Here is a 72089-nt window from a genome sequence, read left to right on the forward strand (position 1 = left end):
GGATGAACAAAAGGATTCTCCCTGAAAAATTGTTGAAACAACGGTATTCTGGTCCCAGAAAAGAATTCTTGAAGCAATTATCCCTCGAGGTAAAGAAGCTCTCCTATCCCCAGTGAAGAAGCTCTTCTATCCCCAGTGAAGAAGCTCTCCTATCCTCAGTAACGAAGATTTTCCATCTCCACTGAAGAAGTTCTTTCATCTCAATAAGAAAAGATGCTTATCTTCCCCAGAGAGGTTTAAAGCACGCAGCATCATTCATCACCCGTGTTATCTACACCGTGTTGAAGAACATTTGCCGAGTATCTGGTTGTATTGCGGCGTTGGTCCATCTCCAGTATATACTTCTTTGTCTGTCAGTATCGTCAGCATGCATGCTACATTCATGCCATTCATCATTCATACATATTTGCATCATTTATGCATTCTTGCATTTTTCAATAATCTCTTGTTCAGGATATATCTATCCCAAATAAAAAAAAAAAGAGAGAAAAAGCGAAAAAAGAAAAAAAAGAAACAGGTATGGGCGTGTCATCTATCCAAGTAGGTTGTTACCCATAAGCAGAAAGAACATCTTCTTTCTCCAGTTCCCCACTGAGATCATTCCTCGTGGAAGAAGGTTGCTTTAGTTTTCTCCTCTCAAAACAAAGGAGAAAATCCCCAGTCGAGTTCATTCCTCATTGGGTACAAAGTCTTGTTTAACTGTTTCTTTCCAATTCATTCTTGGATAGAACCCTGTCTTTACCAAAGATTCAAATTCCGATTCCTCAAATAGAGTCGTGAAAAAAGACAATAAGCAATAGTCTCATCATCCGAGCAGCTTGTGTCTCTTTCAAAAGCTTTTTCCTCTCAAGGAAATCAATCATGAAGACCATTTGACAGTCAGGGCCTTATTACTGTTCACAAGGCTGAATAACCAGTAATTTCCCTAGCAAAGTCTCCAGGATCATTTTGTCACTTGGCTGATAATTGATCATGTCTTCAAAACCGCTATCACAAGGCTGGTAGTCGGTACCCTTTTGTTTTGGTTATATTATTAAACATGTCTATCACCAGGCTGATAGTCGGTAATATTAACCGAACCTTTGAAACTCTTTTACCTTGTCAAGTCTATCACCATGCTGATAGTCGGTAATACAGTTTCATACCTTTCACCTTCGCATTATTAAACAAGTCTATCCCCGTGTTGATAGTCGATAATGTCGATAGGTAAGCTTTTCTTACAAAGCTATCATTCCCCGGTGAAGCATACACTTGCTTTCCTGAAAAGAAAAAAACGGATTCTCTTCCTAAAACGGATTGAGACATCCTTCCCAACCTCTTTTCCCCAGCGGAGTCAGTTCTTGATATCCCCTCGGTAAAGATATCCTTGCATCATTCGCAATTTTGGTATCTTAGGTCCAAAATTCGCGTCTTCTGATATTTAAGTCTCTTCCACCCTATCAAAACGAAGATTTTTCAATCTTCATGTCTCAGGTCGAAGAAACTTAAATAGGGGCATCTTTCATACCCCAATTTTTGACCTAAGATACCACCTCATATCATTAGCATATGCATCATTTGCATCTCTAACAAATTGCATAGCTTGTGTTTGTTACTTGTGACTCAGCAGGATTTAATCAGGAAATCACCCATCAGTACAAGTAACAATCAATTAGGGTTTTGTTCTCCCTTCATCTCAAAAGAACTATCTTCATCAACAATCAACATTTGGTCCTCAGAGATTCATTTCAACAAGCTCAAAGGCTCTGAACCAACCAGATTAGGGTTTTGACTGAAGACAGCATACTCTTGACTTTTGCTCAGGATTTGACCTAATGACTTGGGACATGACCTCAAGACCCCAAGTGCATCATTTTGTCCTAATCCATTGGCTCAAGACATCTCCTACACAAGGATTGATCAACAGTGAAATCTCAGATCATCAGATTAGGATTTTTGAACTATCAAGGACTGAAATCAGGGATCATATTTGGGAAACCCTAAAAATCCCCAGGAAGTCAATCAAAGGTTTCAATCATCCTCAAATAATCCCTATGACAAAATCCAATGGAAATTACATTTCAATTCAAGATCCACAGTCATCAATTTCATCAGGTCGACAATTAGGGTTTTGACCTAATTCACTGAACAACTGACTTTTTAATCAGGACATGGTGCCACAACTCAAACCATGGCTCAATATCCTCTAATGCTTCAATGTGATCCATTATACCATTCATTTGATGAGGATAGCCTGTTTCATTGAAAACTCCAGAAACGCGATTCGTCTGAAAAAGTCAACTGTACAAGATCACCATTGACTTTTGGGGAAATTGGGTCAACCATGACTTTTGAAGTTTTAAATCATCAATATATGATATATGAAGTCATTTGATCAAGAGAAATCAAGAAAATCAATCAAGAATCAAAAAGTCAAAGTTTGACTTTCCATACTTAGAAAAATTTCTAAGTGTTTTTCATGGTTTTTTTCCAAACTTTGAAAGGGAATTTCTCAAAATTTCACCTACAAACTGAAAAAAACTTTCAACATGAAAGTTGTAGATTTTGATCCAATAAACAACTTTGACACATATAATTTTTTTCCATAAGATCAACCATTTAAGAGATATGGAGCTTCAAAGTTGGCATCTTATGAAAATTTCACTTAAAACTTCATTTTCTTCAAAGTTCATGGATCTTTTTCACCCATTTCCTTAAAGGTCTTGAAGAAACTTTCAACTAGGCTTTTGAAGTGTGTAACATGAGCTTTCCAAAATGTCCAAGAGCATGAAAAAATATGGAGTGTAGCTATGGTTTTGAATTTTGACATTAGTGAACTTTTCACTTGAAATTTCAAGCCATTTTCACTAAGTTATGAACCATTTTGCCAAATGATCCAAGTAATGATGCATAGATGCAATAATTGGTAGATATTTTCTGATTTGAGATCAGAATGGAAGAGGATAAGAAGCTTGAGAAATAACCATGGTTAAGTCACTTTTAACCATTTGCATTTAATGTGAAAGATTCCATTTTATCTCTTAAGCCAAATCATCATTCTTGATCAACTTGCAAGAGCTTTGTATTCAGAAACTTTGGCCTATAAATAGAGGTTCAAATCACTCTTCAATACACACCAAAATCTCACAATTATAGGTTTTCTCTCTTCTTTCTTGAATGGCAAGTTTCTTAAGTTTCAAAGAGGTAAAATGCTCAACCTCTAAACCTTTGAAGTTCTGAGCAAAATGATGCTTCCCACAACTCATAAACATCATTTGAAACTTGTTTGAACCACTCATACACCCCAAAAACACCTCAAGCTCAAAATCACTACCTCACTTCTCAAATATGCATAACCATGGCCTTATCATGCCAAAATCCATTCAAGATCATTTCTGTCCAAATTAACACTTCCAACACCTCATATATATCACATATGAACTATCCAAACACTCACATATGATCTGAAACATCTCCATCTTCAAATTCGATTCATACTTGAAGCAACTGCAGATCGGGTGCCATGGCCATGCTCAGATGAATTCAACTTGTTCCAGACATCCAGACACCTTCCATAATCATCATAGAAGCTATTCAGATTGATACAAAGCATCTGTAACACCTCCAGATCAAAATCCAATTCTCAGTTTGGCCGTTTTTGAGGTAAGTGCACTTGAACTTCAAACTCTACTCTCCACGCATCATAAATGAAATATGAACATACCATCTCATTTCTGCACACATGAGGATCATTAACCCTCAATCAATTGCATCATAACTTGCACATACACGATTTCAGATTGAATCATAGAATTAGGGTTCTTCGTGTTCATCAGAAAATTGATAGCCTTAGAGTGAAAATAAATGCAATTAAAGACCACCATCATGATCCTTATGAAAAAACGAGTGAGTTAGACCCTTCACTTGATCAATTTGGTTCAGTTTTCAGAAAATTCAAATTCAAATTGGGATTGTGTTCTTGGCGCGTTTTTTGGTTCATAAGTTTTGAAATTCAGTTGAGTAATATATTCTACCAAGCGCATACTACTAACAAGCCACAAGCGTGGCTCAGCTGGTTATTGTTTTGGTTGGTGACCTTAGGGTCACGAGTTCAAGTCCTCTAGGGACCAAACCATTTTTTTAACATTTGTTTTTCTTCATTTTTTCTTTACAACTTTAACCAATTAATTAACACATCAAATTAATTCATTTTTCATTCATTTTTTGTACACTCTTTATTTAACATATATATTTCATGAATATCAAAAAAAATCACAAAAAAAGATTTATTTAATATGTTTTTAATTAGGTTTAAAATGATACATTTTTAAGTGTTTTTAAATACTTTAAATTTTGTTTTTCATTTAAATTTTTAACCTAATCACTTGTAAATATTTTTGTGATCAAACCCTAAATCATTTAGGTCTTAATTAAGCATTAAAACTTGTTTTAACTTAATTAAGTTGACTTTTGTCAAATTCAAATCATTTTAAGACGAGCGATCGCGATTCTTTTTCAAAACGATAAGCCACTTCTTTTTGATTAAATCTTTTTAATTGATCAATTGATTTTCAAAACGAAGTGGGGCCTCTCGAATATTAGAGAGTGTAAGTCCCATTTCTTTTCTTTTTGTACAGTTTTTTTCAACAATAAAACTTTCTCTTCAAAATAAAAATTTCTTAACAAAATCTTTTCAAAACAGTAATCAATTCATTTTCAAAAAAACATTCAAATCATTTTCAAAACCATCCACCCTGTTTTATGAAAATAAAACAGGGGCCTCTCGGATATTAGAGAGTATAAGACCCACTCCTTTTTTCTTTTTTACACAGTCTTTTATTCAAAATAAATAAACTTTCTTTCAAAACAAACTTTCAAACCATTTTTCAAACGACGCGTCTGCTTTTCAAATATACCATGGGCCTCCATGTAGGTATAAGTCCCAAGCCCTTTTGTACATACCCACTCAAGTACATGAAATTAGGTATTTCATTGTACGCCTTTTGTACATATCTCGATCAGTTTGATTTTTTAACTTTGAATAACAAACCAAAATGAAGGTTTTCTTTAAATCTTCCCAAAAATATACCATGGGCCTCCATGTAGGTATAAGTCCCAAGCCCTTTGTAAATACCTGTTTACATAGCTTTGAATAAACTCAAGTGGACCTCTCCCCGAGTATGAGTCCCGAGCCCTGTGTATACAAATGGATCATGCTTACAGGTATATTTCCTTCATAAACTCCATTATAGACACACACTTTGTCATATATACAATTGTTCATACCTGTTCATGTTTGTTCATACTTGTTCATGTTTGTTCATATGTGTGATATGTGTGCTTGTTCAACTTAGTACAACACTAGGTTCCCCATAGCCTCCTATTGGGCTTCGTGCAAAGAATCTCCACTAGTTTAGGTTAGGACATAGAGTATGGTTTCCCGGTGAAATCGCTCTAAGAGCTCAAACCAACTATACCACGCCTCCCCTTGGGCTTTGTACAAATGAGTGACCCTCCCATAGCCTCCTCTTGGGCTTACAATTCAAGGACCCTGGATTGTCCCTCCCATAGCCTCCTCTTGGGCTTACAATGCAAGGACCCTCGGATAGCCTCCTCTTGGGCTTCGTACAAGGACCCACGGGCTTCTTATAAGCATCCCCAATATCCAAATCAAATACCCTAGGAGATTAGACATTTTTCATCTCTATGCTAGGAGTATCTCTTCTATATCATCACAAACAATCAATCAATCAATCAAACAATCAATCAAAATCAAACTCTTTTTTGCCACAAGGCTGGCTAATCAATCAAACCGTTTTGCCACCATACTGGCTGATTAATCAAAGTTTTTGTCACAAGGCTGACTTCATTGAAACTTTTGCCACGAGGCTGGCTGATTAATCAAAACTTTTTGTCACAAGGCTGACTTCATTGAAAGTTTTTGCCACAAGGCTGGTTAAACAAACAAAAATCAAACAGATGTATGTGATGATATAGATTAGATACATCTAGCATTTAGACGACATTTGTCTATTTTCCTTTGCTTCCACTAGCATAAGTGGGAACTACGATTGCTCTGACTTTCTCAACATCCCTTTGAGAATACGTAGGCACAAGGTCGATCCTTGGCGAGCAAAACAAAACAAAAAAAAACCATTCAAACCTTAGCACCCGTAGACCCCGAGCTACAGATGCTCTGATTCCCTCTAAGGGATATGTATGCAGAGGATCGCGATGATCTTTGCGAGCATAATCAAACAAACACCTTAGGTCCCACCTCTTTTCTCACAACAGAACCTCTCAACAATATGGAATGAAAAACAAAGCAAAGAAACCTATAGAGTACTATAGATACGTTGGGTGCTAATACCTTCCCTTCGTATAACCAACCCTCTTACCCAAGATCTCTCCCCACTTTTAAGGTTATTGCAGCTTTTTTCCTTTTCCTCTTTTGGAAACAATAAAAAGTTTGGTCCGTACAAAAGAAAAATCATTTTTTGAGCACTCGAGCCCAAAGAAGGCATCAGGTGTCTCATCCCGAAAAAGGACAACGATTTTTCCCCGCGACAGAAAAATGGCGACTTCACTGGGGAACATCTTTTTATTGTTTCCAAAGGAAGGGTTATTTCTATTTTCTTTATTTTTTCCCCGCGACAATGCGCACGCTACGCGTGGCTCGCTTCTGAACCTGCACAAGATCTTGTTATCGAGTATGTCAGGAAAAGGGTTCATGTAGCCGGACCCCCGCCTTTCTTATAGCTCGCGTCGCTCGACGTTGATGCTCGGTGTACGCACGCACCGTTTTCCTTTACGATCCGTGACGGCTTGGTTGCTGAGAGGGGTCCGCCCTCTTGTCTATGGCCCGATCATTTTCGCGAGGTCTAATGCTTGGTTGACTTGGGTTGAGCTGCTCCCCTTGGCTATGGCGGGACCGCTTTTCTACCATTCGGTCAGTACCGTTGGTTTTGTTTGCTTTACGAGCGGATGCTCGTTTGTGTGATATTATTGTATGCTTCCCCTTTCCCTCGTAGGTTGCTAGTTTAGTTTAGACTTGTACCCTTTGTATGATAACATTAGGTAGCAAGCTTTCCCCCTTTAGCTTAGGTTTTCCTCATGCATTCTTTAAAACACAAACCACACTCTTTCATTTTCTTTTCTTAAGAACTTGTTATTTCCGCTCCATTCCCAAGCATAAGTCTCCAAAGGTCGAGCAGTGGAGTCTGAATGTAACTCGTTCACCTAAAAAACACAAAACAAACAGAAACTAGTTAGCCGAGCTACGGTAGCTCTGATTCTGCAAAACAGATACGTAGGCAGCGGGGTAGGGCCCGTGCGAGCACAATCCTTTCTTTTCCCTACATTCTGCATTCATTTTAGTCCAGATTAGCGTAAACTTGTTACACACCCATAGATTTAGACACTAGCGTGGATACCATCGAGTACGATGGGCGCGAGGGGTGCTAACACCTTCCCCTCGCGTAACCGACTCCCTTACCCTTTTTCTCTGGTCGTGAGACCGTTGTTTTGTTTTGTGGTTTGCTGGCATTCCCTTCCTTTTCAGGATAAATATGTTAGTGGCGACTCTGTTAATTTTCGCGGTAGCGACAATTAGATTTGGAAAAAAAAATTGTTATGCTCATTTTCCACATTACTGTTCAATTTTATGGTTTATAATTTTTTTTTTCATTTTTACTAACTTTATGGTTTACAATTTTAATTTTGAAGTTCAATTTTAATTTTGAAATTAGAGTTGATAAATCATTTGTTTTTTTTTATATTCTTGTTATATTTTTTTGTATGTTTTAGTTGTTTTTGTAGGTGTGGTGCAAGTTAATATAAGAAGGGCTTAAGTTGATTCAATTTGCCAAGGCCCATTACCAATTTCATTTTGAGTCCAAATTATCTCTTTACAATTTTTGTCAGCAAGAAGGACCAAATTCCATCCATTTTTCATTCATCACCAAAAACCAATTTCATTACATCTGCCGTAACTCTGCCCAATTTTTGTTTCAAGTGAAGGATTAAAAAACACTTAGAAAGGGGGGTTTGAATAAGTGTGACTTTAAAAACTCTTAAGACAAAAATAATGAATAAGATATTTTTATCCTGGTTCGTTGTTAACGAAACTACTCCAGTCCACTCCCTTAGAGTGATTTACCTCAACTGAGGATTTAATCCACTAATCAATCTTGATTACAATGGTTTTCCACTTAGATACCCTCTAAGTCTTCTAGAGTATTCTGATCACACCTTGATCACTCTAGGAAATACACCACTTAGAAACTTCTAAGTCTTCTAGAGTCTACTGATCACAACTTGATCACTCTAGGAACCTTTTACAAATCAATGTAAAATAAATGTTTACAAGAGTATTCAATTGCTTCTTAAAAATCTATAATCACAACTGTGATATTTCTCTTAAGTTCTAAGCTTAAATCTCACTAAGATATTACAAATGTAGTGAGGTTGAAGATGAAGTTTGAGAGCTTTTGAATTTGACAGTGTTTCTGTATTTTGCGCAAGAGTTGTCTGTTCAGCTTCTCATCAAAACTTCTATTTATAGGCGTTATGAGAAGATGACCGTTGGAAGCATTTAATGCATTGCGTGATCCGTACAGCTTTGCATTTAATGTTTCACTCTTTTGTCAACTACCTCGAGCCTTGATTTTCCTGCTTTAACTGACTTTGCCTTTAATAGCTTCTAACGTTTCTTTTGTCAGTCAGCGTAGCCTATCATCTTGTACTTGCTTCTGATATGATGTTTGTAGATACAACGTTTGAATATCAGAGTCATTCAGCTTGGTGCAGAGCATCTTCTTGTCTTCTGACTTTGAAGTGCTTCTTAGCGTGATACCAAAAGAACTTCAGTGCTTCTGCTTCTGAACTCAAGTTCTTCTGGTGCTTCATAGACCATGTTCTGATTATGCTTGACCATCTTTTGATGTCTTGCGAGAGCATGTTCTGATGTTGCATACTTGAACCTTCTGAGTCAGTGCTTCTTGCGCTGAATTGTGCATACTCTTTATATATTTCCTGAAATGGAAAATGCATAGAATTAGAGTACCACATTGTCTTGTACAAAATTCATATATAATGTTATCATCAAAACTAAGAATATTGATCAGAATAATTCTTGTTCTAACATCAAGTTCTTATGGTGCATTCTTAAAGCTATGTGCAAGTTATAAATATGGAGATGTTATGTTCATCTGAAGCTTATTTCATCTGGTACTTGGTATTGAGCTTGCTTGGTTGGTAAATCCAAAGGATGAGAAATCTACATTGACTTCTTAATGTTAATTGTTGGCTTCTTGTTGGTTAGACTGTTCTTTTACCTTAGCTTTTACTTTATGCTTTAGGATAGTTTCTTCATCTCCTCCCATCTTCTTAAATTTCAAAATCTTCTCCCTTTTTCAAAACCTTCTTATGTTTTCAAACTATCTTAAACTCTTTTGATAAAACTTTCGTTAAAATCTTTTGATCTTCGTGGCTTTATCTTAAACATCTTACTCTAAATATTAGGCACGAGTAATCTTCATAGTCTAGATGTAATATCCTATCCCCTTGATATTGATTGATATAGTTGATTCTTCTCCACTTGAAAGAGTTAGTGGCATACTCGTTGATCTCTATCGAGTTGGAGCCCTTCTTTCACTTGTGACGCAAAGAATCCACTTGTTCTCATGTTCAAGTATGGTTAGCTGAGTTTTCTCCTCCGAGGCGACAAAATGTATATCCGATCTTAAACAAAACTCTTACTTTCCTTTTAAGCGGAACTACATTTGCTCTGACTTCTCCATTGCACTGATGAAGTATGTAGGCACAAGATGTAATGTCTTGCCGATCATAATTTTAAAATCAAGCTCTTTCTTTTGCATATAATCCTCTTTTTACACAAATTTTCAAAAAGGTTTCTGTGGAGTACCCCAAATATGAGGGGTGCTAACACATTCCCCTTGTATAACCAACCCCCGTACCTAAGATCTATGTTTTTTGTCGTTTTTTATTTAAAAAATTCATTTGGGTTTATTTCTCTCTTTTCCCATTTCCTTTGGAAACAATAAAGCGCGGTGGCGACTTTCACTAAAATAATGAGTCAATTCAACCAATGGCTTTGATCTCAATTTTCCCCGCTACACATGGTTGAAACGCCCAAAAGAGTCGATGGAATATTCTATTTCCACTAACACAAGTTTTGTTCGGCGTAAGTCTCTATAATTGCAACAGTTCCTGGAGCATATATCTTAAATGCCACCAAATATTTTGAAAGTTCTTTGTATGAATCCTCTCCATTTCCATATACTCGTTCGACAACCTTTGTTCTTGAAATCAATGCTTTCTCGTATGAGGGAGTATAATTGTAACGTGTAACGATATGAGAGATTATTATACTTACCTTCACTGATGGGTCCTTACTAACAAGAGGCAAAATGTTTTGACATATTATTTCTGAGCTTAGTTTACGATGATCTTGTGCAAGATTAGTGGTGATGCAAATGTGAGATGGATTCAGAGAACTTATCTCCCATGAATCACTTATCTTCCTGTAATACGCTTCCAACTGAAGCATGCAAAGCTCGTTAAAACAAAGAATGACATTAATCTGATCAAGTTTTCCAAAAATTTTATTTTATCTAAACAAACCTAAAAATCATTTTACTTTCAATAGCATGCAAATAGCTTTGTTAAGATAAAACAATACTTGTGGATATGAACATAGATTTTTATTATTTTGATATGTTTAGTACACTTGCTAGTTTTTCATTAGTTGGAAAGTCAACGTAATTTATTTTGTATTCATATTGTAGTATATTATCCATTATATGTATATATTTTATCGGGTTAATTGTGATAGTATAGATACATTTGATAAAATATGCTAATATTGTCATACTGTTATGTTAAAAATGTCAAAACTTAGTTCAAAAAGCAAAAACATAGAGAGATTAATCAAGAGATTTTCGTTGGAGATTTCTTGAATAGTCTCATATTCGGGCCATCAATGAGTCCTTAGTCCAGGAGTCAACAACCTCGACGGAAGAGATCGTGGCAAGAGTGTAATATTATATCGAAGGAGAAAAAATAATGTTGAAAAAAGAACATGAGATGCAAGAGAGCGAGGTGGTGGAAAATCTGAAGTATTCGACCAACGAAGGAGTCATAATGCAATACCAGTTCGAGAAAAAGGTTGAGCTCAAGCCAACCAGAAGACCATTAGAAAACTTCACCCCACTGAACGCAAAGATAAAGATCCTCCAAGACGTCTACCACACCAAGTTAATTCACGAACCCCTTTCCCCCAAGGGAGATGTGATGGAGAATGAACTAGAGAGGTGGTGTAAGTATCACATGATATGTGATCACCACATAAATGATTGTCACCGCCTGAAGCGAGAAAATGAAAAGTTAATTCAAGAGAGTCGCCTACAAAGATACGTACGGGGTAGCTCCTAGATTCCTAGCGAAATAACACCTTAGAGATGTTTCTATTCATAAATCTGGTGTGAAATGAAATGAGGAGAAACCTTCTTAATATAGAAAAAATTGACTGAAAAAGTGAAGTGATCCATGGGCCAAATTAATTGATTTAATCCATTAACACATATTTTAATCGACTAAAAGGATTTCTAAAATGAAAAACTTAATCTAGAAAAGGGGTTTAAAAACGCTAAAACAACTATATGATTTAATCGAATGATAGCTTTTCTAACTGATTAAAGGTCTTTCATCTTGATTTAATCGATCAGATCAAGTCCTTATTCGATTAGGAAGTAAATTAACTTTCCTAATTGATTAAAAACAATTCTTAATTAATTTCATACATGCCTTGATTGGTTTAAGAAGTTTTAATAAAAACAAAGAAGGTTCGAAAAGATTTTATGTATGTGTGTGATTGTCTTAGTGCTTTAATACTTACTCTTGACCATTTCAATTTAAACTGATCACTTTAAGACTCTAAGTGCAGGATCATGTGTGCTTTTACACTTTCTCTTTTTTAGGCTTCAAGATTCTCTACTTGATTCAACAATTGATTATCACTTCAACTAGATCTTTAAATCTTTAAATCTTGATTAGATATCTTCATCAGTAGCTTACTAAATAGTTCATATAAACTTCCCATTTTGACTATTTTCTGAAAGAAATATTAACATCAAAAAGTCATTTGACTTATGGAGTTGTCATCTTTAAGAAGCTACTTGACAGTTTTTCATTAGTTATCATAAACAAAACCAATTGACGGTTATACTGCAAGCACATAGATCCATATTCTCTCCTTTTTTTATGATGACAACTCATCTCTTAAGGGGTGGAGAACAAATAAAAAGATAGATAAAAATTTGTAGTGGTTAAACTTCCCCCCATCAAAAAAAATAATATACTCTACTCCCTCTGAGAGTATATTTCTCCCTTTTTATCATTATCAAAAGACACAAAAATAAATAGCACAAGCACGTAGATCACATAATTTTGAAGCAACCAACTTGCAATTAATTTGTAGTAAATAAGAAAAGATTAATCCAAAAGATAATTATACATAAATTGAATAGTTACAAAAGGGGAGACTTATAAGCAAGCAAGCAAAGGGAAAAACAAGCAAAAACTAATGAGTGTCATCATAATCATCGAAAAAGCTCAAGAAGCAAAGGCATTTAGGAGTCAGCAAACTTGCGATATAGGTAATCAACTTTGACATCTATCTAGTTTAAGGTTCTGGCGTGAGTTTCCTGGTTTATGATGATTGTGTTGAGCAGAGCTTCAGTAGGTGGTTGTTATACCCCAAAATTTGCCCACATATTTTTCAAGAAAACTCCAATCTGAAAATTAAGGGTCTCATATAATCATGGATTTTTATTTCAACAAATATCCTGACATATGAAATACTTAGTTTTTAGAATTTTTCTTATACAGTAATTTGGCTTGCAGTTGAATTTATTCTTACGCAAACGCCAAATACTGTTTATTACTTCACACATGCTATTTATTTACAGATAAATAGTACTGACACAATTGGTACAGAGTTAAATCTTTTTGCAGGCACAGAATCAGGAAACTCAGACTGTACTGGTAACAAGTAGATTATTATTATCTTTTGTTTCCCACTAATTTTTGTACTATATTCCATTATTTGCAAAAATCTTTTCAAATCTCTTTTTCAAAAATCAAATCTCTTTTTTCCAACACTATCATACACTTTCTTTCAAATCTTACTTCCACTCAAATTTTCCTTTTGTACGGAATCACATCATTCCCCAACGTCTCTTTCCTTCTTTCCATTCTATAAATACCTCTCATTTTCTTCCATAAAACCTCACATCAAATTCCAACTTATCTTTCAAATTCCTATCTCATATCTATTTTCTCTTCTTCCCTGACAAGAATGGCAAAGTGGATAGAGACACTGTTTCTTACAGTCATCACCATTGCTACGGTGATCATGACTTTCTTCTGCCTGCATAGTCCTGAAGAGTGTGGACCTGCAATGGTTGCACTCCCAATCATCTACATGTTATTGTTCATAGCATGGGTCATTAATCATCATTCTTAAAATTTGCCGTATTTCTTATTTCTTAAATGTACCGTTTATTCGTCGTACTGTTCAATATAGTATGTGATATTTGTACTGTCAGTATTAAATGTTGTACTATTTGTCATAATATTGCTTAATTACTAAGATAATATTTTGTGTGTTTTCTGCCAGTCAAATATTCCTATTTCTGTGCATTAAATGATTTTCAGGGTTATTATCGGTAATTTTGCCCGCATGCCGTAAATATTAGTTATTTATTATGTCTGTGTTTTTCTAACAAGTCATGTAAATAAACTTTCATTTTTTACATAAAACAAAAACAAAAAAAACAACAAAAAAGAAAATTAACTTTTGACTGTTGATTTTTCACTCTAACTGCTACATCAATACCTGAACAGTCAGTTGACATCCAAACTGCTGGCAGTACAATTCTCAGTGTTTTGTACCATCAATCAAATCAATCTTTCACAATTCAAAATTCCAAGATTTTTGTTCTAGAAGTCTTCTGAATATCACGCGATTAGCAGAGACTCAACACTGCGCAAAAATCAGGTACGCTTAACTGTCTCCTACACAAACAGTCCCTAATCAGGGTTTTTCTTGTTTTTACAGGAGCAACAAGTTTTTGAGAGCTCAAATGGATTTCATACACATCCATATATCTCAAAGTACCATCATACAAATTTTCAAACTTCAATTCACTCAGACGCACCGTCAGCAGCTCAAACAGTCAACAGACGACCCGTTTGACCAAAAAAGTCAACAGACAGTCAAAAATGAAATTTTTTGTCAAAGTCCATATTTTGTCAAAGGATTCATCATTTGATCATTGGATGATCATAATTCATCAGGGAAAGATCAAAAATCAACAAAACCCTAAGATTCAAAATTAGGGTTTTTGCCTGAAAAGTCAACTCAACTTTGACTGATCATAACTCTCTCATCCTTCATCCAAAAAATTCAAACCAAAGCTTGTTTTGAAGGAAATTCAATTATCTTTCAAATGCCATTGATCCCATGGTCATTGGATTCACCATTTGAAAAATATGATCAAAGACATTACAGGTCATTTTCAAAGTCAACAAAAAGACACTTTTTTCAAAGGGACACACAAGGAGCTTCAAAAATCATTTTGACATGAGACCAAAGGCATTGGTTAGAGGACTCTTTGAGGTTTCCAAAAAGTGCAAGATCTCCTTCATATGACAAAAATTGAAGGATTTACACCTTGTTGAAGTTGGCTAAATTTTGGGAAAATACATGAAATCAACATTGTTCAAAATGGCATTTTTTCCAAATGGGGCCAAGTTTTCAGCATTCAAACATCATTTCCATGATATTATGGGCCTCTCACGACCAAGACAAAGACCACATCATTTTTCTCCATTTTTTTGATTTAATTTTATCATTTAAGATTAAATTAAAAAGGAAAAAAGGAAGGATAAATCATAGCTTATTTTCTAAGCTAAAAGCTCACACATGTGGCTTAATTATGCAGCAAGAAAGCTGCAAGGAAAGGCTAAGGAAAGAGCAAGCCAAGGTTGCTTGAGTTCCAAGCTTGAAAGTCAAAATTCAACAAAAGCAATCATTGCTTTTAGCTTCAAATTTAAGCACTCCAAGGCCTATAAATGAAGCTGCATATTTCATAAGCAAAGGGGGCCAAGAGACACACAAAAAGATAGCAAGAGCATAGCCATCAACTTCACAAAATTCTCAAAAATCTCATAACTTTTGTAATTTTCAAATTTCATATTCCAATCAATATCAATACAAAACAATCATTCCAATCATCTTCTAAGAACATATAAAGTAAGAATAAACTCTTTGTGTGGTCCCATGAGAGTCGTAACACATGCATAGTGTTCTTCATGTTCATACTTAAATAATTTTCGTTTTCCTATATTTAATCAACCTCCATGTGATCTAATCATTCCAATGAGTTCATGTGGTCCTATAAGCTAGATCTGGGCCTTAACATGTGAGCTCCCACGTGAGAATCGTTCCATGCCATTAACGAGTGTTCATGCGTACCAAAGCTTTAACCTCTTCGAATCCATAGTTACAGCGACCAAATGGCAAAACTAACATCACCATCGTGTTCAGGAGGTGATTTTAAGTAGATCTGGGTCACTTGTTTTTATCTCTAACGTTTATTTTTGCAGGTGTGAGAAGCTACCAAAAGTGACGTTTTACTGTACAAATAGGGGAGGTTAAAAACCCCCGCTATTTGTTTAATAAACAAGGCAGACGGAGGTTGAAGACGACCACGCGTCCAAGTGTGGTTCGTCCGTCAAAAGTTGACCTTTCTATCTGCACGCGTGGCAGATTTCTTTCTCCTCATTCGCTGGTCAGCCAGCGTGGGTCCCAGTGTGGACTTTGAATATCTGACTAATCATGTGCACTGATTCCCACATGGCTACCATGCTCCCTCATGATCTGAACCCTTAGATCAATCTCCAAGCCAATCCAACGCGTCAGACAAGCAGCCCTATGCTATGGACTTCATTGATTTTCACACAGGATCAGTATCCTTTTTACATTTCTATTTTATTTTAATTTCTTTGTTAAATTAATTAAAAATAGTTTTAAAAATCCAAAAAATACACAAAAAATATTTTTAGACTTCTAAAATAATATATTATTTTCTGAAATAAAAATATTTTATTTTTTCAAAATTTCAATATTTTGCATAATTAATTAGTATATATTTATATATTGGCTTTTAATTATTCTAACCAATCAAAAAATCATAAAAAAAATTGTTCTTTATATAAAATATTGTTTATATATTATAAGCTAATTTTGTACATATTTTGAATAATTTTCTTCTTAAGTTTTAATTATTTGTATAATTATTTGCATAATTATGTTTTAATTAACTTAAATCAATTTCAAATCAATTTCAAAAATTCAAAAAAAATTAGTTTTGTTTTAAAATTAATTGACAAATATTTTGTACATATTTTAAACTTAATTTCTAGGTTTAAATCTATTTTCATCTTTTTTCTTCATTTTAATTTAATTAATCATGCATTAATTATAATTAAAATCAATCATAAAAAATCCAAAAGCATGCCTTTTATTTTTCTTGCAATTTAAATTCCTAGATAAATGTATAGGATGTCAAATTCATGTAAATAGGCTAGTTTACATTTCCTGCACAATCGATGTAATAGCGTAGATTTACTTTCCGCACTTTACATTTCCGCATTTTAATTTCCAGCAAATATAAACTGCGTGTATGTCAAAGATAAAATTGAACCGTTAGATCACTAACTTCAAAGATAAAATATCTGAATCCAATCACAATCACACTTGCACCTCTTAAGGTAATCCCTTCTTATTCTTTTCAAAATCAAAGTCAAAATTCTACTTTTTTGAGTACAAAATCGAACCTTGCGTTTATATCCGGTGAAAGGATAGATTTTTAAAGAAAATAGGATAAAGACCTTACAACTCAAGGTAGACCTCCTAGTTTGCTTGCTCAAATCAAAACAAACAAAATTCTCATACATTGTTGATTTTTCAAAACTTTCAAAAAAGACAATACATTGTATACATCCAAACACGGGTTATTACAAAGTTAACGTTCTTTTCAAAACATCTTTCGAAAGATAAACAAGCATTTTGTATACATCCACACACGGATCATTACAAAATTCAATTTACAAAGGTATTTGAAACCACATATGAGCAATTTCAGAGCAATTGAAAAGTCATCGAAAAACAAGTGAGCTAAGCAAACTTAAGAGCCCATGGATAACCATGGATACAAAGGGTGCTAACACCTTCCCTTTGTATAACCTACCCCCTTACCCAGAATTTCTTAAAGGTCTTTTTTCTGTTTCTTTTATAAACCTTTCCTTAATTGGATAAAATAAAAGGTCGGTGGCGACTCTGTGAATTTTCAAAAAAATGCGAAAGCATTAAGCGACAAAAAAGAGTCAGTTCACGTATCTCTACAGATCAGAGGTATGGCCCGGTATTAAAAAAAAAATCGGAGGTCCACAGTGGTGTTTGAGGAATCTCATAGTTAAAATTCTCTAGATAAAAAACTCGCAGATAAACAAAAATAGGCTTAACACACTTAAAACTGGATCCCCAGTGAAGTCGTCCACCTCTAGTCACAAGTTGAGTCTTATTCCTCTCTCTAGATTTATTGTGCTTTGGTTGTTTTTGCCATAATTTGCAAAATGGGAAGATTGTTAGATCCATGGTTTTAGAATTGGCAACATTTTTGTTAAAACATGGTTCACAACAATATGTTGGGAGAGATGTTCTAACATGTTGGTTAGATTCAATGAAGATAGATGTTCTGACAGATGTTGTAACATGTTGTACTAGAACATCAGTACAAGCTGTTTTAATTCTTAACAAATTTGATTTTGTGATATTCCTTTTGGATATAAATCTCACTTATTTTGGCAGTTCAAGAAGATTTAATCTGGAACAAGTGATTTGATCTTCAACTCTACATAAGTTTCTAAAATAGGATATTGAGACAATTTAGGAAACGTAATGTTCTGTTCCAAAATTTAAGGAGAATTTTCTACATAATTGGTGCATCTCTCATCTTGTGGATCAAGGAATATTTAGGTGAAGATTTTGAACCCATGGACTGCTGAGTAGTATTTAAAGGGATACCTAAACCTAATGTAATTAAGTCTTTCACCATTGTAAAATTCGGAGAAGCTTAGAGTCTTAGGTTTTGAGAGTCTCTTGTGTTTTTGTAAGTTTCCCATGTATATTTTGATATAGTGAGGTAGATTGATTGTTACTTGATAGTTTATCAAGTTATTGTTCTCATTCTTGAAGCTTTTAAGCATAGAGTTGGGTATTATTCTCGATAAATGCTTTTAAGCAAATCTGAGTTGTTATGTATTAAAAGTGTAATCTTTTGTGTTGGGATATAGTCACTGGGACTGTAATTGGCTTTTGTCATTCGGATTATCACTGGTTTTTGTCATTGGGATTGTGACTGTTTTATAACTGAGGTGATTGGTTGTAGAAAGTGATAGGGGGTCTCATATCTAGAGGGTTCTAGGTAGAAGTTGCACAAGGTATGTGTCATACCCTAAAATTTACCCTCATATATTTGCAAACGTCATTTTATTTTGAATAAGTGACGTAGCACAGTTGGTAAAGATTTAAGGTTAAAAGATACATGAGCGAGAGGTCCCGAGCTCGAATCTCACTTCTAACATTTCTCCTTTTATATTTGTTTTCTAATTTTAATTCTAACTTTATTTCCATTATTCAAAAATCATAAAAATTGCATTTTTTTTATTATTTTAATTTAATTTTCGCACTAATTAAATAGGCATTTTTAAAATGGTCAATTTTCACTTTTATGCATTTTTTAGTTAAAAAATCACCAAAAATCATAAAATATTCAAAAAATCCAAAAAAGGAAGTTTTTAATTTTATTTGTTCTATTTTTAACATTTTTCACAACTTGGGTAACAAGTAAAGATCTTTTTAAGAAAATATTAGTTAATCATTTAAAAGATCACAATCAAATTATGTTAGTTAATGAATAGATAAAAAATACACAGATAAACAAAAATAGGCTTAACACACTTAAAACTGGATTCCTAGTGAAGTCGCCATTTTTCTGTAGCGGGGAAAATCTGAGATCGAAGCCATTAATTGACTCGACTCAATATTTCAGTGAAAGATGCCACCGCGCTTTATTATTTCCAAAGGAAAAGGGAAAAGAATGAAGAAAACCCAAAGTTTGTTTTTTAAAACAAAAAGAAAGAGATCTTAGGTACGGGTGTTGATTATACAAGGGGAAGGTTTTAAGCATCCCTCATATCTGTGGTATTCCACAGGAACCTTTTTGAAAATCTGTGTCGTGTGTGCTAAAAAAATGGTTTGTTTTATTTTTAAAATAAGCTCGTCAAAGCGTTAAGCTTTGTGCCTACATACCTCCTCGGTACAATGGAGAAGTTAGAGCTAATGTAGTTCCGCTAAAAAGGGAAAACGGTTTTTAAAAGGAATAAACACTTTATCATCGTCGGAGAGAATACTCAGCCATTGATCTTGATCATGAGAACAAATGAGTTTTTTGCGTTGCAAGTGAAAGAAGGGCTCCAACTCGGATAAAATCAACAAGTATGCCACTAGCTCTCTCACGTGGAAAAGATCTTATTATATCAATCAATTTCAAAATCGTGGGGTATCGCAACTCACTACAACAATTAATCGTGTCTAAACTTTTGAAGAAAAGCCACTAAGGGCAAAAGATATTTTTAAAAGAAATATTTTAAAAGATATTACAAACATAAGAAGATTTTAGAAAAAGGGAGAAGATTTTGAAAATCTAAGAAGGGGAGGAGATGAAGAGGCTATCCTAATGCGTAAAATAAAAGCTAATGAAAGAAACGGTCTAACCGAAAAGAAGCCAACACTTGACATTATGAGTTAAGGTAGATTTCCCATCCTTTGGAATATCAATACTAAACCAACACATTATCACTTGGGGATTCAGATGAACTTATTATTTTAGCACCACTTTGCATTAAGCACATTAAAATTCAGACGAAAAATCGGGTAGAGTAACGACTGTTTTCGGGTAAAATCCTTATCTCAATGCCTTGGAATTAATCATCAAGGACTTTCAAGGAAATACCTGCACACATAAACAGACAACAATCCAATGCCAGACAGATAGAATAACGACAGAGTAACAACAAAATCATAGGGTCCAGAGGTACTAAGTCCATAAGTCCAAGTCTCCAAAATGCTCGGGATAGTAACCAATAGTCCAAAACAGCCTTAGGTGTTTTTTAGATTTTTAGTTGATTATTAGTGTTTTAGCACAAAAATAAAGTATGGTCCAAGTGGACAAAAAGAAAATAGCGGAAACATAAACAATACGTCCAAATGGACAAAGAGAAAATAACGGAATATAAACGTCCAAATGGACAAAGAGAAAATGGCGGAAAAATAAACATGATGAAATCATAAAATAAAACGATAAAGCGAGAAATATAAAGAGCAATATAATAAAATGCGGAAATTAAAGTCAATTGTTAGATGTTAAAGATAACCATCTTGAAACTTGTCAAGTATGTTATCAAAGTTAGTAATAAAGATCGATGGTGAGTGAAGGATGTTCTCGGATTTAAATTCAATGGAACTTTATTAGAAGCTTGATAAGATCATAGCGACTACACGATAAACTTCCATAAGTCATAAATCAACCGCATGCAATTCTCTTCCATGTTTGATCTTTTTTTATTCGGGACACGAAATATTGCGCTATGTTAAGCAGATCGCCAAGTGATTTATGTAGAAATCACCCTACAACGAGGCCGGTCAAAAATTTTATATGCTAATGCATGCGAGAGAAGCGATATGTAGATCACTCTCTGAAAGCAATACCGCACGAAAAGAAAATAGGTAACGATCTAGTCTTTACCAAGAATCCATAGAATTCTCAAGGTGTTAAGACTTTCATCGATCAAAAGAAACAAAATATGGAACCACGTTCAAAGGCTCCTTTCATCCATAATTTCAATCACTTAATATTGCGGATTCGGATTTTCATCCTATCGACGCCCTAAGTCCATTGATATTAGAGAGAAATTAGGCCTCTAATTTCTGATTCAAAGAAAATATCAAAAGAATGGAGTAGAAGAAGAGTTAGAACCAAAAACAAGTCAAAAATTGCAAAAACAAGCATTCTGCCTCACTGGAAATCGATTTCCCTCTGTAGGAAATCGATTTCCTGCCTGCAGAATTCAAATCTTGCACAAAAAACAGAGTGGAAATCGATTTCCCTCTGTAGGAAATCGATTTCCTGCGCACAGTTTTCAAAAAACAGCATTATGAAGCATAAAACTTGATTTAGACAAACATAGAAACACCTTATGATCACATATCAATTGGAGCACGAATTTTCCTTCAATTCACCATCAAATAGGACCTATATAGCATCAAAGATGCATTGAACACAAGCAACAAAGATCTACATCTTAGAGTTTAGAATTTTACCACTTCTTGAACCAAATGTTGGAGTAGCTTCAAGAACAAGCACAAAATGAGTAGATCTTTCAAAATTGGAGATGAACAATCAAAGAAAAGAGTGAAATGTAGGAGGTTTAGTTCAAAATTAGCAAGATTCAAGGTGAATCCTACTAATTCTATGAAAATGAACTTTGGGTGAGGGTTTTGGAAAGGGTGAGAAATGAATTTGCAAGAACTTTTTTGGTTCTCCAAGCTTATGAAATGAGGGAGGCAAGGCCTCTATTTATAGAATTGGAGCAAGAGTAGTGGTAATTTGGTCATTTTGCATTTGGTAATTAATTTGTGCTTAATTGAGGTTAAAATGGGATTAATGAAGGGAATTATTTTTGATGAGGTGGAAAATTGGTAAAATGACAAAAATGATCAAAGAAAATAGGTGCCAAAATGATGTCATGCTTCCCTCCCTATTTTTTTTGAATTTTCGCCCCAGGAAATCGATTTCCCATATGGGTAAATCGATTTCCACCTTCAAATTTTCAAAAATTTTCTTCTTGCACTGTTTTGATTTTTGCCTGATCTTTTACCTGTAAAATATAAACAAAAGAGACAAAATACATATTTTTGGATTTTGGTTAGTAATAAACAAATTAAAAACTAGAGGTGCTTGATGATTCCCCTCAGAGATAATCACAGTATCAAGAATAGAACTTCACAATAGTGCTCTTGATTGATGATTAAAATGCAATTAATGTATGATCTTAGGGTCAAAAATTGGGGTATGACACACTGCTCCAAACATTGTCCCAAGGAAGGTATCCATCGACAGTCAGGATCCCCTGAAAAGGAAGACACTAGAGATAGATCAAGTCTCAAGATTCTGGATAGAAAAAGCACTAGACTCACAGCAACACGTGAAAGATCAAGAGAGCAAGGAGAGAAGGATTCTTGTAATCACAACTGAAGATGCTAAGCTGATGACAGGTATGAGTCCCACAAATCTGTTGAGCTGGTTTAAATCAAGTTGGACACACCTTAGTGTACCTCACCAGAATATAGAGTGGAATGTCATAACTATGCCTTACTACATCAAAAACAAGGTGGAGGACAAATGGAACCTCATGCAAAGGTCAACTAATGATCCAGATATTGCCAACAAGCTAAATATCCAGGAGGACCTTCAGCTGACATCCCACCACAATAGCTCTAGTGTAATCACAAAGTGCAATTTTCTCTCAGAAACAGGTGTAAAGCTAACTCACATTGTTGAAATGCCTCAAAAATCTCGGCTCATTTCACTTAAAACATTACCATGTCCACACATACATACAGAAGTGACTAACCCTGTCAGAACCCTGGTTGATGCAAGTATGCGAATGGTGCATATGATGCATATCAAAGATGATCCTAACAAGAGTGACGAGAATGCTTCTAACAAAATCAATGACATCTTCAAAAAAGCTCTTGATGCTACACAGTTTGAGAACTTGCGAAGCAAGTCGGGACTCTGCATCCTTGAAGAACCATAGTGACAAAAAAAGGTGGAAAAGACATTGTTGGTGGCCTTGGCAACATTTGTGGCCAAACAGGGGGAGAAGTAATACATGTCACCCCAGAACAACAAGAATGGTGGTTGTGTGTGATCAACAATTCTAAATTGTTTATTTGTGTGTTGATCTGTTTATGCTTGTGCTACTCTTGTGGCTGTTTGTCTGGTTTGTCTAAGCACTGTGTGCATACTGATGATGTATGTTGTCTGTTTTGTATTAGCTTGTTTTATTGTGTTTTGGTTATCTTTTGTCCGCTGCAAGTATTTCTCTGGTATGGTGTGACAGGTTGTTTTAGCCAAAAATTTGCCAAAGGGGGAGATTGAAGGTGTTTTCATGTTGGCTGCATTAATGGTAAAACATACCTGGTTGATATTGTAGTATGCAGGTTGCATATGTGTGAAGCTAATACATGTTTTATAGTGAATGTCATGATCAATGTCATGACATCTGTGTGTGACAGCAGGAGTTGTTATTGTTTATTAAATATGTTTCCTGATTTATCCCTTTTATCAGTTTAGGAAACTTTTTATTGAGTGCTGAATATTTCGTCCAGAAGATCCTGCTGACAGCACATTGTGTAACAGACAGATGGCGTGTGAATTAGGTTAACTTGGTTAAACCTAATTTGTTTCTTAAAAAGCCAAAGGCCCAAGACTACATATAAAAGGACTGCAATCCTATTTTGGAACGCAGTCAGAAGATTTTATTTGTGAAGAACTATTGTTCTGTAACTGTCTCGTGTGATCCAAGCAATTGTCCTTGATGATTGCGTTGGAATAGTTTCTGGTTGTGTAATGTCACTCTAAGCTTTTAAGCACGGGTGTGTGTCTCTTGATTGAAGCTTTTAAGCAGATCAAGGTGTGTTCTTGAAGAGTGTCTTCTATCTGTAATTGTTATTTGTTTATGTGTAATCACTGCTGTGATTGAGGGGAAGTGGAATGGAGATATTCCATATCTAGGGAGAACCTAGGTAGAAGGGTCATTGGGTAGTGATTAAGTGATAAGTTATAAACGGGGGAGTTTAACTTTGAATTGATACTACTGATAGTGGACTTCATCCCTGGCTTGGTAGCCCCCAGAGTAGGTTGTTTGAACCGAACTGGGTAAACAATTATGTGTGTTCTTTATAGTTTTTATGATGTTCTGTTATTATTGTCTGTGTTGCTTAATTGTGGATGTCATAACACCCAGTCTGACATCGAGCGTGTGTTACTAGAATTTTCAGGAAGAGAATACAGGTTGTAGCATAGTGGATGGGACGAATGTCTGGATTCACATATTCCACTGTGAGGGGAAATCTGTGACCCGCAATTGGATAAACCAGAAGAGATTTAGATGCACACACATAACTAAATTCATCAATAGGTTCAAGATACTCAACAAATTAAAGGGAGCCAGAGCATGAAAGATCATAGACAATAACAAATTCTTCCAATGAGATAGAAATTTCATGGTTACATACCTCTGACAATCACCTCATTTTCATATATGAGATTTAAGTAAAACATCCTCATCACCTTCAGGAACATCTCATGATTTATTGCATGTGAGATTCTTCTAATGAACTTGGAAGAAGACATAGAAAAGTTCAAAATTTCCATAAACACTCTCATCCACATAGTGTATATGGATGGGATGTTTTCCAAAAAAGTTTTCATGGAACCTTTCTTCTTGCTCTTGGGACAAGATTTCATCAGGTATATAGGCTAGAGCATATGAACTTGCATATGTTTAGACTCTTTTTGGTGCCATTGATGATGGTAATGATAACACAAAAGTAGCACAAGAACACAATAATACAAGAGCACAAGATTACAAAATAAAGAGAAGATTATGATAGGGATGAGAATATAGGATTCCTGATTACCTATTTACAGTATGGATATAATTGATTAATTGATGCTTTAAACAATAACTGCAATTATGCTCATAGATTCTAAATTTATAGATGAAGAAAATGTGTTACTTTTCAAGATTTAATTGATTAAAATCCTAAATTTAATTGATTAAAAAGCACAAAATTTGAATTTCTAGGGATATAATCGACTAACCATTTAGGTTAAATAGATTAAATGGTAGTTTTTAAGCTTCTTTGGTGTGCTTGGGACTTCAGTGACTTTGGACTCAAATTTGATTTTGGCACCTCCTCTTTTTAGGTTTCATACCTTTTTTTACTAAAAACTTCATTTTTCAATCAAATGATTAGTAAAAAATAACTTAATGCACTATGCAGCTAATTTAGCACTTGTTAGAAGAATAACAAAAAAATTTCAAGTTTATCTCTACCAAGTAATTTATCTTAATCCACAAGGAACATTGAGAAGATATTTGTATCATATTATAGCGAGGCATAAGTTTGATTTTTTATGCTAATAACTTATTAGTAATTGATCAATATTGGGAAGAAGACTATGAGATATTATGCCTTCACGAAGACTCTCAAAATAATTTCGAAGGACCACCAAAAATTGAACGAGATGCTGCTTTTATCTTTAGTTACATTGTATACTTTGACGATTTATAATTCGATGATTTGATAAGAGCCAATTAATCTATTAACAATATATAAAAGTTAAAGTATCTGGAAATTCCACGTCTACCCTAATTGACTTTAACTTAAACTAATCTAATTATTAAGGGCAATTTAGTCTATTCGTTAAATACTGCAATATGGTTGATTGTAATCTTAATTTTGCTGACATGGAAATCCCTCATTATTTTCTTACTGATTTTTTTTATTTATTTTAATATACAAGAAACTGGAAAGACATAATATTGGATTTCAAATTTCAAATTTCACCTTGAAAAATGAAAAGCCACGCTCCCAAGTCATAAACTTTTTCACGCCACTCTCCCAAGTCATAAACGCTTCCTCTTCACAACTTCACTTCCCTATGTCTGCTATTAATCCTCCCTTCAACCCTTCCCCTTATCACCCCTTCACCTTCTGAATCCCACCCTTATCTAAGAATTTGAAACCCTCATTTTTCGGTTACCCACAATTTTATTGTTACCCACTATGAAATCCTTTTATGTCAATATTTTTGCAGCAATATCAATTCTGTTTTGTTAACATGTCTTTCTTTTCTTTGTAGATTCAACATATCACTGCATATATGGACTCATCCATCATTGGAGCACGCTTTTGCATTGTTTTGACGGTATGAAGTTTAAAATCTATGAATTTGAAACCCTAATTTCGGTATTACCCACTATGAAATCCTTTTATGTCAAACGTTTTTGCAGCAATATCAATACTGTTTTCTTACTATCTCTTCGTTTTCTTTGTAGATTCAACATATTAGTTCATGGGTGGCCCTATTGTAGATCTGCATTCTGCTGGATCTGTTTTTAGTTTTTTAAGGATGAAGATATGTTTTTAGTTTTTTAAGGATGAATCCATAAAGTTTCAATTTTCAGTTTATTATTTTTTTGCGAGAATACTTGTGAACTCATTATTATAAAATTTTTGTAGTGAATTTGAGGGAAACAATTGTTTGAAAGCAAATTTTTGTAGTGAATTTGAGGGAAACAATCCGCCGTGTAAGGACAATTATCTGCTAAACTCTCTTTCAATTTCACTTTCCCTAATTTTTCTTTTCACTGTGAAGTTCATCTTTCCCCGCATATTCATTTTCTTCTTCCCTAATTTCACTTTCAATCAAATGTATTTCTGTTTTCTGTTAACATATGCTCTAATGTTTTTGATATTGGAATTTTAGGGTTCTAAGAGAGGGAATTTCGGATCTGGAATCATTTACTCTAATCTTCTACATACTAGATCTGGAATCATTATGAACCCATTCTGATTTTGTTCAATTTTTGTTTTATTGATGGTCATGTATTCGATTTGATTTGCTCTCTACAGTTTACAGCAGAAAAGACAGTATTTCAAGACACTACATCACATCCTTTCGTAGATGCATAACGGGGGAGTTGTTCGTTCTTTGGCAGGAAATTGTCGGTTTTATAAAATATGCAAATCCAGAGCTTTGAGCGCTGCAGGATACAATCAAATCCAGTTTTGAAACATCTGTGGTTCCTACATTTGAGTTCTCCTGCAAAACCATGTTTGAGTTTCTGAAGAAAACTACTGATATTGGCCATGAGAAAATCTTACAAGCGCTATAAGAAAAGGTAAGAAAATATTAAACCTTTTTATCGTAAAGAAGCAAATTAAAGCAAATTGTTTAGTGATTTCTATAAATATTTTATACATTGTTCAACTTTTAACTTTGTTTTTGTTTTTAGATGTCCATAAGGTGAATTCTTGCTAATCAATACTCCTTAGACAAGGCAAATTTTATTGATCATAATATTTTATGGAATCAAATATCAAATGTATTTGATTTTGATTTTAATAGTTATTTACTCTTTTGACTTATGTAGGTATTGTGCAATATTCAAATGTTTGCCAAAGCTATGACCTCTCTGTTTGCTGCATATTATGAAGACTTCTACATATTCACTCTGCGGATTTTTATCATGTAGAAACAACTAAGCTAGAATATCAATAAGTTAGAGAATAACGGTTACTTTAGGGTGAATTTATTTTCTGTTTTGGATCTCACTAAATTAGAATCACTATATAATTGTATGTTAGATACAAATTCACATAACCAATACTTTTCATTTTTTTTGAAAGTGTTTATGTACGATTTGATTTTGAAAGTGTTTATTTTCTGTTTTGGATCTCACTAAATTAGAATCACTATATAATTGTATGTTAGATACAAATTCACATAGCCAGATTCACATAACAATATATAAAAGTTAAAGTACCTGGAATTTTCAAGTATACCCTAACTGAGTTTAACTGACTTTATAAAATTTTATTATTAAATTGGAAACCATTTTATGACTATACAATAAATTAAAATTCCCACGTTATACTTTTTCTATGCATAAATCAATCACTTTATGATATTTGTACATATCCCTTATTACTACAATAAATATTTTATTCATTTATTGAGGAAATTTAAATTTTTCCATATAACCACTTATTTGAACCATAACTATTGTGATGCTAATGTAATGTTTATTAGACAAGAATTTCATTATCACCGTACATTTGCATCGTTGGAAAAATTCAATTTAATAGTTTATATATATATATATATATATATATATATATATATATATATATATGCAAAATTATTTTTATACACAATATAAGTTAATACAAAAATAATTTAATGTGAAAAGATAACATTTCAGTATCATCACACATCTTTTGAATTATTATCTTTTAACTCCTAATTACTATTGAGTTTAATGATAGTACGGTCAGTGTAAAGAAGTATTACACAGACATCCAATCAGATTATTTTAAAGTGCCAAATCATTTCAGTATTTTAAAATTTAAAGGCTGACTTGGTAAGATACATGGTTGTCATTGGTTGACAGTGTAAAAATAATTTAACTGTCAGTGCACATCCCCTTTTCTCATTACTATTTAACAAAAGAAAATCAATATTTAATTTAAAATATATTTTTTCCTAAATAAATCGTTATGATTTGAAACAATAAAAAATAGAAATTCCTATAGCTATTAATGCTATCTTTGTCACTTTTCAATTTAAAATTAATTTTTCGTTGTTTAAAGCAATTTAATTTAAAAGATCATATGGGAAGACAAAAAGACTTAAAACTAAGACAGGGGATCCAATTTTTATTTCTATTCATAAATTAAAATTCTCACGTTATACTTTTTCTATGCATAAATCAGTCACTTTATGATATTTGTACATATCCCTTATTACTACAATAAATATTTTATTCATTTATTGAGGAAATTTAAATTTTTCCATATAACCAATTTTTTGTACATCTCTACTAAAAATAGTTTAAAATTTCATAATTTTAAATATAAATTTTTACTTCTATTTTTTAAATACGTATAAAAATATTAAAAATTAATATATAAGTTATAATATTACAAACTCTATTTTAAATTACGTATAAAAATATGAAAAATATGTATTTTAAAATAGTAGAAATGTATAACATTAAAACTTTATTAATGTTATCAATATTATAGCATTTTTAAAAAATAATAAATATAAATTATCATATTTATGAATAATTCACTTAATTTTAAATGCGAATTCAAATAATTAATAATATAATAATGGTCAAATTATCATTTAATAAATGCAAATTTTCAATGTAGTTTTTTAAGTTTCAATTTCAATTTTTAATAGTTTAGATCTTAAATGCAATTAAATTATAACAACTATAATAAAGGTTAAAATATCATTTAATATTGTAATTACAATTTATTACTTATTTATTTTAATGTGATATGTTTATAACAGATATTGGTACTTAGGTTTTTAATACTACAAATTAGCTTTGTTTATTCATTTATACAAAATTAAAATTAGAGATTCTTTTTTCGAAATAATTTTTTTTTAATGTTTTAGATTTTTATGAGAAAATTAATAAGAATATGAAACACGTTTAAATTAAAAACATTACCATCTATTTTAAAAAGTTTGGCCTCAATTAATGAACCAATTTATAAATTATAGTTGGTGCCCACATTCAAATATTAAATTATAAAATTTAACATTTTTCAATCTTCTAAGTTATAAAAATACTAAAACAAAATATAAATTTTAAACTAAATTTTTTATAATATAGAAGTTAAAAAATTATTTTATCATAAATTAAAAGTAAGTGTTACTTTATTTTTTAATGTATATTGTTAATCTAATTTTTTTAAAACAACATTCTTTTTAAATACGGGAAAAGATGTATCTTGGATATAAACATTTTTATAAACGAAAAAGATCTATTTTTGATGCAAATATTTTTATAAAGGGAAAAAATTATTGTTGATACAAATATTTTTAAATTAATGATTAGGTTACAAATATTTTCAAATAAGTTACAAATATTTTATAAATTTGAATAAGTTACAAATATTTTATATTTTATAAACGGAGAAAAGTTTACTGTTAACTTATTTTATAAACGGAAATAAATTATAAATATTTTATAAAAGGGAAAATAATATTGTTGATACACTTATATTAATAAAGGGAAATAAGTTACAAATATTTTAATAAATTAAAAAAAATATTGTTGATACAATTATATTTATAAGCTGAAATAAGTTTTAAGTATTTTTATAACCGGGAAAAAAAAGCTATTGTTGATACAATTGATTTTATAAAAGGGAATAAATTACAAATATTTTTATAAACGGAAAAAAGTAAAAGTCTAATGTTGATACAGTTGATTTTATAAACCGGAATAAATTAGAAATATTTGTATAAACGGGAATACTCAATTATTGATATAATTGATTTAATAAACGGGAATAAGTTACATATATATATTTATAAACGAAAATAAGTCTATTGTTGATACAAATATTTTTATAAACGGAAATAAGCTACAAATATTTTTATAAACAAAAATAGTCTATTGTTGATACAATATTATAATTCAGTTGTACAACTATGTTATAATATTTAGTTTCAAATATGCATATGAACTGTTATAGTTTATTTTCAATATTGATTAATTTTCTAATTATGATTCATTGCTTCATTATTTACTATTTTTATCACTGCAATAAGTGAAGAATTGTTGTATTTCTCTCTTCCAAAACTTAGAAAATCTAAAACGTTAAATAATCATAATTGCGATTTTTTAATTATTACGATTTTTGTAATTTCGTCATAAATTGCTAATTATTTTCAAAATATAGTATTATGCACTAAATTAGAGTCATCATTGCAATGTATGCATGCCTTTCATATAATAAATATTAAGCACGAAATCATTTTTTATTTTGTAATTAATGTATTGCAATGAATGTATTTCAGTATTCCAACGATGACTATCCATATTCAAAATTCACATCTATAATCATTACCTTTATTGTCAATACCATTTAACCTAATCATCTTTATAAATAAATAAAAACGAAATTATTTATTTTAATTTTTTAATACATGTATTCCATTACACTCCATATTCAAATTCCACAAACATATACAATACATGGTGACTCAGTTACTTTTAAAAACATTAATAGGAATATCATATTTATAATTAATTTTTTATATAAAATATAAACATTAATTCAATAAATAATAAACATTTTTTTAATTATTTAAGGAGTATTAAACATATAATAAATTATAATTAAGAAAATATTATATTTTAAATGATAATTGAGTTATATTTGTGAACACAAATAATAAAATAATTCAATGTAAATGCAATAAATGATTATAATATTAATTAATGTATAATTATAAAGATGCAAATATTTAGGGTGATAGTGATAAAAATAATGGATATAAATTAAGAAATAAAATATTAGTATTAAATAAATATTCTATACAATAGAAACAGAAATGTAATATAATCGTGAAATTATTGTATATTATTATAGAAGAATTATAAATGTCGACATTGATCCAAATATTTTTATAAAGATAAGAGGAAGATGTTAAAATTATATATATCTGGTAGATGTTAATTATGCATGATTATATATTTGGAATTATAAATATGCACGATAATAAATATGCAGAAAATAAATGATGATGTGACTCAATTAGATTCAAGAGTATTAAATAATAATTAATTAAATAATAAATTTATTCTTAATTATCTAAAGAGTATTAAGTATGGCTAATTTATAGTTAAAGATATATTATATTTTTAACAATAATTGAGTTATATTTGTGAATTTAAATAAAAAATAAATCAATCTAAATGCATATTTATGTTCAACCATATTATAGCTAAGTTATTTAATAATTATTTTTTTATTTATTTTTAAAATAATTAAATATGTAATAATTTTAAAAGGGAAATAAGTTACATATATTTTAATAAATTAGAAAAAAAATATTGTTGATACAATTATATTTATAAGCTGAAATAAGTTTTAAGTATTTTTATAACAGGGAAAAAAGCATTGTTAATACAATTGATTTTATAAAAGGGAATAAATTACAAATACTTTTATTAAACGGAAAAAAGTAAAAGTCTAATGTCGAAACAGATGATTTTATAAACCGGAATAAATTACAAATATTTGTATAAACGGGAATAATCAACTATTGATACAATTAATTTAATAAACGGGAATAAGTTACATATATTTTTATAAACGAAAATAAGTCTATTGTTGATACAAATATTTTTATAAACGGGAATAAGCTACAAATATTTTTATAAACAAAAATAGCCTATTGTTGATACAATTTTTTTTATAAACGAAAAAAGACTATTGTTGATACAATTATTTTTAGGGTTAATACCATTTTACCCCCTGTCATATAGGTCATTTCTGGTTTACCCCCTGTAAAATTTTTTTTTTGAAAAACAACCTTGTCATTTCAAAATACTAACTTTTTAGCCCCTAAAGTCAAAATACGCAGGAAAATCCGAAAGAAAATCCGCAGGAAACCTGCAGATTTTCCTGTGGATTTTGACTTTAGGGGCTAAAAAGTTAGTATTTTGAAATGGCAAGGTTGTTTTTCAAAAAAAAAAATTTACAGGGGGTAAACCAGAAATGACCTATATGGCAGGGGGTAAAATAGTAATAACCCTTATTTTTATAAACGAAAATAAATTGCAAATAACTTTATAAACAGGAAAAGTCTACTATTAATACAATTATATTTATAAACATGAGTAAGTTAAAAATATTTTTATTTTTTTTTGGAAGAATTAGAATTTGTATTATATCCAAAAAAAGACACTGAAGTACACGGCGATCGCTCGGATCCAGCCATCAAAGAAACCAAAAGAAACAAAGAGCCTAATTTAACATTAATCTAACAATATGAGGCTTAAGGAAGTAAACCATCCTCTAAACACTATCTTGGTGATGATGTCATTAACAACACTATCTCTATCAATCGGCTTCCCAAAACACACACTATTGCGATACATCCAAGCTCCGTAAACAGTTTCCGCAACTGCTAGCTTAAACAAGCTTGCTTTCCATCCCTTCCCCTTACTCAGCTTGATAATCCAGGTAAGCTCATCATCCCAATTCTTTGGAGCATGTTGAACTTGAATCCAATGAAGCACATTAGCCCATATCAATTTGATGTCTTCACACTCAAAAAACAAATGTTGTATCGTCTCATCTTTCTTGCAAAACACACACTCACTGTTATGTAGGAGACCCAATCTAACCAACCGACTTTTGTGGCCAAACGTTTGTGGCAAGCAATCCACAGCAAGAAGCGCGCTCTAGGCCTAGCATGGTTATTTTGCAAAACTTTAAAACAGTCCCAAGTCACACCAGATTTCAGGATGTTGTAAGCAGCTTTCATTTCAAACTTGCCCTTCTCTAACATGGTATTCCAAACAGCCTCATTTTGTAGCACGAACTCCCGCTGTTCAAGAACCCTCCTCATGATCCAAGTGCCATTACTCTTAATCGTAACATGCATAATATCAGAGCGTTTTATATAATATGCGTGGATCCAACGTACCCACAGCGTGTCACTTTTGTTGCAGAGATTCCAGAGGAGTTTAAGCATGGCACATTGGTTCCAACTGTCCAAGTCAATGACTCCAAGACCACCCTGCTTAGCAAGTTAAAAATATTTTTATAAATGCGAAAAAGTATATTGGTGATACCATTATTTTTATAAATGGAAACAAGTTACAAATATTTTAATAAACAAGAAAAATCTACTAATTATTTTTATAAAATTATTTTACCCACCGTTTGATCAAATAAGTGTTTTTATAAACGGGTTCTAAGTATTTTTATAAATATAAAAAATAAGTATAAGTATAATGTTGTTATATTACTTTAATCAATGCATAAAGGTTGTTACATATTTTTTTTTGTTTATATTTGTGATTATGTCAATGTTTATGATCCATAAAACAAATTTAAAAACTGACAAATGACATATTGCGACGTGTAATTATTGTTTTAGTTAAAGAGCTAAAATTTGGATGTATTATTAGCTCTTACATCGTTAACTATTATTTAACATACTACATAAATATATACGGAATAACTTTATAAGATAGATCTTATCCACGTAATATTAAATTCAAACGGCCCCGTGCGATAGCACGGGTATCCCGCTAGTATCATAAATTAGTCATGAACGAATAAAATTCTTGAATGGCCATACATTGTTTTGCATAATGTCACCCTCCAACTAATATCATTTTACAAAATTAAACTGATTATACAAACATTTTAAATAATCTTAAACCTCCTTAATAATATCATATTTTGCTAATTCCACAATTATTTGATTGAGAAATAAAATTATTTATCCACTTCAGGATCTTGAAATTATTACATCTCATTTTTCCAACTTTTTTGAATATCTCATTTCATCTTTATTATATGTGGGCTGAATAGAAGTTCTATCAACATAACTTCACATCATCTTTCCTTTCATCTTTCCTTTCGAATTTTATTGAAAATTTCTTTATCAACCCCCATGTCTTCTTGGTCACCTCTGGTGAAAAACCCAAACTACCCCTAACTTCGGAAATGCATTTCCGAAATGCAAGAAAAAGGTGTTTTCGGAGATGCATCTCCGAAAGCGCCTTTTTTTAGAAAAAATTGTCTTATTTCGGAAGTTCATTTCCGAAAACAGCATTTCGGAAATGAACTTCCGAAATAATGCGCGTTTTGCAGATTAAGCAAAACAGCCCCCCTCCCCTAATCATTTACCCTAATCATCATCAAACACTTCCAAACTCAAACTCTCTGCAAAAAATCTGCAAAAGCAAGTGTGAAGTAGCCAAACTCTTCTTCCAAACTCAACCAAACTCATCATCAAACACTAATTGGTAAGTTTATCATTGTTTTTTCAAGTTTTAGATCTATTTGAATAAACTCTAATACGGTGTTTAGAAACTGAAAAAATCACATTAAGATAGGTTAGTACTGATATTAGGATGTTTAGTAGGCATAAAAGTAGTTTTGGTTTAGGTTTTTTGGGTCTGCCATTGGAGGCTATATTGAAGGTCTGCGCAGGAGTGTTTCAGAAGTTCATTTCCGAAAACATCTCCATCCCAGTTTTCGGAAATGAACTTCCGAACTGTACCAGAAGTTCATTTTTTTTGTTTTTTCATTTGCCTCGCATATTAATCGATTTCGATTGTTTACAGGAACATGTCAGGCAACCAACCAGCACGCATCAGACAGGGGAGAGAGTCCCAGACTGCGTCGGCTAGACGCGAGCGGGCGGCGGCGCAGCTGGCGTCGACCCAGGGACGGGGGCAGGGCCGGGGACGCCGTGTGCGAGTTTCCGTGGACGTGGGAGAGGGTACATCTGGTTCAGGATCTAGGAGTTGGCTGGCTCAGGCATCTTCTTCCCGCCAGCGAGAGGAGGAGGAGGAGGAGGTGGCGGCAGTGACTTACCACGAGCCGGAGGGGGTACCGGATGTTGACCCTCCAGCCGGGGAGGAGGATGAGCAGGAGGACAGCTATCCGGGAGGGCCCTTTGACACCTCTGTGCTAATTCACTACCACGATCACGTCGCTCGGCGGATCTGGGAGGGAGAGGTATTTTTTTTAATTTAACCGTTTAATTGTCACCATTTTTTATAGTTTAACCGTTTATTTGTCGCTTATTTAATATATGTCGTTTATTTGTTTTTTTTTCAACAGGAGCGAGAGCCGTTGAAAATGGTGAACCACGCTCGGAAGATATTTAGTCTGCTTAAACCAACAGCTGAGTGGTTTAACGATCATGTGCGAGGTTCAGGGCTTTGCGGGCTCTGCATGATGGGTTACACCACCATCAGCACCGGCATGCAGGGGGCATTTGTGGAGTGCTGGCACAAGGAGACGTCCTCTTTCCACCTGCCGGTTGGGGAGATGACGATCACCTTGCACGACGTGCAGTGTCTTCTCCACCTGCCTATTAGGGGGCCACTGTTGCACCACTCCCGGATCCAGAGGGTCGAGGCCATTGAGTGGATGACGCTCTATTTGGGCATGGAGCACGAGGTTGCTCACTTTGAGTGCGTCACGACATCTGGGCCTCATGTCCGGTTCACCACACTGAGCACTTATTTTGAGCACCACATGGACGCGGCTGCCGAGGCTGAGGGTGAGGGTGACGAGCTATTCACAGAGTATCACTGCGGCTGCGCTCTCCGGTGCTAGTACATGCATGTGGTAGGCGCTGCATGCTTTGTGGATAAGAGTGCCAGGTACGTCGACGTGACCTACCTCCGCTACTTCATGGACCTGGATACCGTTCACCAGTGGAACTGGGGGGCAGCTACTCTGGCATATCTCTACCAGAAGCTGAATGAGGCCTCCAACTGGAGAACGAGGCAGTTGGTCGGATCCTGCACACTGCTTACGGTACGTTTTATTTTAATACATTATCGTATTTATTTATTTATTTATTTATGTTTCGTATTTATTTTTAATACATTATCGTGTTTCTGTTTTAGAGCTGGATCATCTCCTACTTCTCCCGCATCCACGGCTTTCACATCGATCCTGCGTACGTGGACGCCTTGCCCAGGGCCGCTAAATACGCTCTCCAGAGGGGGAACGATGCGGTGGGACCATACCGTCTGTACTTGGACCGCACGATGCACAACGACGTCACCTGGAGGCCGTTCGTCGACTACGCTCAGATTGTCCCCTTTGACGGCATTGCTCTATATTCAGGCTGGTTGGCATGCGGGACCGGCATCATGGTCCGGTATCTCCCTGAGCGGTTGTTGAATAAGTATTGTGGTACTTTTCGTTTATCGTTTCCACAGGGATTATTGCGATATCACTGCCGTTCTATAGTTTACTTTGTCGTGAGTTAAAGTTATCATGGGGTTTGGTTTTGATTTTGGTAACATAATTTGTTTAATCTCAAGCAAGAAATGCTAAACTTGGTATGTGGTTTTAAAAAATGGTAAAAGAATGTCAAGATTAGATTTGTTTTTGATGATTTGCTTCTATCATATTTTCTTGATCAAATACGTGAACTCATGAATGATACATATAATCACAATCCTCTCAATATGTTTCATGTCTAAACCATATTGTGAAATTTGCCATTTTGATCCTTAAATGATCTCTCAACCTAACTATCAAAATGACAACACTCAAAGCTTAATATAGGTAAATATCAACTCACAAAGCTATTTCTAAACTTTACTTGTTGATAGATAAAAAACCTAGGTCAAGACTTGAAAACATTTTCTCAAATAGAATACAAATCTCATAACTAAATAAACACAAGGTTTTTCACCATATATATATCATCACTTGTTCACATACAAAAGATCAAAAGAAATACAAACTAAAAGCAAATCATCTACCTCTAATCTTGACACCAAGAAGGTTTAGCCACCCATTTCCATGGTGACTTGAGTAACAAGCAAACTATCAAGCTTTATGAACATCAAGATGGAAGTCTCCAAGATTGATGGGTAAAAACTTGAATTCTACTAACAATGGAAGTTTTAGGGTTTTCTCACTCCAAATGGTATATTTTGGTTCAAGAGAGAGAAATTAAAGATGGAATGGTTCTCAAAATATCTAACAAGCACTATATAGCATGGCACATCAGCCCAGATTCGCCCGGCGGAAGAACAGCTTCGCCGGGCGAAACCCACTAAACAGGCCACGTGACCTCAAAAGTATACAAAAGAACCCCAAAATAAATATCTTCTTCCGCCCGGCGAGACAGATGCTCCGCCGGGCGCTCCAGAGCAGAAAGATGGCCAAAAATTGAGCTGCTTCGCCCCTGGCTCGCCTACCCCTCGCCGGGCGGAGCTTCGCTTCCAAGCTATTCGCCGGGCGAAAACAAGAGGAATACTGACACCTTCAGAGTTGCCAAAATCCTCGATTCTTCGACTTTTTTCCCGATTTTTCTGAACATTTGCTATCACCAATAACTGAAACACTAGAAAATAGATCAAAATACCAAATATTTACATATGACAAAAATCACTTATTTACATAAGCTATTCTTCTAAAAACATAGAAAAAGGGGGTAAAAAGTGCCTTAAAAACATACGAATAAAAACAACAAAAGACACTCAACAAAATCTCCCCAACTTGCATCTTTGAATGTCCTCAATCAAAGGAAAATTTTTAAAATTAAACCAAAACGATTCAAAGCACAATATCAACCGAACAAAACTTGAATGGTTCAAACTCGACAAGTGCACGCCCAAGGCAACTTCATAACTTAGATAGATAGATAGCACTATAACGAATTAAACCCTAAACACAAACTTCAAAATGCAAATCTTTGCCATAACATACTCATGTATGAATCACCTAAGTTTCTCACAAAACAGGGGTTATACACAATATAAACAATGGACAAAACACTCTCGCTAATAACTATATTAACATCCAGAACAATTCATACGTTCATCTCGACATTTCGCAAAAAAAAACATGGAACAAAGATCACAAAGGACTTTTCTCGGTTGTAGCTTGGCTTAGGATAAAAAGGAAAGGATAATATATAAGGCCATTGAAACGAAAATTGGTAAGAAACAAGGAAAACAATTCTCAATCTGATAAATTCATTCTTGCTCAATTCACAACTTCTCACAATTCACTTCCTTTTCTTACAATGCATCTTCTCTTTATTATTTATATTTTTTTTTTTTTCATTTTCATTCATTTTTTTTTTTTTCAATATATATATCCATATATTCTTATAATCATGTATATAAAAGATGCATTGCCCACCACACTTTCTTTCCCATGGCAACTTCACAAATAGGAACCACTCTCCCCAACTTCACACTTTTCTATCTCAAGAGACGAGAATTGCTTTTCAAAGTAAGATAAAGGTTCAAGGGAAAGTGTTTACACAAGAAAAATATGAGAATGAATCATCATTGACTAAATTTACTTGATCAACAACACAACTACTAAGTGGTAATCTTAATAATTTGTTGGCATGCAATGGATTCATTCACACAAACTTTCGGCTCAAAAAGGGTTACAAATGCGCACACACTAATTCGGTTAAATGAAGCCTTTTTGGAATGGTGGTTTTCCTCAATAATACAAACAATGCCTTGATCCCTTCAAAGTTCCATAATTTCAATTGAACACAAGATTTGGCATGAATCGAACGAGTTGAACAATATTACTAGACATCACAATATTTTGGTGAACAATGGAAGCTACTCACATTTATGGTTAAGTCCTAATGATTCACACTTGAACATATATTTACTAGATGATGCATATCACTAATTTGCATAAAGCGTTAATTTAATTATCGTGCTATCATTCTACAAAGCGATTAAAGTAATACCTTCTACGCACACTTTTGAGGATCTTATCATCACCATCCACACTTTTGAGTTGACATATATATTTTTGTTTTTCTTGCTCCTTGCGGAACCAAAATCTTAAACAATCAAACTAAGAAGCATCAGATTAAACTAATATGTACAAAGCTAAAAATTTAAACAACTAAAATATATAAAAAGAAATCCAACTAAAATTAACTAACATTATCCAACAAAACATGGCCAAGCGCCAACAACCAAAAGTTATCAAATACTTAAAACATAAAAAAAAAATCTAAGACAAAAACAAAATAACTAGCAAACTCCTAATCAAGGATGTCATCACCAATTTCATCACCCTCTGCATCAGCATCATCCACCCCCTCAGAAAAGAAAGGCCTGCCCTCAGGCCAATTTGCATAAGCAGAATAATCCTCGCGAGAAGGAAAAGGAGGGATCTCACCAGAAGGTGCAGACTGATGCAGATACAACTGCCTCATGGAGTCCATAAGGAATTCACTGGACCTCCTTCCAGCCTCAAGCGCATCCCAAGTATAATTAAAAGATGCTCTCAACCTCGGATCCCAATCTTCATAATCCAGAGTCTCACCATGCTCACCTGCAGCAGAGGACTCACCAGCTTCCTTCTGCTTTTTCTTAGCAGCCAACTTAGCATTACAGTAGCGGTTGATGTAGATATCATCAACCACATCTCTTTTCCTTTCGTTCACCACACTTGGAAAACGAACACCCTGCTTTTGACACAAAGAAGTAATCAAACAAGGAAAAATGATAGGTGCGCTAGAATGTACCCCAGGACGACGAGTGTTCTCGATGAAGATTTTCATCTCATTAGCAATTATTTTAGCAACGTCGACCGTCTTGTTTTCCAAGATGTGATAAACAAGCAAAGCCACATCAAGAGGTGCCGAAGACTTATGAAACCTTGGCCTTATGTTAAACACAATCAGAAGAAGCACCGCTTGCGCCAAAGGAGTCATATCAATCCTGTTGTAACGAATCGGCTCCTGAACATTGTTCAACTCCACCTGCTTTCCCGGTTTAAGGATCACACGAGAAATTACTTCCTGGTTCTGATGAGTTCGCCGTGCAACAGAAAACTCATCAGTCTGGATATTTGGATCAAATGGATTCCAAGGATTGCCAAGGAGCTCACTGATTGCATTCCGCGAAAAATCGATCTCCTTACCACGAACAAAAGACTTATAAGAACACAACTCACCCTCCGGTTGAAGTGCATTAGCATAAAACTCACGGACAATCTCATAATTTATGCAATCAACCGGAGTGAGCAACCTTCCCCACTTCTTTGCATTGAAAATGTTTGCTATTTCTTTGTAGCTTCCCTCAGTGTCAATCACAAACTTCCTCTCCGCCAAAATCTTTTTCTTTTCCAGCATGGGCATACGGTCCTGGTGGATGGCACTACTGAAACGCAATGCATCAAAAGCTCTTGGCGGAGGATTTGAACTACCAGCCGCAGTTGCATCCTTTTGAGACTTGGATCGCTTCCTTTGCCTGCTAAACATCTGCACAAAAAGAAGGAACCACACAAAACAAGCCACCAAAGATCGTTAGCACAAAACACACCATCGACTGTTGGAACTAAAGATAAATTGCAGGTCTGGAGTGACTCGCCCGGCGAGCCAGAATGCTCCGCCGGGCGAATCGAGCGAAACAGGGCAAGACAATCTGCAGAACATGCATTCACACACCAAACCCATTTTACTACGCTCTTTGGAACTTTGATGTGCATCTAATCAACTCTATTTCATCCTATTTCAACCAAAGATTTTCAAACCCTAACCAATTTCATGCTCTAATCTACTAGTTAAGAACAACACAAGAGAAAAGAGAACAAAAAGAAAAATTACCTTAGCTTAAAAATTTATGGAAGAGAAGAGCAAGAATAGAGGAATTGAGAGCTAGGATTGGAGAAGGAAACGGCTAGGGCAAACACAAAGAAGGGGGGAAACGAAAGTTTCTTTTGGAACTGCTGGCAAGAGTGGGCCTCACTCATTTAGCCCCCTTTCTGCAGCCCAAGCACGTGACAATCTGCCACAGCAAAAACTCCTTCGCCCGGCGAGCCAAATTGCTCCGCCGGGCGCTCCACACCAGAACCAAAAATTTATTTTTAAAAGATTACAGGTCTAGGCCCTTGGTTACACAACATTCAAATAAGATTTTAAAGCTAATAAAACAACTAAAACAACAGTAAATACTTACAATGCCGGGGTGCCTCCCGACTAGCGCTTTGTTTAACGTCGGTCAGCTCGACGGCTATAAGTGATCAAGGATCACTAAGAGCAAGCACCTTTGTTTCTCTATTAAACTCGCACCCACGGTACACTTTCAATCTTTGCCCGTTAACAGTCCATGTTTCTTTGGATTTCGGGTCTTCTACCACAATCGCTCCAAAATGCTTCACCTCCTTGACCAAAAACGGTCCAGACCATTTTGACTTCAATTTTCCCGGAAAAAGTCTCAAACGGGAATTGAAGAGAAGCACCATTTGACCAACTTGGAAATCTTTTTGCCGAAGTTTGCTATCATGATAAAATTTTACCTTTTCCTTATAAATTTTGTTGGAATTGTAGGCATTAAGTCTCAATTCATCCAACTCATGGATTTGAACTTTCCTTTTTTCACCGGCCAAGTTAGGATCAAAATTTAAAAGCTTTAACGCCCAAAAAGCTTTGTGCTCCATCTCAACGGGTAAATGGCAAGTTTTACCATAAACCATTTGAAATGGAGTTAAACCAATTGGAGCCTTATAAGTGGTACGATACGCCCACAATGCGTCGTCAAGCTTTTGAGACCAATCCTTTCGCGAACTTGACACAGTTTTTTCAAGGATCCTTTTAATCTCACGGTTTGAAACCTCAGCTTGGCCGTTGGTTTGCGGATGGTATGGAGTAGCAACCTTGTGCCTAACTCCATATTGCTTCAACACTTTTTCAAGTGGAGCATTGCAAAAATGCGATCCACCATCACTCACCAACACCCTTGGCGTACCGAAACGCGAAAAAATATTCCTTTTCAAAAATTTGATTACGGTCTTACCGTCAGCTTTTGGTGAAGCAATCGCTTCCACCCATTTAGACACATAGTCCACAGCGACCAGAATGTATTCATTGGCAAATGAGGATGGAAATGGACCGACGAAATCAATTCCCCAACAATCAAACACTTCCACCTCTAGGAAGCTTTGTAGAGGCATTTCATCTCGACGACCAATTCCACCACTCCGCTGACAACTGTCACAACTCGAAACATAACGATAGGCATCTTTAAACAACGTAGGCCACCAAAAACCTGCCTGAAGGGCTTTAGTTGCCGTACGTAATCCATTGTAGTGCCCACCATATGGTGAATTGTGACAATGCCACAAAATACTTTGAGATTCCTCACTAGTTACACACCTCCTTAAGAGATTGTCACTACTTAATTTGAAAAGATAAGGCTCATCCCAAACGTAAAAGTTAGCATCGGATAAAAACTTCCGTTTTTGGTTCCAAGTAAGATCTTCCGGTATCCACCCGGTAGCTTTATGGTTAGCCATGTCAGCAAACCAGGGTCTAACCTCTTGGACCATAAACAGTTTCTCATCAGGAAATTCCTCTTTGATCTCACTTTCAAATTGTGTTACCTCGGTATTCACCAACCGAGATAAATGGTCAGCTACCACATTTTCAGACCCTTTTTTGTCTCTTACTTCAAGATCAAACTCTTGAAGCAAGAGAATCCACCTAATCAGCCTTTGTTTTGAGTCCGGCTTAGTGAGCAAGTATTTGATAGCTGCATGGTCAGTATAACACACAATTTTGGAACCAATCAAGTAAGAACGAAATTTCTCTAATGCAAACACAACAGCAAGCAACTCTTTTTCGGTAGTTGCGTAATTGACTTGCGCTTCATTTAAAACTTTGCTTGCATAGTGAATAGCATGAAAAATTTTGTTCTTTCTTTGTCCTAATACGGCACCCACCGCATAATCACTCGCATCACACATGAGTTCAAAATCAAGCGACCAATTAGGAGCGACGATTATGGGTGCGGTTACCAACTTTTCTTTAAGCTCTAGGAAAGCATTTAAACAGGATTCATCGAAAAGAAATTCAGTACCTTTGTTGAGTAGATTACTCAACGGCTTTGCCACTTTGGAAAAATCTTTGATAAATCTTCGATAAAACCCGGCATGTCCTAGAAAACTACGGATACCCTTCACATTCAATGGAGGAGGCAACTTCTCTATAACTTCAATTTTTGATTTATCCACCTCAAGGCCTCTTGAAGAAACCTTGTGGCCTAGCACAATTCCTTCAGTAACCATGAAGTTGCACTTCTCCCAATTGAGGACCAAATTTGACTCCACACAACGACTTAGCACGGTATCAAGATTTTTCAAACATAAATCAAATGAAGCCCCAAAAACCGAGAAGTCATCCATAAAAACTTCGATGCACTTCTCAATTAAGTCAGAAAAGATAGCTTGCATACACCGTTGAAATGTTGCCGGTGCATTACACAACCCGAAAGGCATTCGCCGATAAGCAAAAATACCGAAAGGGCATGTGAAAGCGGTCTTCTCATGATCCTCGGGATTGACTACAATTTGATTGTATCCCGAATACCCGTCTAAGAAACAATAAAATTGTTGACCGGATAATCTCTCGAGCATTTGATCCATAAAAGGTAAGGGAAAATGATCTTTCCTCGTAGCTTTGTTAAGCTTACGATAATCGATACACATCCTCCATCCAGTCACAGTTCGAGTAGGAATTAGCTCATTCTTCTCATTTCGAATCACAGTCATTCCACCCTTCTTAGGCACCACATGGACGGGACTCACCCAAGCACTATCCGAGATCGGATAAATCATCCCGGCTTCTAACATTTTCACTACTTCCTTTCGCACTACTTCTTTCATCACCGGATTCAAACGTCTTTGTGGTTGAGCCACCGGTTTAAAGTCGTCCTCCATCAAAATCTTATGCATACAAAAGGAGGGACTAATGCCTTTGAGATCGGAAAGTGTCCATCCCATTGCTTCTTGGTTTCTTTCTAGGACCACAAGCAATTTTTCTTCTTCAACCTTAGAAAGGGCGTTGCTAATGATAACCGGCTTGTTTGCATTCTTCTCAAGGAACACATACTTCAAGTGAGAAGGTAACACTTTCAATTCCACCTTTGGTTCTTCAACTTCAAGCTCATCTTTCAACTCATCAATTTGAACTTCAAAAGGATTCATCTCATCACATGCCTCAAGATTTCTCAAGCAATCTTCAATTTCCTTCTCTTGATCTTTTGTAAGCACTTCAAGAGCTTCCATTAAAGTTTTCTCAAGAGGATTAGTCAAGTGCATTTCATTCTCAACTTTCATAATCGCTTTTTCTGTGGCATCGATTCTAAAACAATCATCGTCATCACTAGGATGCTTGATGGCTTCAAAGAGATCAAGACATAATTCTTCATCTTGGTACCTTAATTTCATTAAGCCATCATCAATATCTATCATCATTCGGGCCGTCTTCATAAAAGGCCTTCCTAAGATCAATGGAATCTCCGGATCTTCTTCCATGTCTATGACGATAAAATCAACAGGATACCAAAATTTGTCAACCTTGACAAGCAAGTCTTCCGCAACTCCATGAGGATGAGCTGTGGATTTATCTGCTAATGATAACGTCATTCTTGTCGGCTTCAAATCATTGATTCCTAATCTTCTCACCATAGACAATGGGATCAAATTAATGCTAGAACCGGTATCTACCAAACCTTTGCCTATGTGAACATTTCCAATAGACACCGGTAAGGTTACCCGCCCAGGATCATTTGATTTTATCGGAGTAGTGCGTTGAATTAACGCATTACAACAAGAGCTCACCGTTACTACCTCCGGATCCAAGAATCTTCTCTTCTTAGTGATGATGTCTTTGATGAATTTTGCATACATCGGCATTTGCTCTAATGCTTCGGAAAAAGGAACATTGATTTGCAACTTGCTAAAAATGTCCAAGAACCGAGCATAGTGCTTTGCATCTTCTTTCTTTGACGGACCGGGAGGGTAAGGTAATTTCTTCACTTGTATAGAATCATCCACCTTCTTCTTTCCCTTTTCACTCACACTCAATTTTTTTCTCTCTTTTTCTACAACTTTCTCAAGAGTTTCTTTTTCCACTAATTCTTTCTCTTTCTCATTTTCAACTAAATCACCCTCAACATTTTTTTCTACTTCAATCACCCTATCTTTTTCTTTCTCAACAATTACCTCCTCAACTATTTCTCCTACACCCATATCAATTTTTCTACCGCTACGAGTTAGAATTGACTTACAATGCTCACGAGGATTTTCTTGTGTAGTAGCCGGAAAAGGACCTTTGTTTTGATCGGCAAGTTGCTTTGACAATTGCCCGACTTGAGTTTCAAGGTTCTTAATTGCGGCATCCGTACTCTTTTGGCTTGCAATTTGCAATTGCATGAATTGGCTAAGAGTGTCCTCGATAGAAAGCTTTGTTTGTTGAGGTTGTTGATTGTAACCGCCTTGATAAGGATTTTGACGATTCGATGGGCCCGCTTCCGGCCTCCATCCTTGTTGATAACCTTGATTACCTCTTTGTTGGTAACCTTGGTTATTGTTGTAAGGTTGTTGTTGTTGTCTTCCACCATATCCTTGATTAGGATTAGACACATAATTCACCTCTTCACCCGGTGGAGGACAAAAACCTGTTTGATGGTCACCCCTACACAATTCACAACACAACACATGTTGATTTTTAGAAGGGCTCCCATTTATCTCTTTGATTTGTTGAGGGAGTTTTGACATTTGTTGAGTGAGCAATTCTACTTGTTGTGTCAATAACTTGTTTTGAGCAAGTATTGCATCACTAGTATTCAATTCAAGAACTCCCGGTTTTCTTTGCAATGCACTACGGTTGTGTTGCCCTTGATGATCATTCAAAGCCATTCTATCAATGATAGCAATCGCTTCTGCAGCAGTTTTTGACATCAACGAACCACCCGCGGTCGCATCTAAAAGAGTTTTTGGTTGAGGTTGGAGTCCATTTCTAAAGATATGGATTTGAGACAATTCATCAAACCCATGACCTTTGCATTTTCTAACCATGGACTTGAACCTCTCCCATGCTTCATTGAGAGATTCATTCGAACCTTGAGAGAACACCGCAATAGAAGTTTTCGCTTCCATGAACCTATTGTGAGGAAAGAACCGATCCAAGAACTTCTCTTCTAACTCGTTCCAATTTGTCATGACATTATTAGGTTGATCAAGGTACCATTCCTTAGCTTTTCCAATTAAGGAATGAGGAAAAAGTCTCCTGAACACCTGTTCTTCTTGGTCTTCCGGAGCACCAATTGTTCCGGCAATCTCGTAGAACTTTGTTAGATGAGTAAATGGATCCTCGTGATCTGCCCCTGTGAACGGATTTTGGTATAATAATTGGAGTAACCCCGTCTTCATTTCGGAGTTTCTTCCATTGGCCTGATCACGAGCAAATTGTGCATTTAGACGAGGGCTGTTAACACATGGCCCTCGAGTTGGAGGATCCGCAGCCATTTCTTCCTCAACCAAGTTTTCAACAGGAGTTGAAGAAGAAGATGCCTCTTGTTGTTGTCTTCTTTCCCTAGCTAGTTGTCTCCTCCTACGAGTTTTGCTATTCTCTCTACGAGCAGTCCTCTCAATCTCAGGATCAAAAAGGAGTTGATCTGCAGGTACACGTCCTCGCATAAACTGTAATCTGAAAAACTAACCAAGCAAATTAACAAACACAAGGAAAATAAATTTAGAAACAAGATATTAATTATAAGACTCAATACAAAACAAACTATTGCAATGCTTGCAATATCTAAACAACAATCCCCGGCAACGGCGCCATTTTGTTGAATAAGTATTGTGGTACTTTTCGTTTATCGTTTCCACAGGGATTATTGCGATATCACTGCCGTTCTATAGTTTACTTTGTCGTGAGTTAAAGTTATCATGGGGTTTGGTTTTGATTTTGGTAACATAATTTGTTTAATCTCAAGCAAGAAATGCTAAACTTGGTATGTGGTTTTAAAAAATGGTAAAAGAATGTCAAGATTAGATTTGTTTTTGATGATTTGCTTCTATCATATTTTCTTGATCAAATACGTGAACTCATGAATGATACATATAATCACAATCCTCTCAATATGTTTCATGTCTAAACCATATTGTGAAATTTGCCATTTTGATCCTTAAATGATCTCTCAACCTAACTATCAAAATGACAACACTCAAAGCTTAATATAGGTAAATATCAACTCACAAAGCTATTTCTAAACTTTACTTGTTGATAGATAAAAAACCTAGGTCAAGACTTGAAAACATTTTCTCAAATAGAATACAAATCTCATAACTAAATAAACACAAGGTTTTTCACCATATATATATCATCACTTGTTCACATACAAAAGATCAAAAGAAATACAAACTAAAAGCAAATCATCTACCTCTAATCTTGACACCAAGAAGGTTTAGCCACCCATTTCCATGGTGACTTGAGTAACAAGCAAACTATCAAGCTTTATGAACATCAAGATGGAAGTCTCCAAGATTGATGGGTAAAAACTTGAATTCTACTAACAATGGAAGTTTTAGGGTTTTCTCACTCCAAATGGTATATTTTGGTTCAAGAGAGAGAAATTAAAGATGGAATGGTTCTCAAAATATCTAACAAGCACTATATAGCATGGCACATCAGCCCAGATTCGCCCGGCGGAAGAACAGCTTCGCCGGGCGAAACCCACTAAACAGGCCACGTGACCTCAAAAGTATACAAAAGAACCCCAAAATAAATATCTTCTTCCGCCCGGCGAGACAGATGCTCCGCCGGGCGCTCCAGAGCAGAAAGATGGCCAAAAATTGAGCTGCTTCGCCCCTGGCTCGCCTACCCCTCGCCGGGCGGAGCTTCGCTTCCAAGCTATTCGCCGGGCGAAAACAAGAGGAATACTGACACCTTCAGAGTTGCCAAAATCCTCGATTCTTCGACTTTTTTCCCGATTTTTCTGAACATTTGCTATCACCAATAACTGAAACACTAGAAAATAGATCAAAATACCAAATATTTACATATGACAAAAATCACTTATTTACATAAGCTATTCTTCTAAAAACATAGAAAAAGGGGGTAAAAAGTGCCTTAAAAACATACGAATAAAAACAACAAAAGACACTCAACAGCGGTGCATGCGTAAGTTCGGATTCGTGCAGCGGATACCCAAGTCACCCTTTGAGGCAGCTCCCGACACAGTGACCCGAGTGCAGCTCACTGCCATATGGGAGGACTGGCAGCATCATGTGGTACCGCAGGAGTACCGTCTCACTCGGGTCACACAGGACTGGCACAGTGAGGAGGGGTACGTCACATGGTTCTACCGGGTGTCCCATCCTCTGCTGAGACCCGACGTTCCCGGCGCTCCTAGGCCAGCACATGAGGAGATCCTGGAGAACCAGCAGGCCGAGGATGACCACGCCATTGATCTCCTGCCGATCTGCCAGCGGATAGAGATGCTTGGGCGGGACGCGTTGGATCGAGGTGTCGTTCAACAGGGCGGTCCAGATGCAGTCGCCGTGATGGAGATGATCGTCACTGATGCAGGCCGTGCGGCGGGGTACAGGCGGCAGAGGAGAGCCCAGGGTGAGAGGGTTAGGCACACCCAGTAGTGGTCGGGTTTATTTATTTTTTGTTTTCGGATTGTATCTTTAGCACACTATTTTTATTTGTTTCGGTTTGTATATATTATTTTCATCGGATTAGTTTTTTTTATTTATCATATTAGTATTTTCAGTTTATCTATTGCTTATTTTATTTGGCGTTTACGTTTAATTAAAATGCGAGACTGTTTTAGATAAAACATAAAAAAAAAACACAGTTTCTGCATAATTCGGAAATGAACTTCCGAATTCACCCCCATGAGGTGTTTTCGGAAGTTCATCTCCGAAGACACCCCCCATGAGGTGATTTCGGAGATGCACTTCCGAATTATGGAAAATTTTTTTAAAAAAAAAGCGCTTCGAAAGTTCATTTCCGAAGCAGAGGTATTTTGGGATTTTCGCTGGGGGTGACCCCATAGAGATAGAGAGGTGGCTAAAGAAATTTTCATTTTATTTCATTACATAACTCTGAAAATCATAATTTTAGCCTATGAGCTAATTAAGCACTAACAGAATAAAGAGAATCTACTATTATAAGAATTTAAAATACAAACAAATTTAAATGAAGAGTGACCCAAAATAACTTCTATCAATTTTTTTTGAAATAAATAAATCATAACACATAAAATGACGAGACTAATCAATTAAATGAATTAAATGAGTAAGAAAACAAATCATAACAATAAAGTTAGAGAACGAATTTTTATTGTTACAAATATATAATTCAATCAACCAACTTCTTATAACATGTACACAAAAGAAAAGAAGAGACGAAAGATAAATGAAACTAAAATTCTCATTGGAAATGACAAAAATCTTGATAACAAATACTTACATGTTAGTGTTACTCATAATATAATATTCTCTCTCCTTATTTATAAAAGAAATTACTTTAAATTCAATAAATTACTAATGTATCTATTCTATATATTATTTAAATATATTAGTTATTCAATATATATAAAAAATATTTTTTTTCTTATTTTTATAAATAAGACCAGAAAAAAATTATTTTTTAAATTCAATGAATTACTAATGTATTTATTCTATATATTGTCAAAGTATATTAGTTATTCAATGTATATAAAAAATAATTTTTTATTTTATAAATAAGACCGGAGATAATAATATTATTATCTAATACTTAAATCTCAAATCTTAACCAACAAATGTACTAATTCTCTAAGGTTAAAAATACTTACAGTATTAGAATGTGATTTTCCCCTCAAAATAGAGGAGGGTAGAATTTAAAGAGGCAAGCATAATTTCTTCTTTCAAAAGAGGAAAATTGTATAAATTATTTGGTTCCACAATTTCTATCATCACCCCAAAAGTTAAAAATGGTAGAAATGAGTAACCATTATAAACATGATAGAAATTACAGATCACCAGATCATAGAAATATTCATTATTGAAATGGCAATTTATTTTTCACTTTAAGCATTTGCTTACAAAGGCAAATAATTAATACGCATTTTCATACTCATAATAAAAAAGCATGTGAATCAATGCTTAACAACCAAAGAAGCACAAAGCATCTTGCACATATTGCTGTGCATGATTAATCATAATAATTGTTGATAAAAACCAAACATAGGAAAATAATTACTAAAATTAAAACAACCAAAGAAAGTTTGCAATATGGAGTTACATTACATTACATTGCATGTCACTCTTTCTTTTCTTCAATCTTTTCTTCCTTCTTAGCTTCCTTCACTTCTTTCACTTCTTTCACTTCCTTAGTTGCTTTAGCTTCCTTGCTCACTTCTTTCACCTTTGCCTTTCCAGCCTTTGGCTTCATGAAGCAAAAGCATGAGCAACAAGGACACTGAAACAAGAACTTCATTTTTTTTCTTCAATCCAAAAAAGTGCTCTCAGATCTAAAAGCTTTTGTGTCCTCTTCTTCTTATCTTGTAAATAATTTATTTATTTATTTTCTTTCACTGAGAAGCTGTATATTCATTGGATTCCACTTCAATCACTTTCAGTGTAGATGCGTTTGTCTAATAATGCCAGCATTTGAGTGAGGTTATGAGGTGGTGGGGTTATAGGCTTAGCTAGACCATGTTGAAAATAAGTCACAATAAATGTGTCACGTAGTTATTGATTTTGACACATGAATATATGAAATCAATGGTAAAGATGATTTAATCATAATTTAGTGAAGATGAAATATGATTGATATCAAATCAATGGCTGAGATTGTGTGTGTTTTTTTTTATATCTGCGCGAGATTTAGGGTTTGTTTGTTTCAGTTTTAAAAAAATGGATTTATTTTTTTGTATTTTTGAAAATAAATTTTTCAAAATCATTTTTTAAAATATTACAAATTTTTTTATTTTCATTTTTTTCTAAAATGAAATACTAATTTTGACCTCCTATAAGATAAACATATATTATTGAATATCAAAATTTAGTCAAAATCGTAATTTTTTTTAAAAGTTGTATTTTAAAAATGATTTTTATGGAAATCTATTTAAAATAGCTTTAAAATTAAGTAATTTTTTAAAATTTTCATATCCAATTTTTTTCCTTAAATAAATAAAATACATAAAATTACATTTTGAGAATAAGTATTCAAACAAAATTTTCATTTGAAGCTGTTATAAAAAAAATTATAAAATTTTCTATACAAAATTATATTACACTATAAAAATTATTTTTAAAAAAAAAATCAAAACAAACTGGCCCTTGAATCTCCCAAATATTGTGTGTGGGTCATGTTGGCCATGCTTTGTGAAAAAAGAGTCAACCTATGTTTGTTTGTATACCAAAAGGGTTACTCTAGCATGTGAAATGTATTATAACTCTATGCTTAAAGTTGGCTTTTAGATGTTAAAATAATAGACGTAATTTCAAAGTTTAGTATACTCTATGCTTAAGTGTGACTTTTACAAAATTATATAATGATTTGCCGCAATTATATCAAACTCACCCTGAATTAAAATATTCACCATGTTATTTGAACTTAAAGGGTATGCTTATCAATAATAGTAGGAAATAGTAACTAGAGTAAAGAAAAGGTTACCAAAATAAAACATTAGGGCATGTTTTAACGAAATGTTTATATGCATGGGCTCATTTAGTAATGCTACATTATTTTCCAGGGTAAAAGAAGGGTATTTTTTAAAGAGGACAAAGGACATTCTTGACTGAAATTGCTGACAATTTCTGAACGACTTGATAATAGTTAGTCCCCTTGTGATCTTTAATACAGTAATACTTTTTTGGGTTTAATAAGTTTTTGGTCCCTATAAATAATGCAGTTTCATTTTTAGTCCCTTCTGAGTTTTGGTAACGGTTTTAGCTGGTTTTGGCAACGGTTTTTTTTGTAAAAACTGTTGCCTAAAAACAGGGAGGGACTAAAAATGAAAATTGCAATATTTATAGGGACCAAAAACTTATTTAACCCTACTTTTTTTTCCCTACAATATGCAGTGTAATTGTCCTGTAGTTGCCGACTTGCTTTCGAATTTTTTTTCTTGAACGTATACTTATACTTCATGTTTTTTTAAGTTACACTCTTAATAATATGATTGCATTATGTTATCTGCCGCATATAAGGCCCAATAGCGCAGAAGTTTAATAGTGGGAGATGACTGTGTTCGGTGCAGAATAGATAACTTTCTTTTATCCATCCAGCTGGGGAAATATTCTCATGCGAATTCAATCATGGCCGTCTAGATTGATCTCACGCCTGACCACATCTCAAGCTTTCTCACACACAATCAGTTGCTAACTAACTCTTCTATTTAAAGAAATGATCGCATCATTTCTCAGATATTCAAATCATTGTCCATTCAAACTTTATTTTTTCACTCTCTTACTGACTTGAGCGTTGAAGTGCTAATCTTGTTTGTCGATCATATATTCACTGCATCAGGAGTCTTAAACCACCATAACAAATGGTGGATTCATCCACTCACTACGCCAAAAAAGGTTTTTAATAGCGCTTTTTTTGGCATTTAATAGCACTTTTAAGTGCTATTAAAGCCCCGCTATTATAGGTTAACTACCTATAATAGCGCTTTAAAGGGCTATTAAAAGTATAATATTTGATAGCACTTCCCATTAAAGCGCTATTGTAACCTGATCTTAAATAGCATATTTTTAATAAGATTTAATAGCGTTTTGGATAAAAGCGCTATCATATGCACTCTTTAAATTTAAAAAAAAAATCTTTTAGAGATCTTAAAAAGCAATTATTTTATTAAAAAATTGTTCTTCAACCATATGAAAACAATATATAAATCACTCACTTATTTATTATAAAAGCACATAGCTATCAGATGCAACTCAAATATTATTAACAAGTATGAAAAGTACATCATCATGAAAGAAATATTATGTATTGTTCATTAAAGCCTATCATCATACAATAAAATTGTAAATATACAACCTACAAACAAAATTTTACAATTTCTTAGTTGAAGAGAGATGGATGGGTTACAAATCCCAATTAGTCGGATCCCCGTGTAAATTGCCACACTAAGAAAATCAAGAGGCTAAGTCTAAAGAAAAAGAAGATTGATAAGAGCAAAAGTATATAGTAGTTTGGATACTATTTCCAGTAAACAATGGCTTCCCCTTCCAAGTTATAGTTTCTCCTGCATAAAATCCCAAGCATCCATGTGAAAAACTGAATCAGCAGAATGACATCAAAGTCTCTTGAAATTTCCTATAATTAATAATACAATGCAGCAACAGAAATAGTATCGAATGAAAAATTGCCAGCAAGCTTGAGATAATTACTTATATTTCATTTATACATTTTGCCGACACTTTAGTTTCTCACACTAGTAGATCTACCTCCCTAATTCATGTTTTCCTAACTGGATATATTTTTCCAACAATTTCATTTTACCAAGTACAAGAATCAAATATTTAATTCTACACTCTATAATGTTGTCAAGAAAGAAGATTTAAAATATAATTTTATTTGATCTCCCATTAGAATAACATATCCGAATCATATTAGACACGAATCAATCCAAGTTCATATGACACTATACCATGGACTACCAATAAATTTATAAACTAGGAAATTCTTTATCAACACAAGGAAAAGCTCATACAAGAAACAACAATAATTATCATGTAAAATATAAATTGAACTCTCCATCTTAATCATTGACGCTTCTTTTAAGAAGCATGCATTATAAATAGGGAAGGATACATTTACTGCTAATATATTAATCTAAACACCCTTCTCCCTTTACAGTAGTAACTTAACTAAAAGTATGTTTGCTTGTATATATCCAACCCAAAAAATGCATTTTAAATTGAAAGATTGCCATGTAATACATGCCTCTCTGTGTAACAAAAAACATAAACCATGAATCAATAAATTTAAAATATTAACCTTAAATAATAAGTCTTAAAGAATAATGTAGAAGATCTAACCTTTATAAATATTTTGATTAGAGCCAATCTTACTGTATTCCTCACAACCAAAATTGTAGGTACCACACATGCAATCTCCATGATGTACGTCCATTAACACCATTGATAGCTATTGATCCTTGGTCCAAATAGTTACATGTTAATCACACAAAATGTAGCCACATAAAATTATAAAATTATTGTAGGTACCACACATGCAATCTCCATGATGTCCACTAACACCATTGATAGCTATTGAATTTTTAAATTCCACTTAGTCTACACCTACATTAATCAAATACCAATTAATAACAACATTAAAAAAAATCCATACAACCAATAAAATCAAACCCATGATTAATTAATCCCCTCATAAAAAGATTGTACCAAATTTAGAAAAATAAAATTTTGAAATGTCTTTTTAAACACATATATTAACAAAAAAATGGGTTACTTTCGATGATGCACCGATAGCTAATCAAGTTATTGACACTATATCAACAACCAGTGAACTGGCCGGTAATTATCTTCCAATAATTGTAGACATCACAACAACTACAAGAAAAGATGTTATGGGACTTCCCATCACTATTGAAACTTCAACAGCCCCCAGTCAACCTAGTAATCAATTTTCCTTTATGGTTGTAGACACTGCAACGACTACAAGCAAAGATATTATCAAACTTCCCACCAAGCCTGTATACACTTTAGAAACCACGAGTCAACCTAATTATCATCTTCCTATGACTGCGGACATTCCTACACCTACAAGAAAAATTATTAATAGAATTCTCGTCAAACCCGTCAACACTTCACCAACCAACCAGTAGCCTAGTGATAAACCATCCATTAAGGTTGTAGGCACCATATCAACAAGTAATGAAATTAACAACCAAGTGTCCATCAAGACTATTATAGACACTATATTAGAAGACAATAAATATGATAATCAACTTTTCATCCCGGTTTATTCATTTTATTTAGATTTAAATCATAACTTGAGCCTCGCGTATACTACTATCATCTCTCTTACAGAACCTCATACAAAGTCCACACAGCCTATTGGTAACCTTTGTCACAAGAGGTGTAGACCTTGCCATGATTGGAATTTTAGTGATGGTGAAGAGGAGGATCTTATAGAACTACCTGCATTACATAGGTTGTGAATAATGGGGTCAATTAGTGTAAACAGAGTAGGATATTTCATTTTAGCAGTTTAAGAGCAGTATCAACCTAGCTCCTTGGTTTGGAAAGTCTCATTGCTACATGTCCTTGCGTGTCTATAATATGAGCATCGGCTACTAGTACATGACTTCCATCTAAAAGAAGATTAAAAGCTTCAAATCTCTATGGCATATTTGAGGAAAAAGAAGAATAATAGTGTAAGTTCTCAAAATGAGTATTTTTAAGTTCAATAGTTTACATCAAGTTTGAACACCAGTTATCATGGTATGACATGAATGGAAACCCAAGATCAGCAGCTTCAAGAAATTGACTACGAATCAAAATCAATAGCTCGTACAAAATAATCATGTGAAGACCAGTCGTGAAATGATCAAATGTCCAGTATTTGGAACGAATGTAAACTCTAATAAAATTTTCATCATTTAGTATACTAGTAGCTCTAAACACCATTAGACAAGAGCCAAAACAAACATTCAAAATTCCCAAAACACCATTAGATGAATAAACTAAGGCTTCAACTTGATCTTGTTGAAAGGAACATGTGAACTTTGATCTAACAAAGTTCATGCAATATTTTTCTACAAAGGAAAACCCAAAAGAGAAACACACAAATGATACGCCCAACACATAAACCTTTTATTTTTAAGTAGAGACCAAACAAAGCCCCCCTAGAGCCAAACCGAACAAAGGAAAACAATAACTATACAAAACCAGACCAACCTCTCCACAAAAAATCAAACAATCTCGAAAACATATAATGAATCAACCCAAAATAGTCCTCTTCCACTGGAGAAGAATAAAAAATGAAAAAAAAAAACTTACTTTCAAATGCTTCCTCTGTTTTCGTGAAATAAATCTTGGACACGGAACATATTTACGGTTTCAACAGATTTCTAGTAACAAATACGTGGATTTCTGAATTTGGGATTCAGGCATTTTCTAGGGTTTCTCTCCAATTTTAGGATTTCGGAGTTCAATCGATACTACGACATCGATGGATTTCTGGTAAAATATACGTGGATTTCTGAATTTGGGATTCAGGCATTTTCTAGGGTTTCTCTTCAACTTTAGGATTTCGGAGTTCAATCGATACTACGGTTGTGAGTAGAGGCTGAGTTCAACGATAATAATAAGATTTTTGAGCTCGACGAAAAGAATAATGAAGAGGATCTTAGGTTAACTCGGAGAGGAAGAAAAGGGTTTTTGATTTTTTTTAAAGAAGATGGTTACTTATTTTTGGGGAAGAAGTAGAGGACTACGAGGGAAGAAGGTGAGTTTTATGTTTTATGGGCCACAGCCCACAGGTCAAAATATAATATGATTTTTTAAAAAGGATGATAACATTATAATAGCATTTTTGGAAAAACGCTAACAAATGGGCAAAGTTATGATATCATTTCCCTAAAAAACGGTATCAAAATATTTTAATAATTTTTTATCCTTGTTGCTAGCACCCAGTAAGTACATTATTTTGAATCTAAGTGTTACACTTTAATAGCGCCCGACAACAAAGCGCTATCATAGGGGCCTGTGTCAAGTTTTTTAATATCACTTTAATAGAAAGCGCTATCATAGGAGCCTGTGTCAAGTTTTTAATATCACTTTAATAAAAAGCGCTATCATATTCACGCTATTATAAGTTAAAATTGTAGTAGTGACTCCGATCATCATCTAGTTCTAGAGCAAAACATTGTCGTCATCTGTGGAAACTGACTCTTAATTCTTGTGATTTTCCATGACCTAACATTTTTCGATTCAACTGAATCGCCTTCACTAGGAATCCGGATCTCCTTCAATCGAAACAAAAAATTTTGTATGTAGATTAATTTTGTAAAGTTCGAATTCGTACAACTGATGGAAGCCTAAAAAACCATTTGCTCCTCATTCATCGGCAAGTTGCTAAAGCTGCTAGAAACCTGATGCATCTTCCTCCAATGATGGACGACCAAGTCGTAACAGTTGTTCCATTTGTTCCTCTGCCGCAAAGTTTAGTCCAACCTAGGACAGATCAAGGAGTGTTCCCAACCCCTTTGTTCCTCGGATCTACACTATAGTTCCATCTAGGAAAATCTTCGTTCAAAACCTCCCCTGCCACCTACAATGTCCGATTGAGAAGCACTCCACGACTTCAACTCTTACAAGCTAACCCTGGCTTGTAAAGAGCCAATGAATTGTTGAACAACAAGTACCGGATAGCTCAAAAACAAAACACCCAGAACTTGACGCAAAGGCTAACTTGGATTAAAGAAAGTCCACAAAACGTCAATTAGAGGAACAACGTAGTGTAAGAGGCAGTCTCTCACAAAACCGTCGCTCCTAAGTTGAAAAGAGACCAAGAAAAGGTCCAAAAATATCCAAGTCTTCGACGACAATAATAGGTGCCAAACTTATGTTAAATACATTAGCACTTATCTGCTTATCTTACAAGTACTCATCACAAAAAATCCTGATTATGAAAAGTAAATAAACGCCTGTTTGGATTTTTCTTGTATGCATTTATCAAAATAGGTGAAAAGAACTTGAAAAACATGCATTATGAAGAAAATAGGAAAAATAAAAAACCTTAAGAATCAAGGCTCGCTAGGCCTCATCTACAGGCGCGTTGGGCGAATAAAGGACTAGGTGGAAACACCTGGTACAAGTATTTCATGGTGAATAAATGGTTAGCGCGTTGGTCGAATGAGTGGTGCGTTGGGTGAGAAAAGGTGGCTAAGGACATGTGGAAGACATGCAAGCATTGTTTGCTGAAGAAGAAAAGTTAGGCGAGAGGACGATGCGTCCAACGCGAGACTCCGACATTTTCCTATAAATAAAAGTTTCAAATTCAGTGCAAAGGGAGTTTCGGTGGATCAGAGGAGGGCATAATTGGATTAGGTTCACTCTGGTCTACAACTGGAGGATAAGAAAGGAAATCTGATGGATGGAAACCTAAAAGGGATAGGGATAGGGTTCACTCTGGTCTAGTATTTTTTAGAGATTCTTTATGATTAGAAGATGAATGGAAACATAAAAGGGATAGGGTTTGGTTTTCAAAGCTTTAACAATCAAAGAAAATCTTAAGTGACATAAATTTTTTTCCATGATGTCTCGCCATTGTGCCAGACATCAGAATGCTTAAGCTTATGACAGTTGCTTGCAATGGAAGTGTCACTTATGTGGTAAATGACCAAGCAGTGGATAAAATTCAAGGAAGGTGACAATTATCTTATTACTCATATTTCTCTGGGATTTTTTTTAGCAAAAGAAGATTGGTATATCTTATTTGAAATTGACTATTCGAGACACATGACTGGAGTAAAGGAGTTTCTGGTGGACTTTAAGTATCATTCCATCTTCCATGTTTTTTTGTGATAATTCCAAAAGTGTAGTTAAGGGGATTGAGAAACTAGATGGAACAAGATTTCCTAGTCTTGATAATGTTCTTCTTGCTAAAGGACTAATGATTAGTGTCACAAACATAAGCCAGTTGTGTGACCAAGGTCTCAAGGTGAGTTTCATTCGGGAGTGATCAAGGTCTCAAGGTGAGTTTCATTAAGGAAGAATGTCTGGTCTCTAACGAGATGGATGAATTCTAGGGAGAAGGTTAGGTCCTAAGGCCTTTTGTTAATTGGTGGTACCATGAGAAACCACTTTCTCATCCGGATGCTTAAAGATCAAAGGAATAGATAAAGTCCAGATGTCACACCAGAAGTAGTAACATCAGACTGATGACAAAATTCTAAAACTTCCTATTATGGGACTAATGATGTCAATACAAGGTGATAGTCTTGGCAAACAAAGGTTTGTCTATGAAGTTGTTGATGATTTTTCTAAAAAGACCTGGATGATTTATTACAAAGGAAAATCAAGATCTTTATCAAACTCCTTCAAAGATACCAGAGGGATGTTTCTGATTTACTCTGTCGATAGCAGAATTTATGTATACTCTAGAACCAAAGTCAATGGTTCAATCATTGAGAAAAGGAAGGATGTCCAAGCAGATGTTGTAAATTCATCTAAGCAATTTGGCATTCCAAGAATGAGGTTGATTCTATAGATCTAGCAGGCACTAAATCAGATAACTCTCAAGTTAACAATGTTTTCACTAGAGCTCAGATAATTTATTCAAGGGAATTCATTATTCGGAGTTACAAGCAAGGTAACATTACAAATAAGGTAACTCTCTCCTTATTTAATACCTTATTGATTGTTCCTCCTCTTAAGCTACGTTTCAACATGAGAAAATCTACCAAAAATGCGGAGGATAAAAAGGTTCACTTGTTAGAAGCCAAGAAGATTGAGATCAATGTTGGAACATTTACTGAAGCATCAGTAATAGGGAAGAAACTTGTGTCAAAGATGAAGTCCTTTAAGAAAAATCATGTTCAGTTACATGACTCTGACTTAGATGCTGATGAAGATTGAGTCAACTTCAAGGACTCCAATGGAAGGATTGGATAGTTTTTATTTTTCTGACAAAATAAAAAAAATATTGTTGTTTTTGTTTGTTTCCATTTCTAACGTGTTTCCATTGTCTTTAAACACACTCCATTTTGTCAATTTTTGGCTAAAAAGGGAGAGTAAGGTGCTAGTAAGCTCCATTTTGTCAATTAACTGTGAGCTGATTGGACTTCCTTACCTTAGGAATTTGCCTCTATGATCTTGAATTGGGTAGTGCTTTTTATCTTCTGCAGATCTGATTGTGCATGTACTAACATACTAACCTATGCACGACTCACCTCTAGTTGCTATTTTGAAGAGTTAACCCTTTTCCAAATTATGGAAAAAAGCGGGGAGTAATGGTGTGATCTATGTTAGTTAGTGTGACCAATTTACAGGTAACAACTAATTGTTTAGTACTTCCTAATTTGGTATGTAGTAATGATGTGCTCACATGTTGGAGCATCGAGAAAGATATTTGGCCATTTTAGTGAGCTTTTGTGTTAGTAGTATTTTGCATTTTCTGATACTAACTGCTAAGTGTTTATGTTATGCACGACTAAGTATGTGAATGGTTGCATGTTAATAATTGTTAATTGGTAAGATTATGTGCTACTAACTATGCGCTAACTGGGTTTATGCTTGACTAAGTCTATGAATGATTGCATGATTGGTTGTTTGTTTGGTCTGGAGTAACTGTATAGATCGAGTTAAGCATCTATATGTCAATAATGTTGATGTTATTGATTTCTGTTGCTGCTAATGGTGCTTTAGTGTGATGATTAGAACATGGCTACTATTATTGATTGTATGCTCTATTAGTCTAGTGCTTATACTGGTTGTCACTTGTTCTGATTTGAATGGGTGTTATATCTTGAAGAGTTGTTTTGTCATAATTTTCAAAAGGGGGAGATTTAAGTTCCTTTTGGATTGGCCATTTGGATTTGATGCATTTTTCAAAACAACAACGTGGAGAAGTGTTCAATATTAATCTAGCTTACTTAAATTGTATGGAGGTGCAGAATGGACACATGTTGGACACGATGTCCCAACCTGATGGTACGGCATATGGCCTTGCACAACAAGTTAATGTTGCTGTGTTTTGGAAGATTTTTTTGTTAAAGTTTTGATCAGATTTTATTGCTATTGATTTAGCAATATGATTAGGTGATTTATTTGACAGTTGGAAGAAGATTGATTCAGATTTAAATTTTAATTTTAATTGTAATAAATCATATTTTGTTGGAGAGATGTATAGAACAAATAATATCCAACACATTATGCATTATTTATGGACAAAATCATATCAAATATCCAAGGAGAAAAGCCCAGAATTATTATGTTATATAAGGAGCTCAAAACTTACATTGGAGAGCAAGCATTCAGATTGAATATTTTAACGTGCTAGGTTTACAAGAGTCCTTATTATTTTATGTACACCACACTATGTTTCAGTAACTTGGTATAGTTGTAAGTTTGTCTAGTTGAGTTACAAATTCAACATCACTCATCTTGTTGATTGAAGTTGATCACTAGGGTTTAATGTTTAAAACACTAAGGGGTTAGTTTTTGAGAAAAAATAAAGTGAGAGATTGCCTCATATTTAGGGGGAAGAGGCAATGAACAACATAAGGTTTGTTATTGCTGGTAAGACTAGGTGTACTAAACTACTAATATTGAATTTCTTTTCTTGAATTAGAAGTCAACCATCCAAACGTAGGTGCATGTTGTATCAAACTGAGTTACCAATTAGTTATGCTATATTTATCATTTTTCTACTCCGTTACCTTGTACAAGTTGTGCTGATTCTGATTTAACTTGTCAAATCAGTTGCCACGGCATCACGTTCGATATCTATCCCCAAGATTAGAATTTTAGTATGGATGGAAAAAATTAAAAAAATTTACATCTCAGAATATCATAATACAATATAAATATGATAAATGAAAATAATACTCCATTAAACTTATTTATTTCATACTTATAATGACGTGTATATACAAGTATGTCAATTATAGATTATCTATTACACAATAGAAATATTAAGTGTAACTAACTTGCAGACAACTATCTTAACTAACATAATAATATCAACTACTGTAATCCATATTTGAATTTGAATTTATGAGATTCAACCATTTTTTCATTATTTAAATTACAATTGCAACTAATTCAATTTTTTAGCTTGCATGAACAAGATTTTTTTTTTATAAAAGCAAGGGCGTAAGTCCAAAAGGAGAAAACTACAATGAAAGAACACGCGAAATTGAAACCTCTAACAAATTTTCAACAAATAAATTAAATAAAATATCTAAACAATTCTCATAAATTCGTGAACCAGTCTTGATGGAAGCTCCAAACAAATTGATGGTACATAAATATCACTTTCTTTTTTCTATGGATGTTTGCACAATTATAAAGTTATTGTCAAACAGTAACATCGACTTATTTTTTTTGAAGACATTAATCTTATATATCGCTTTTCTCAATAATTGAAAAATTGCAAAATTTAAATTTTCTAACCTTAAATAATAGAATATGAGTTTTGTTTGGAATGTTTATTGTGAAAAATATGAGTGACGAAATTGGGATTTACGAAAAATATGGCCGGTATAAGAACTAGATGAGTGTTGCTGAAAAGAAAATTCAAACAATTGGGCATATACATGAAAAAGATAAAGTTTAGTATTGGGCTATCTTTCTGCCCAATAAGATGTCAAGCCTCCTTTAGAGAACTTTTCATGACGCCTCCCAAATTAAACTTAAAACCCCTCTGTATTTCTCATATTATTAAAAATGTTCTTCTTATTCATTTATTAAGAAATTTATATTTGACAAAAATTTTACATTGTAGAAGCAGTAAAAAAGTTAAAAATTTGGTAGTTAATATAAAATATGTTATGCGAATTTTTTTGGAAATGGATAGAAAGTATGCAATTTTACCGCATATTTAAAAAATCATTATGAGTTTTTATCAAATATTTTAAAAAAATTCGGTTTTTTCTAAAAAATTGTTGCATTTTTATTGAACTTTTTGAAAATTCAGTTTTCACCATTAAGGTTATATGTTTACTTCCGTATTATTATAAGTCACTGTGAAGAAGTTTAAAAAATAATATAATTTATATTGATATTTTAGCTATGTGTATATTTTATTGGGTTAATTATATAACTGTTTTGTTAAAGATGAGGACTAAATTTTTTCTTCAAATTGAATATAAATAGGAGGCACAATTTCATTGTTTGAGGACATCCAAACATCATTATCATATTTCATGATACACTCATTGGCTTCACCCTGAAAAGTTTTCTTCTATTTTTTTTTTTTTTTGACAAAACTAAATTGTAAAGTTACTCAAACACAATATATTGCACCCGTGTAAAAATGTGGAGTATTAATTACTATATAACAAAAGTCAATGATCAAAAAAGAGAAGAGCATGTGAAAAAGGGAAATGATGAATGTGTCAATTGTGGAGGGTATCATGATGTTCAAGGATAGAAATTTGGTCTTTGATAAGCTTGCTTGCATGCCAAGATTTATCATAACTAACTTCTTTTTCTTTAAAAAAAAAGGTTGTAAAATGAAACAAGAAGAAAAAGTTATCAAGTTACAAACCAAAGTAACATAATGATATATAAATAAATAAAAGTTAGTGTGACAATCAACGCAGCTGTGTCTAGCAACAAAGAAAAAAGGTACTTCCTCCGTCTCATAATAAGTGTTCCATTTGCAGTTTTTCTTTGTCTCAAATTAATTGTCCATTTACAATTCCAATGCATTAATCATTATTATTTTTCCACTATTATACCCCTATTTATTAACTTTCACGTTATTCAACTTCTATTAATAGGGGTATTCTAGTAAATGACATTAACTTTTTTACTAAAACCAACACATCCAATCATTTTCTTAAAAACCGCGCATTGCTCAAATGAGACACTTATTATAAGACGGTGGGAGTAATGTCTAAGATGCATCAAATACAATTGCGTTTAGCTAAGAGAACTTTAAATAATTGGTGTGGCAAATTGGATCATAGTTTATCAATCCACTTCACTTTGCCACAACATTCACCAACACGTACGTTTGCTTGCTTGGATAATTGAAGAGATAAATGTTTATTTTTACATTAAAATTTTGATGATGAGTTTTATGTACTTTAGTTTTTGTTGTGTAATTGTAGAAAAAGCATTATCTGGACCTTATTTACATTTTTTTTATTTTTTATAAATTGAGATAATCAATAAATTTGAAGTGATTGATACAGTTCAATTGATATGCGTTAATTGAGTTAAATGAATGTAAACTATTAATTTATGATTCAATCTCTGATGATAATATTTATTTATATTTATGTATTAATGTAAACAAAGTATTGATATTTATAAATGAGTAAAATTGTTTGATATGTAATATAGTACGTTTCTAGTGTTTTATTTATGACTAGGGGTGGAAATAGGCTAGGCTAGGCTAGGCTTTAGAAGGCCTGAGCCTGGCCTACCATAAACTTAAAAGGCCTAAGTCTGGCCTACGGCCTATCATAGGCTCAGATTTTTGGCCTGGCCTAGCCTTTTTAAAAGCCTGACCTGGCCTGAAAGCCTATTTAAAAAGCCTGTCTCTCATTAAAGTTTTCAATTAATCTATATAACTTAAGAAGTCTTGTAGGTCATATATAAGTGAACCTATTTAGCATTTGTTATATATATATATATATATATATATATATATATATATATATATATATATATATAGGGTAGCCTATTTAGTTTTTTTTAATATATATACATACATGAACCAACTTATTTAACATATTTCTAATATTATATAAAAATATAGGTCGGCCTATAAGGCTTCATAGGCTTTTATAATAGCCTAAGCCTGGCCTATTTAATAAAATAGGCTTTTAAAAAAGCCTAAACCTGGTCTCTTTATTAAATAGGCTTGGCCTGGCCTAGGCCTATGTAGGCTAGGCCGTAGGCCCCTGTAGGCCGGCCTGGCCTATTCTCACCCCTATTTATGACGGATGTTGTACGACTCTTCCTGAAAATAGTTATATGGGAAAACAATGATTGAAACATTCATTTTTGTAGACAAGTGATCATAGGTGATTCTTATGGCTTCCTGTAAATAGTTGGATAATTTGGGGGCTAGTATAAATAAAATACATTGTGTTTGTCTATTTATATAAGTCTGAGCATTTTAATTCTCAAACTTCTTTTGGTGAGGTCAAAGATTGAGACATGGTTCTTTTCGGCCCAAATGATTCGATATGTGGAAATTTTCCTTTGTATTATTTTTCTATGTATGATATAACTTTCAAGGGTTACGACTTTCACATGCCTTTTTCTCCATTTGAACGTCACTTGTTGTCGAGTCTCAGGTTGGCTCCCTTCGTGAACTTCCATCCTTCCTAGAGTTATATTAGATATTTTCAAAATTTGCGTGCTCACCTTCAAATCAGGCCTCGGGCTGCACTATTGGGCGCAATTTTTCAAATCACGTGGGAGTTCCTAGCAATAATCATGGTTTAATGACTTTTAAGCTGGTTTTTCCCCTCTTCAAGCTCCTTAATTCACCTGTTGAAGACCTTCGATGTCGGTTCATAATATGTTACCCTTTATCCCACACTACTCATGAGTCCATATGTGTTGTTGGCGACCCTTGTCGGCCTGATTTACTTAATTGTGGGTCTGTTGACAACTTTAGGTTGCTATCTAAGGAGTTGCGTCTTAGTCTTGATAAATTACATGGTGATTTGTTGGTTCCCCGTCAAAAGATCAAAAGTTAGTCTTACACTTTGGTTAGACGTGATCCATTATGCCTTATTGATTCTTTGAAGTGGCTTTTCAATGCGAGAGATAAGGCTTTGACTTACTCAAGTGTCATCCTAATAATATAGTTTGTGATACCATTTTTATATTTGTTACATATATTCTTTTTTCCTAGATCAGGGATGGCTGGTGGGCTAACTCTTCAAGATAGAAGGGGATGTGAGGATGCTTCTCTTAGTAATGACTCTACCTCCCAAAAAGGTGGGATAGGGTAAAATAAGATACCTTAAACACACACTACATTGTCTTTAAATCGATCATAAAATGATGGCATCGTCATGATTGAGGAGACTTCTGACATTGCCTCTCATGAGGATCGGGTGGTCCGCCTATTTCCCACCTCGTTTAACTCGACCCTTCATTCAGATTCCTCTACCCTATATGCTTTGATCCATTAAGGGGATTCCTCATGGGTTGTCAATTTTTTGGTCGCCATTCTGTATTGGCGGAGTGTATCCCATGTATGGCTAAACTGGTGACTTTGATTTGTCATTTCCTTGCTTTTAGTAGCACTTAGATGATGAGGAGGGGCAACTCATTGTCAACTTGGAATGAAATAGATTTGAATCTCACGTGGATAGCTACATGGTTCATCCTGTTTGAACTCGACTTGATAATTTGAAGAAGAAACATGAGGAAGATCTTCGTTGTTTCTGCGAAGATGTGAAAAGGGTAATTGACTAGCATCGGTTGACTGAGGGTTATCTCCGTGGGAAAATCCATTTCTTAGATGAAGATATTAGTGAATATGTGTATTAAAAAGAAAAAGATAATGGAGGCATAACTTATGAACTTATAAAGAAGGGTAAGATAACCCCCTAATCAGTTAGCTTGACCTTAAAAATATTTTTCAGGTTGTTTTAATAAAATAAGAGAGGTTTCTCAAAGGTAAATATTTACCTTTAAACTTGTAGCTTTTGTACTCGCTTATGGCATTTTTTCATAAGCTACTTGAAGTAGCTTTTAAACTTGCAACTTTTACCTTCTTAATTTTTCTTTCATTTATACCATTATTATTTCAGCAAAAACTTATTCTTACCCTTCAATATATATACCACCTGGGTGGCGCGTGCGACACCAAATGTAAGTGTAAAGTCTTACACCAAATCTCAATCGTTAATATAAAAGGTTAATGAACTTTTTGGTCCCTCTAAATATCTCAAACTTCGTTTTTAGTCCCTCTAAAATTTTCCTTCAAAGAATGATCCTCCTAAACTTTTAAAATTTAACTTTTGGTCCCTCATGACAAAATCGTAGCTAAAATGGTCTCTAATTCCGCCGCTAAATAAAAAATCATTGCTAAAACCGTCGCTAAAAACCGTCGCTAAATTGTAAAAATCGTCGCTAAATGTCAGGAGAGACCAAAAGTTAAATTTTAAAATTTTAGGAGGACCATTCTTTGAAGGAAAATTTTAGAGGGATTAAAAACGAAATTTGAGATATTTAAAGGGATCAAAAAATTCATTAACCCTAATATAAATGAATCAAACGGTCATATTAAATTTACAAAAAAATACGGTCTTTCTTTTTCCCAAAAATGTGACCTATTTTTGAGGGAAAAGAAATGACAATTTGATACATTCCTCCTATTAACGGTTAAAATTTGTTGTAAGAACCCTTCGACATAATGTTGATCATTCTCCCATTAGTGAAAGGTAAGAAGGGGATCAAGGAGAGACAAAGGAAATTTGTAATAACACTTTATTGTAGAATGTTAGACAATAAATTTATTTTTATTATTATTTTAAATTAATATAATATCATTCAAAATTACAATGTCATTGGTTTATGTATCTCATTAAATTTTATAGTAAAATTTATATATAAATCTCTAATACATTTTGATGTTATCTTTATAAATATTAGAAATGTTTTACATGCATTTATTAATAAATTTATTTTTATCAAATAAAAATTAATTTAATAATATTATATAATAAGAAAATTAGAGTATTAATTTTTAATTAAGAAATCTTTTTATATGACCGTTAATTTATCATATATTCAAAGTAATTTATGAGCTACCAATCATCAACTAGAAGTTATCAATCATCAACTATAAGTAATCAACTTCCAATTAAGCTAAAACCTTACTATGATTGACATTTTAGTTTCACATTGCCAATCTAAAAATAAGAGAAAGACCGTAAAATTGATTACTCCAGTCTAAAAATAAGAGAAACACCATAAAATTGATTACTTCGTAATTTTTTTTTTTGAATCAATGATCAGAACTTTATTTAAGATTCAAAAACAGTTACAAACAAGTGACCACAAAGGTCCAACAGATCCTCAACCACTAGGACACAAAACTACAGCTACACAAACCTAAGGCATCATCACACGGCTAATAGCCCCTCGTAACTTTGCCTTATCCCAACAACGATACACAATCGAGTCTGTGATTCTAGCTATAACACCTAGTTCATCCGGTTTCACATCAAAACAAGCTTTATTTCTATACCACCAAACTTCATATACCGTTTCTGCAAATGCGCATTGGAGAATCCTGGCTTTTCCTGTAACACCCCGTAATTTCATAAATTAATTTAATTAAGTTAAATTAATTATTTGGAAATTATTTGATTATTTAGTAATTAAAATTGGATTTTTGGAAGAATTATGAGAATTATTGTTATTGGGCCGTGACGTAGTTAGTAAACTGGGAGGTGCCAATGAAGAGGCCTTACTAACTAATTATCCTAATTTTTTATAAAATAGAGAAATTGTGAAAATAAGGAAAAAAGAGAAGCAAAAGAGGAAAAGAGAAGGAACGTGAAAGGGGAAAAGAGGAGGAAGAGAAGAATTCAAGGTTCTTGGCTAAGGTAAGGGGTGACTAATCCTTTTAGCCTATATTATCAGTTTAATGATGATGGGATTGATTATGTAGGTTTTGTATCTCAATTGAATGTGTGTTAGATTTTGGGGTTTTGGAATCTATAGGGCAAATTGGATTTGTTTGTGATGATGTGAATGATGTATGATTTATGTACAATGGATGGAATTGATGTGTGTATTTGAGTAATTATATAATGCTGGTATTGAACTTGAAGAATTAGGACTTATAATGATTTTCTGGTGTGTAAAAGATGAGTTTTTGGGGGTTTGAAGGTAGAATCCCGTAGCAGAAGAAAAATACAGATCTTGACACTTCTTCAGTGATGTAACCGGTTACATGGTTGAGGTAACCGGTTACCTATGTGAAAAATGATCAAAAACGCAACTTTCTGGGAATTTTTGGGTGATGTAACCGGTTACATGGTTGAGGTAACCGATTACATCGAAGAAAAATGGGGTATTTTCACTACTGGAACTGATGTAACCGGTTACATGAATGATGTAACCCGTTACATCGCTGTGTTGGCATTTTTTCAAAACTTTAAAAATTCATAACTATTGATCCGTAAGTCCGTTTTGGGTGCCGTTCGAAGCATTACGAAGCTAACGAAATGCTCTTTTTGATGAAAATAATTTGATTGGCACTAGATGATTTAATTATTATGTGGTTGTGAAAATGACATGTAATTATATATGTGTATGTCATGGAATAATGTTATTTAAGAACAATATGTATTGGTGTTGTGTACTATGTGCTAATTGTGATACATGGAATTGATGAATGATAAATTCTATGCATTGTTGTGATTATTATGTGATAAATGCATATTGTACAATTGGTGGATAATTCAATATGTTGAATTATGGTGATGTGCGTAAATATCAGAATCGCATAGATAATTCTTAATTGCATATGTTTTTGGTAATTGTATGTATACATGAGGCTTAAGTTATCAAATGTAGATGTTGTTTTTGGTGGTTGTTGAGGATGACATTGATTGTCTTGTATGCAATATGTCATTTGTAATTGATAAAGGCTATGTGATTGCTGTGGTGATAATATATTTATGTGTTAAATGTATGATGTTGTGGTGAATATCAAATGGTTGTGATATGAGTTTTCTTTGTGTGTTATGGATGAATGATTATGAATCTTTGGTGGATGTTGATGATGTGCATGTTATGGTTGATGCATGTATTTCATAATCATGTTGTGGGCTGTATCCCTTATGGTGGTGGGACAGCGGTAGCTAATTCCCATTGTGTGGAATTAGTGAGAGAAGTAGCCGAATCTTTATGGTGGTGGATCGGTGAGATGGGTTTGTCCCATGTTTGGTACCACATGCATTAGTTGCATTGCATTAGGTTGTTGTGTAGGATTATAACATGAATGGAAGTTGTCCAATGTTATAATTCGTATGTGTTTGATATGAATGGTTGTGTGTTTGATTAACTGTTGTGTACCTGAAATACATGTGATGATTGGGTGAATAATCTGCTTATGATATTTTGTCGTTATGAACTTATAATATAGTTTAATTGTGATATGTCTCACCCTTAATGTTGACATTTTTCAGATTAAGGAGTAGCGGCTTGTGCTTGGTGAGGATAACTCGTAGAGTTACTTCGTTTAGTCGGTTGTGTCGGGTCATGCTCTGGTCTTGTAACACTGGGGGACGTTTATTTTAGTATTGTCTGGTGGATTAATTCTTATGCTAGAATGATGTTTTGTTGGTTTTAAATCGGTAAATTCTTGGTGTTGAATACCGTTGTTTTATGTTATTCAGTTTTGAATTATTTTCCGCTGTGTTAACATGATTACTGAATAATGTGTTTTGAAGTTCCTCATAAGGCATGACATGGCTTAATGTTTTAAATATTTTGAAGTCGTAATACCCTTTTTCATGTTTTACTCTGATTTTTGTTAAATTTTCCGCGGGGTTTAGAAGGGTGTTACAATAGTGGTATCAGAGCAGGTCGGTCCGTCCGGCCAATTGTCGAGTCAGTTGAGTTGCACGACAGTTGTATATTGTCGGCGTGTTATCCCTTGGTACGTGACATGTGAGTGAATCACTGTCGGTACTTGTTTGTTTTGTTGCAGGTGTTGGATTGAAACAAGTGCGGGAGAAGCTTTGCTTCTCGGTTATGTTTCAGTTGTAAGATGATTGGTTCAGTAGGCTGTTGTTGGCAACCGTGCAAGCGTTGTTGGAGTTGTTGTTTTCCGAATCGAAGGTGACTTGAAATTAGGACTTGACTGGTAGTTAAGTTGGAACATCTGGAAGGAAAATGATTAGAGGTAATTGATGATTATTTGTAGGAGAGGGAAATTAAGAAGTTGTAATGTATCAGCTCTGCTGATGGGCTGCGAAGTTGTCAGTTGAGTAGCCGTGCGTCTCAGAAGAGGTTCAGCTGCAAGTTTGCAAAGAGGATTGATGTCGTAATGTTTCAGAAATCACACTTTGGCGATTGGATGTGTTGCTCAAGTTATAAGAATGTTTGGAAGTGAAGAGATATGATAAGGGGCTGTTTGGAATATGATCGAGTTGAAGAGAATGGGTTTTGGAGTGAAATTTTCGTAAGCAAAACGCAGGAAAATTGCTAAATAGCTGCAGAACTTCGAAAATTCATAACTGGAGTTCTGTACATCCGATTTGAGTTCCGTTTGAAGCGTCGGAAAGCTAACAAGATGAACTTTGTTATAAAAATGGTTACAGTAGCTGTAACATAATTATTGTGACAGGATGACGTTGGAAAGAGGTGAAGTTACGATTACTCTTGTTCTTAGAACTAGACTTGTTTATTGGTACTGCACGGGATGTCAGTGTCAGTGTTGAATGGATTGAAGGAATAATTAGAAGGTTGTTAAGGAGTAATTTTAAGAATTGAATATACCATTTGAAGAGTTTTGGTAATACCATATAGAGCGTCGCTGCATGATGTCGATGTTGCATTTTGGATGACGTTGGAAAATTCATATCTTGAGTTCCGAGTGTCGAATTAACGTGCCGTTTGAACCTATGAAGAGGAGAGATTATGTTCTACATTATGGGAGAGTTATAAGTATAGTAGATTAATCCTATGAGGAGATGTTGTGAAGTCGGTTAAGGAAGCGTGAAACTTGTCGAATAAGAATGCCTACTACCGCGATTGTTTGAAACAAAGTTGAGTAGAACATGTTGTTGATTAATAGGTTGATGAGATGTTCGATAATAAAGATGATTTGAGTGCCTGTGGATTTTAGTGAAGAGTGAATTAGTAGGAAAGATGAAATAGACTTTAGAACGGTTGGAGTTATACTTGTGATGCTAAAGCAACGACAAGTATAAAAGAAGAATTGTAGAGAATTTCTAACATCTGTTGATGAGAGGAAGACTTCGTTGAGATTCCGAGTGGAATGATATTTAGACGTGAAGGATGTCATGAATTTGGATTAAAA

General features: G+C 34.1%; 2 long non-coding RNA genes across 2 annotated transcripts; one reads left to right on the top strand and one right to left on the bottom strand.

Moving 5' to 3' along the window:
• Window positions 1–26051: 26051 nt before the first annotated feature.
• LOC131647842 (uncharacterized) lies at window positions 26052–27553 on the top strand. The gene is made up of 3 exons (XR_009297984.1): window positions 26052–26189; window positions 26897–27165; window positions 27418–27553. It is a non-coding gene; the product is annotated as an uncharacterized LOC131647842 (long non-coding RNA).
• Window positions 27554–53254: 25701 nt separating this feature from the next.
• Window positions 53255–56866, bottom strand: LOC131653476 (uncharacterized). Its single transcript, XR_009299086.1, has 3 exons — window positions 56384–56866; window positions 54398–55695; window positions 53255–53601 (listed from the first exon to the last, which is right to left on the bottom strand). It is a non-coding gene; the product is annotated as an uncharacterized LOC131653476 (long non-coding RNA).
• Between the last annotated feature and the right edge of the window lie 15223 nt (window positions 56867–72089).

The sequence above is a fragment of the Vicia villosa genome, linkage group LG2, assembly GCF_029867415.1.
Source record: "Vicia villosa cultivar HV-30 ecotype Madison, WI linkage group LG2, Vvil1.0, whole genome shotgun sequence".
In the NCBI taxonomy this organism is placed as follows: domain Eukaryota; kingdom Viridiplantae; phylum Streptophyta; class Magnoliopsida; order Fabales; family Fabaceae; genus Vicia; species Vicia villosa.